We start from the raw sequence: 72,089 nt of genomic DNA, 5'->3' as shown, positions 1-72,089 counted from the left end.
GAGCCGTGTGTGTACGGAGCGGAGCCGCGTGTGTACGAGGTGTACGGAGCGGAGCCGCGTGTGTACGAGGTGTACGGAGCGGAGCCGCGTGTGTACGAGGTGTACGGAGCGGAGCCGCGTGTGTACGAGGTGTACGGAGGGGAGCCGCGTGTGTACGAGGTGTACGGAGCAGAGCCGCGTGTGTACGGAGCGGAGCCGAGTGTGTACGAGGTGTACGGAGCGGAGCCGCGTGTGTACGAGGTGTACGGAGCGGAGCCGCGTGTGTACGAGGTGTACGGAGCGGAGCCGCGTGTGTACGAGGTGTACGGAGCGGAGCCGCGTGTGTACGAGGTGTATGGAGCGGAGCCGCGTGTGTACGAGGTGTACGGAGCGGAGCCGCACGTGTACGGAGCAGAGCCGCGTGTGTGTATAGAGCCTTGTGTGTATGCTGTATACAGCTGTATACTCCCAGGTTCGGTCCCACCGCGGCTCTTTATCAGACTGTAGAAGAACTGACACTGGCCACTCGGTAAAACTGCACTCGGATGTCTCTTGTTTCTCGCACAGATATTGATGACATAAGATGGAGTCAGACGAACCCTCCTACAAAACCTGATAACAAAGTCATTACTACAGGACTGGATGAGAAAGGGATTTATTCTACAAGAAACGCTGGGGCCACAAATGAGAGAATCCGGGCCCCGTGGCTGGATACTCCGGACCCCCAGCGTGTTAGGACCAGACGGGGTCTTTGTCCCTGGAGCTTCTCTGCTCGGTATAATGAGACTCTGATCTTGTTCTTATAAAGAGGGTTGGAGTAGAATAGAAGCTGCCTGAATATGAGGACCTTGTCTGATCTCTATGTCCTTGTGTACAGAGCTATGGAGATGGCGCTATTCTCTGTATAATAGATGTGATGTCGCTGGAGCCCTAATATTCCTGTACAGGGGTCTCTGTAGAGATAATCTTACCCCAGCATTATGGATTGGGAGAAGGGAAAAAGAGAATGGAGACATTTTATTGTAATTTCCCTGTAATAAAAACTGTAATAAAATATAACGGATTAATAAAAAGTGTTTTGTTTTCCCACCATTTTGTCTGTAGGAGGTAAAGAGCCGAGGCTGAAGACGCTTTGTCTACAAAAGGCCCCAGTCCCACTATCAGTATTCGGTCAGTATTTTTTCTCAGGAGTGGGTGATAAATGCAGAATTGGTGACTTGTTTCTATTATACCTTTTCTCTGATTGCTCCTCACATGGTTTTGGCTCCCACTCCTGAGAAAAAATACTGATAGTGGGACCGTGGCCTAAGAGGGAGGATTGGAAACTCCGAATGTCCTAGTCTATTTGGGGATTGGGAGTTAGGAAAAGGGGCAGGAGAACATTTTGGGTTTTGTTTTGGGGGCAAGAGATGCAATATTTGTCCATATAGTGAAAATATATGAATACAGTTCGGTCCAGAAATATTTGGACAGTGAATCTTCGTGATTTCAGCTCTGCAGGCCGCTAATCTGGATTTAATATGAAACAACTGAGATGTAATTGTAGTGGAGACTTTCAGGTTTAATTAAAAGGATTAAACAAAAATCTCCTGTGAAACGTTTAGAGATTACAACCATTTTTCTACGAAGTCTCCTCATTTCAGGGGCTGAAAAGTAATTGGAGAAATTAATTTTACCATAAATAAAATGCTCATTAATACTTTGTAGAGAATCCTTTGCAGCAATGACGGCCTGAAGTCTGGAAGCCATGGACGTCACCAAGCGCCGGGTTTCCTCCTTTGTGAGGCTTTGCCGCCTTTACTGCAGTGACTTCAGTTGTTGCTTGTTTGTGGGTCTTTCTGCCTTATGTTTTGTCTTCAGCCTGTGAAATGCAGCTCGATGGGGACGAGATCTGGTGACTGACGTGACCATTGCGCCATTACAGAATATTTCACTTCTTTACAGTAAAAAACTCCAGGGTTGCTTTTGCACTATGTTTTGGGTCATTGTCCATCTGTATTGTGAAGAACTGATCATGTGACTGCTGTCCATGTGATCTTCTCCGCCCAGCCACATGACCGTGACTATAATGATGTGATCGTACATCACTTCCCGTTCTGCCACCACATTATTCATTATCATGTGATTTTTTTTTATGTGCCGATTACGTCAGCACTTCTAGTATTGGCGCGTCACCGGTGAGATGACTGCTTCCTCTCACGTGTTTGTCGCATCACATGAAAGCAGCACCATCAATCATGCGCACAGGCACCTTGTTTTCAGTGGGCGGGCCATCTGAAGATAGTGTCTGAAGTCACTACTGCTTCTTGGATGATGTTCCATTCATTTTGTATGTGCAGGAATCCACATGCGTTACAACTTTTTTGATTGGGTCCTACATGTAAATAGCCATGTTGTTCAGTCCACCATCTCCCCATGACGAAGCCAGGTGCAAAACGTGCGTCGGGTATGTTTTTCCCTTTTGACTGGTGAGGTTACTTTATGCCACTGTGCATTTCTTACACTTTAATATTAATATAATATAATGATGGTCTGTTTCACTTCCATGAGAGCTGTTTTCCGCATTATGGGTTCACAGCAAAGTTTCCAAATACAAATGCCACACCTGGAATCAGCTCCAGACCTTTTACCTGCTTAATTGATGATGGATTAATGAGGGAAGAGCCCATGCAGTCAATGAAAGAGCTTTTGAGATAATTGTCCAATTACTTTGGTTCCATGAAAAAGATACTGCTCCATATTAAAGAGCTGTAATTCCTAAACCCTTCAATTAGGATGTGAATACCCTCAAATTAAGGCTATGGCCCCACTATCAGTTTTTGGTCAGTATTCTTTCTCAAGAATGGGAGCCAAAACCAGGTCACATGACCGTGAATCGCCAATGGGTTGGCATGACAACCTGGGGTCTGCAGGAGACCCCTGCGGTTGTCATTGCCAGGATGCTATGAACGCCGCCTAGCGGTCGGCGCTTATAGCCAGTGAGCATTTCTGCTACACACAGGTGATCTGATGATCGCAGCTTCTACTCTCCCATAGAGACTATTGAAGGAAGTGAAAAGTAAAAAAAAATGTTTATAAAAATATTTAAAAAATATAAGTTTAAATCGCCCCCTTTCACCACATTCAAAACAATAACAAAAAAAATAAAATATACAGATATTTGGTGTCGCTGCATTTAGAATCATCCAATCTATCAATATATGGGCAGCTGACCAGTGCTCAACAGCCAGTGGCGGCTGCCCCATAGTTAGCCCGGCTCCCGAAGTAACAAAGAGGGGTGGAAAGGTAGGGTAGCACGGTGGCTCAGTGGTTAGGGTCCTGGGTTCAAATCCCACCAAGGACAACATCTGCAAGGAGTTTGTATGTTCTCCCCGTGTTTGTGTGGGTTTCCTCTGGGTTCTCCAGTTTCCTCCCACACTCCAAAAACATACTATAAAATAAGTAGAGGGGAGAGAGCGCAGATTGTAAGTGCAGTATCAAGACTCAAATATATATTAAATAAGTGCTGGTTGCACTCACCTTTATGATGTCATAATAAACTTGTCAATAATTCCAAAATAACCATAAGAAAGAAAAATGAGCTGCACTCACCAGTCCTTAAAAGCAGTATCTTTATTCCCTGAGGATAAAAAGTCCGGCGAGCAGGGAGAGCGGGGAAGAAAAAAGCCGACAACAGCTGATTCACGTGAAGACGCGTCTACAGGTCTGTGTTACACACAAAACATCACATCACATCCTTTATATGCAAATACGCCATATGCACCACACAGTATACGGCGTACGCACCACACACACACTGTATACGGCGTACACACCATACACACGCTGTATGCACCACACACACTGTATACGCCGTACGCAACACACACACACTGTATACACTGTATACGCTGTACGCACCACACACACACTATATACGCCGTACGCAACACACACACACTGTATACGCCGTATGCACCACACACAGTATACGGCGTACGCACCACACACACACTGTATACGCCGTACGCACCACACACACACTGTATACGCCGTACGCACCACACACACTGTATACGCCGTATGCACCACACACACACTATATACGCTGTACTTTAACCCCTTAAGGACCCTGGGATTTTCCGTTTTTGCATTTTCATTTTTTGCTCCCCTTGTTCCCAGAGCCATAGCGTTTTTATTTGTTGGTCAATATGGTCATGTGAGGGCTTATTTTTTGCGGGATGAGTTGTACTTTTGAACAAAATTACTGGTTTTACCATATCATGTACGGAAACCGGGAAAAATATTCCAAGTACGGTGAAATTGCAAAAAAAGTGCAATACCACAGATGTTTTTATTTTTTATTTTTTTTACCACGTTCACTGAATGCTAAAACTGACCTGCCATTATTATTCTCCAGGTCATTACGAGTTTGCAGATACCAAACATGTACAGGTTCTTTTTTATTTAAGTGGTGAAAAAAAAATCTAAAAGTTTGCTAAAAAAAATAAAATAAAATGGCGCCATTTTACAAGACCCGTAGCGTCTCCATTTTTCGGGATCTGGGACCGGGTTTATTTTTTGCACGCCGAGCTGAAGTTTTTATTGATACCATTTTGGGGTAGATCCGATGTTTTGATCACCCGTTATTGCATTTAATTGCAATGTTGCGGTGACAAAAAAAACGTAATTCTGGCGTTTGGAAATTTTTTTCTCGTTACGCCTTTTACCGATCGGATTAATTCTTTTTTTATATTGATAGATCGGGCGATTCTGAACACGGCAATACCAAATATGTGTATGTAGGTGGTATTTTTAGAATTTTATTTTGAATGGGACGAAAGGGGGGTGATTTAAACTTTTAGATATTTTCACATTTTTTTATATTTTTAAAAACTTTTTTTTTTTTTACACTTTTTGCTTGCTTCTATAGTCTCATTAGGAGGCTAGAAGCAGCAACTGTCCAATCACCTCTGCTACATAGAGGTGATGAGCAGATCAGCTCTATGTATCAGAAATGCTCCTGTGCTATGAGCGCCGACCACTAGGTGGCGCTCATAGCGTCAGTACATGACAATCACTGGGGTCTGCTGCAGACCCAGGGTTGTCATGCCCACCCATCAGTGACTCGCGATTACGTGACGGGGTCACCGATGGGCGGGATAAGTGACGCACATCCGGCGCGGCGCTGTTAAATGCCGCTGTCAGAGATTGATAGTGGCATTTAACATGTTAACAGTCGTGGGTGGATCGTGATTCCACCCGCGGCTGTTGGGGTCACATGTCAGCTGTATAGATCAGCTGACATGTGCCCGGTTCAGTGCGGCTCAGCGCCGGAGCCCTCACTGAACCGGGGGTGATAGCCTGGTGCGTACTATTACGCCCCATGCTTTAAAGGGGTTAAATGGAGTATAATATTTGACAGCTACCAAAAATTTCAGGATTTTTACGGCAGTGATATGGGATCACGTCTGATGACCACGGTTTTAGGCACTGGCCTTGTAGTGTGGTATTGGTCTGCGACCAAGTGTGAATAGGTTCAACAAAACACAGCTGGCAGACTTTAAATGGAGGGTAATATTTGGCACGCTCCACAAAATGTCACGATTATTAGGTAAGGTGTGTATAGGAAAATGTTATTTACGGAAATAAAATGTACATATTATTGGGGATTCCACCGCAGTCAGTGATTTTAGTCCAGTGTTTTCCTGTAACTCACATAGCAGTAGAAGACAAAGACAGAAACACAATACACAATTCCCCTGCAGTAAATAAACCGCAATAGTGCATGAAAATAACAAAGGGGACTTAGTTAACAGAATTGTGATCAAAATAATGCGAAAGCCATCCCGCTCATCACAGCGACCCTTATGGGACAGTCCTAACTCTAATATTTAACACCTTACCGTTTGTCATGTGGACACAGAGACATGGGGCGCAAGATGCTTTCTTTGAGCTGGAAAGCTTATTCATCTTGCTCCCCATGTCTCCGTGTCCACTGTTTTGGTTCAGTCTCTCTTCCTTTATCCACATGTACGTCACTTGACAAACGGTAAAGTTTTAAATATTAGAGTTAGGACTGTCCCATAAGGGTCGCTGTGACGAGGCAGGATGGCTTTCGCATTATTTCGATCAAAATTCTATTAACTAAGTATGCTTTATTATTTTCATGCACTATTGTGATTTATTTATTTACTGCGGGGTGTTTGTGTATTGTATTTCTGTCTTAGTTTTTTTTCTGGTTAGTGGCCATGTGTGAACATGCTCTTACATGCTGCATGCACGACAATTTATATTCCAGTTCAGGTCTTGAGGTTTTTTTCATATAACAGAAGGTTATATGGATTAAAATAAAGGTTCATTTAAATAGCTGTCATGAATTATAACATGGGGCTGTGGGATATTTGCAGTCTGTGACTTTTTTGTTTAGTAATTTATTTCCTGAAGTGTAAACTTGATACATAAAACAGCAGTGTCCGTTATGATGACATCACAAAGCACATGACAGCACCGAGAACATGACATCATAGACCTCACATGACATCATAACTGCTACAGAATGTACAAAGTTCTATTCCTGAGCCATCTTGTGTCACAGCTTGAAGAGGACCAGTCCAGGTAAGTAGCTCATCACTCAACGCTGGGGATCGGGTCACATCGGAAAGTGAGGAGATCTGGCTGAACAGCATTGTGTCACAGCACAAACAGCAGAGCAGGATCAGGAAGAGATCTGCAGTGTGCGCTGTATGGACTGTGTCCTCATCCCCATGATATTTCCAGATGATTATTAGCTGCATTGTTTTCTTTCTTCCTGACCTTCCTCAAGGCTGTTCTGAGATCTGTGGAGTAACTATCATACGTCCGGTAATTATCAACTGAGAAGACTTTTTGGGATTCAGCAAGAAGGTAGGTGTGCGTGCATGTGACTGTGTGTGTAGGCACAGCATTGAAGGTTTGTGTGACCCCAGATCTAAAGGGATGTGTGTCTGTGACCCCACCAATAAAGGGATGTGTGTCTGTGACCCCACCAATAAAGGGATGTGTGCCTGTGACCCCACCAATAAAGGGGTGGCTGTGTGATGGTTTGTGTGTCCCTGCACTAATGGGGTGTGTGCTTGTTTCCTCAACACTGCAGCACTGAAAGGGTGTGTGCACGTGTGTTTGGCACAAGTGTACATGTCCCCTGAAATGCAGCACTGAAGGGCTGTGTGTGTGGTCCCAGCAGTGAAGGTGTGTGTCTGTGTTTGTTTGTGTGACCTCAGCACCAAAGGGATGTGTGTCTGTGACCCCAGCAATAAAGATGTGTGTCTCTATGGCCCCATCAATAACAGGGAGGCTGTGTGATGGTTTGCATGTCCCTACACTAATGGGGTGTGTGCTTGTTTCCTCATCACTGCAACACTGAAGGGGTGTGTGCACGTGTGTTTGGCACACATGTACATGTCGCATGAAATGCAGCACTGAAGGGCTGTGTGTGTGGCTCCAGCACTGAAGGTGTGTGTCTGTGTCTGTTTGTGTGACCTCAGCACCAAAGGGATGTGTGTCTGTGACCCAGAAATGAAGGGGTGTCTCTGAGACCCCATCAATAAAGGGGTGGGTGTGTGATGGTTTGTGTGTCCCTGCAATAATGGTGTGTGTGTTTGTGTCCTCAACACTGCAGCACTGAAGGGGTGTATGCGCGTGTGTTTGGCACACGTGTACATGTCCCCTGAAATGCAGCACTGAAGGCCTGTGTGTGTGGCCCCAGCACTGAAGGTGTGTGTCTGTGTCTGTTTGTGTGACCTCAGCACCAGAGGGATGTGTGACTGTGACCCCAGCAATAAAGATGTGTGTCTCTATGGCCCCATCAATAACGGGGAGGCAGTGTGATGGTTTGCGTGTCCCTGCACTAATGGGGTGTGTGCTTGTTTCCTCAACACTGCAACACTGAAGGGGTGTGTGCACGTGTGTTTAGCACACGTGTACATGTCCTCTGAAATGCAGCACTGAAGGGCTGTGTGTGTGGCTCCAGCACTGAAGGTGTGTGTCTGAGTCTGTTTGTGTGACCTCAGCACCAAAGGGATGTGTGTCTGTGACCCCAGCAATGAAGGGGTTGTGTCTCTATGGCCCCATCAATAATGGGGTGGCTGTGTGATGGTTTGCGTGTCCCTGCACTAATGGGGTGTGTGCTTGTTTCCTCAACACTGCAGCACAGAGGGGTGTGTGCACGTGTGTTTGGCACACGTGTACATGTCCCAGGCACACGTGTACATGTCCCCTGAAATACAGCACTGAAGGGCTGTGTGTGTGGCTCCAGTACTGAAAGTGTGTGTCTTTGTCTGTTTGTGTGACCTCAGCACCAAAGGGATGTGTGTCTGTGACCCCAGAAATGAAGGGGTGTCTCTGTGACCCCATCAATAAAGGGGTGGATGTGTGATGGTTTGTGTGTACCTGCACTAATGGGGTGTGTGCTTGTGTCCTCAACACTGCAGCACTGAAGGGGTGTGTGCACGTGTGTTTGGCACAAGTGTACATGTTCCCTGAACTGCAGCACTGAAGGGCTGTGTGTGTGGCCCCAGCACTGAAGGTGTGTGTCTGTTTGTGTGACCTCAGCACCAAAGGGATGTGTGTCTGTGACCCCAGCAATAAAGATGTGTGTCTCTATGGCCCCATCAATAAAGGGGTGGTTGTGTGACGGTTTGTGTGTTCCTGCACTAATGGGGTGGGTGTTTGTGTCCTCAACACTGCAGCACTGAAGGGGTGTGTACACGTGTGTTTGGCACAAGTGTACATGTCCCATGAAATGCAGCACTGAAGGGCTGTGTGTGTGGCCCCAGCACTGAAGGTGTGTGTCTGTGTCTGTTTGTGTGACCTCAGCACCAAAGGGATGTGTGTCTGTGACCCCAGCAATAAAGATGTGTGTCTCTATGGCCCCATCAATAACGGGGAGGCCGTGTGATGGTTTGCGTGTCCCTGCACTAATGGGGTGTGTGCTTGTTTCCTCATCACTGCAACACTGAAGGGGTGTGTGCACGTGTGTTTGGCACACGTGTACATTTCGCCTGAAATGCAGCACTGAAGGGCTGTGTGTGTGGCTCCAGCACTGAAGGTGTGTGTCTGTGTCTGTTTGTGTGACCTCAGCATCAAAGGGATGTGTGTCTGTGACCCCAGAAATGAAGGGGTGTCTATGTGACCCCATCAATAAAGGGGTGGATGTGTGATGGTTTGCGTGTCCCTGCACTAATGGGGTGTGTGCTTGTGTCCTCAACACTGCAGCACTGAAGGGGTGTGTGCACGTGTGTTTGGCACAAGTGTACATGTCCCATGAAATGCAGCACTGAAGAGCTGTGTGTGTGGCCCCAGCACTGAAGGTGTGTGTCTGTGTCTTTTTGTGTGACCTCAGCACCAAAGGGATGTGTGTCTGTGACCCCAGCAATGAAGGGGCGTGTCTCTATGGCCCCATTAATAAAGGGGTGGTTGTGTGACGGTTTGTGTGTCCCTGCACTAATGGGGTGGGTGTTTGTGTCCTCAACACTGCAGCACTGAAGGGGTGTGTGCACATGTGTTTGGCACAAGTGTACATGTCCCCTGAAATGCAGCACTGAAGGGCTGTGTGTGTGGCCCCAGCACTGAAGGTGTGTGTCTTTGTCTGTTTGTGTGACCTCAGCACCAAAGGGATGTGTGTCTGTGACCCCAGCAATAAAGATGTGTGTCTCTATGGCCCCATCAATAACGGGGAGGCTGTGTGATGGTTTGCGTGTCCCTGCACTAATGGGGTGTGTGCTTGTTTCCTCAACACTGCAGCACTGAAGGGGTGTGTGCACGTGTGTTTGGCACACATGTACGTCTCCAGAAATGCAGCACTGAAGGGCTGTGTGTGTGGCCCCAGCACTGAAAGTGTGTGTCTGTGTCTGTTTGTGTGACCTCAGCACCAAAGGGATGTGTGTCTGTGACCCCAGCAATTCAGGGGTTGTGTTTCTATGGCCCCATCAATAATGGGGTTGCTGTGTAATGGTTTGCGTGTCCCTGCACTAATGGGGTGTGTGTTTGTGTCCTCAACACTGTAGCACTGAAGGGGTGTGTGCACATGTGTTTGGCACACGTGTACATGTCACCTGAAGGGCTGTGTGTGTGGCCCCAGCACTGAAGGTGTGTGTCTGTGTCTGTATGACCTCAGCACCAAAGGGATGTGTGTCTGTGACCCCGAAATGAAGGGGTGTCTCTGTGACCCCATCAATAAAGGGGTGGATGTGTGATGGTTTGTGTGTCCCTGGACTAACGGTCTGTGTGTTTGTGTACCGAGCACTGCAGCACTGAAGGGGTGTGTGCACGTGTGTTTATTGTATGTGTATAGAGGTGAGTGTGTATTTGTGTCTGTGTGTGTATGTATGTGTGTGTTGAGGTGAGTGTGTATGTGTGTGAATGTTCATGGATGTATTAAAGGTAACCCATCACTTCATTTCAGGCCCCTAAACCACCACCATTGTGAAATACCACTGTGTAATGAGTTTATAAAGATGCCCCTGTATAAATCATTCATTTCTGCATTGTGTAGAAAATGAGCTTATAATGAACCAACAGTTTATAGAAGGACATATTTATTATTCTGTTGGTGCCTTGGTGGTGATTTCATTCCCAGTCCCCTTAAAGGGTTATTTGGGACTTAAGAATTGATGACCTATCTGTAAGATAGCTCCTCAGTGTAGTGCTGGCGTCCCTGCCCTCTGCTAGGCAGGGACGCTGCTCCCCTCACCGCTCTGCTGTCAGCGCGCGCTCCGTCCCGGCGTCCTCTCCCCGCTCTGCTGTCAGCGCGCGCTCCGTCCCGGCGTCCTCCTCCTGCTCTACTGTCAGCGCGCGCTCCGTCCCGGCGTCCTCCTCCTGCTCTGCTCTCAGCGCGCGCTCCTTCCCGGCCCCTGTGCTTAGGGCGCGCGCGCGCTTCCCTCCTCTTAAGGGGCCGCGCGCGCCGCCCTAAAGAGTCCCCGGCCAATGGCCGGAGGACTTCATCATATATAAGGCACCTCCTCCAAAATGGAGGTGCCCGAGCAATGTTGTTTGCACCTGTGTCTCACCTGTGCTTCAGCCCTCAGGTCCCGTTGCCAGTTTCCTGCTAGTTACCTGCCTGATTCCTGCCTGAATACTTGTTACCTGTCTGCCAGTCTGAGGTCCGACGGTCTGCCTTACTACTCCTGTCAGTCTGTCTAAAGGACCAGCCTGCCCGCTCACCTGGGAGCGCATATCAGCTACCTGCCTGCTTGCCTGAGGTCCGACGGTCTGCCTTACTACTCCGGTCAGTCTGTCTATGGACCAGCTTGCCCGCTCACCTGGGAGCGCTTCTCCGTTATCTGCCTGCTTGCCAGCCCGGAGGCTCCGTTGTCACGTGCTGTGACCACCAGCTATCTCAGAGACTCTTGCCCGCTCACCTGGGAGCGCATCTCCGTTACCTGCCTGCTTGCCAGCCCGGAGGTCCCGTTGTCACGTGCGGTGACCACCAGCTATTCCAGAGACTCTTGCCCGCTCACCTGGGAGCGCTTCTCCGTTACCTACCTGCCTGCCAGCCCGGAGGTTCCGCCGTCACGTGCCGTGACCACCTGCTATTCCAGAGACTCTCGCTTGCTCACCTGGGAGCACACATCTACCATCTGCCTGCTAGCCTACCCGGAGGCTCTGCCATCACCGGTCGTACCTACCCCTTACCCAGAGACTGCCCTGATCACTTGCCGTAACTCCCTGTCCGTTCACCCAGAGACTGCCACCCGCTCCCTTACAAGGGCCGCCCCCTTGTATAGTAGCTCAGAGGTTCGGCCTCCCGGACTCGTTACAGTTTGCTCGGGCCCTGGAACCCGGTGGCACCCAAGCTCCCTCGCTCTCGGACCTCTGTCTTGAACTGTCCCGTCAGAAGTCCCAACAGGAGGCCATCCTGGGTCATCTGCGGAATGTTAATACTCGCCTGAACACCCTGTCTGATCCTGCAACTACGGCCAGTACCATGGTATCCTTTTCCGGACCCCGGCTCTCTGCACCTCCTCGCTTCGGAGGCGACTCCGTCCTGGCTCGGGGCTTCATAAATCAGTGCACCCTGCATTTTGAACTATTGTCCCACCAGTTTAACTCCGACCGAGCCAAAATTGCATTCATCATGTCCCATCTCACCGGGGAGGCTCTGGCCTGGCTAAATCCTCTATGGGAGAGAGGAGACCCCCTGGTGTCCGACTTGCCTGCCTTTCTCACGGCTTTCCGGAAAGCCTTCGACGAACCCGGACGGAGGACCTCATCCGCATCATCTCTGCTACGCCTCCGTCAGGGAAGCCTCACCGTGGGTCAATATGCCATACGGTTCCGTACCCTTGCCTCGGAGCTGGCCTGGGATAACGAAGCTCTGGTATCCGTCTTCTGGGAGGGTCTGTCCGGCCGTATTAAAGATGAACTTGCTGGTCGGGACATTCCTACCACTCTCGATGACCTAATAACTCTTGCCACCCGGATTGACCTACGGTTCCAGGAACGTGCCAAAGAGGTCACCCGTGAAAAGGGGCTTCCACGTCTGGTTCCTACTTTTCTGAAACCCGTCACTCCTTCCGTTTCTCCCCAGGTACACTCTCCTGAGCCTATGCAGGTCGACCAGACCAAGATGGTCAAATCCCGTCAGGACTTTCGCCGTGCCGAGGGGAACTGCTTCTACTGTGGCAGTAAGGAGCATCGGATCCGTGCCTGCCCGGAGAGGTCGGGAGAACGCCTGTGTCTAGGTTCGCTCAGAGGACTTGATCTAGACAAAAATAAATCCTCTCCATCCCTGCTGCTGTCTGTCTCAATCATCTGCGGGGAGAATCGTTATTCCGAACTAGCCCAACTTGACTCTGGAGCAGCCGGAAATCTTATTTCACTGTCCCTGGTGGAGAAATACCGCATCCCCACCAAACCTCTGGCTGTACCCTTGTCTGTTGTTGCCGTGGATGGGGGCCTCTTATCTCGCCCCATCCAATTCATCACCGAATCCATTACTCTGCAAGTGGGTATGCTGCATTCAGAGAGTATCTCCCTTCACGTTCTGCCTGGACTCTCTCACGCCCTCTTGCTAGGTCTGCCTTGGCTCCAGAGACATGCACCCGTGCTTGACTGGCAAACCGGAGAAGTCCTTCGCTGGGGACAAGACTGTCATAAAACCTGTCTGGTTCCCGTCCATTCCGTCCGTCCCTCTCCTATCCCAGCTAATCTACCTGGACTTCCGATTCCTTATTGGTCTTGTGCTGATGTCTTTGATATGGAGGAGGCAGAGACATTACCACCTCATAGACCATGTGACTGCCCCATCGATCCCGCCAGAGTAATGCAGGTGGCCCCCGTGAGTCTAAATTGTCTCCCTCCTGGTAAGACGTTCGTATCGGTACCTGATCGGGAGAGGATCCTACACTGGGGTCATTCGTCTAAACTAGCTGGTCACGCCGGTCAGAAAAAGACCCTCCAGCTTATTACCCGGCACTACTGGTGGCCTAACCTGCACAAGGATGTTATGGACTTTGTTTCTGCCTGTGTGTCCTGCGCCCGCAACAAGGTTCCGAGACACCTGTCGGCCGGCCGCCTTCTTCCTCTGCCAGCACCTGCTGCCCCCTGGCAGCATATAGCGATGGACTTCGTAACTGATCTGCCCGTCTCTGCCGGTTGTACGGTCATTTGGGTGGTCGCTGACCGCTTTTCCAAGATGGCTCACTTCATTCCCCTGCCAGGTCTTCCGTCTGCACCCGAGCTGGCTAGAGTCTTTATCCGCCACATCTTCCGTCTTCATGGCCTGCCCCGTCACATCGTGTCGGATCGAGGAGTACAGTTCACTTCTCGTTTCTGGAGAGCCACTTGTAAATTGCTAGACGTCACTCTGGACTTCTCCTCCGCTTACCACCCACAGTCTAATGGTCAAGTGGAGCGGATCAATCAGAACCTGACCAGTTACCTCCGGCACTTCGTTAATGCTCACCATTCTGACTGGGTGGATCTCCTGCCATGGGCCGAATTCTCGTACAACAATCACAAGAGCGAGTCTTCCTCCATATGGGAGAGTACCCGGTCCGCACTCCTTCTGTCATCCGAGCGTATGAAAAGGCACGCTGACAAAGGACGTCTGGATCCTCCTCAATTCCGTCCTGGGGATAAAGTCTGGCTCTCGTCCAAATATGTCCGGCTCAAGATCCCTTCCTATAAGTTGGGGCCTCGGTTCATCGGCCCACTGGAGGTTATCAGTCAGATCAACCCGGTGGCCTATAAATTGAAACTCCCGGCCAACTTACGGATCCCTAACTCCTTCCATGTATCTCTCCTCAAACCTGTGGTACTTAACTCTTTTTCTAAGTCTACAGGTACGCCTCTTGCTCCGGTTTCTGCTGAGGACGAGTTTGAGGTAGAGAACATTCTTGCCACCAAAAGGGTAAGAGGAAAGACCTTTTTCTTGGTAGATTGGAGGGGGTTTGGTCCTGAGGAGAGAACGTGGGAGCCCCGGGAGAATATCCATGCCCCTCTCATCCTAGCTAAATTTCTGTCTGGCCTAAAAAAGGGGGGGCCTAAAGGGGGGGGTACTGTAGCGCTGGCGTCCCTGCCCTCTGCTAGGCAGGGACGCTGCTCCCCTCACCGCTCTGCTGTCAGCGCGCGCTCCGTCCCGGCGTCCTCTCCCCGCTCTGCTGTCAGCGCGCGCTCCGTCCCGGCGTCCTCCTCCTGCTCTACTGTCAGCGCGCGCTCCGTCCCGGCGTCCTCCTCCTGCTCTGCTCTCAGCGCGCGCTCCTTCCCGGCCCCTGTGCTTAGGGCGCGCGCTTCCCTCCTCTTAAAGGGGCCGCGCGCGCCGCCCTAAAGAGTCCCCGGCCAATGGCCGGAGGACTTCATCATATATAAGGCACCTCCTCCAAAATGGAGGTGCCCGAGCAATGTTGTTTGCACCTGTGTCTCACCTGTGTTTCAGCCCTCAGGTCCCGTTGCCAGTTTCCTGCTAGTTACCTGCCTGATTCCTGCCTGAATACTTGTTACCTGTCTGCCAGTCTGAGGTCCGACGGTCTGCCTTACTACTCCTGTCAGTCTGTCTAAAGGACCAGCCTGCCCGCTCACCTGGGAGCGCATATCAGCTACCTGCCTGCTTGCCTGAGGTCCGACGGTCTGCCTTACTACTCCGGTCAGTCTGTCTATGGACCAGCTTGCCCGCTCACCTGGGAGCGCTTCTCCGTTATCTGCCTGCTTGCCAGCCCGGAGGCTCCGTTGTCACGTGCTGTGACCACCAGCTATCTCAGAGACTCTTGCCCGCTCACCTGGGAGCGCATCTCCGTTACCTGCCTGCTTGCCAGCCCGGAGGTCCCGTTGTCACGTGCGGTGACCACCAGCTATTCCAGAGACTCTTGCCCGCTCACCTGGGAGCGCTTCTCCGTTACCTACCTGCCTGCCAGCCCGGAGGTTCCGCCGTCACGTGCCGTGACCACCTGCTATTCCAGAGACTCTCGCTTGCTCACCTGGGAGCACACATCTACCATCTGCCTGCTAGCCTACCCGGAGGCTCTGCCATCACAGGTCGTACCTACCCCTTACCCAGAGACTGCCCTGATCACTTGCCGTAACTCCCTGTCCGTTCACCCAGAGACTGCCACCCGCTCCCTTACAAGGGCCGCCCCCTTGTATAGTAGCTCAGAGGTTCCGCCTCCCGGACTCGTTACACTCAGTATGAGATCAGAGGGTCTGACATCTGGCACCCCCACAATCAGCTGAATTCTGCTCCGGCAGGTGCCAGACACATGATAAGCATACTTGATAGGACGCTGCTTCTGGTCTATAGGACGCACACAATACTGAGCAAGATTTTTTGTTGTTAAAAAGTGAGTCATATAGTCTAGAAAATACAGTTAATGACGGTCACTCTTTAACTAAGAAATGCATCTTAACTTATGAAGGACTATATCCGTCATAATTCTGCTCCCCGCATTTCTTGCAGGCTCACACGCCGAGTCTGCATCTTTCTCGGCAGATGATGGCTGTGTTATTCAGCAATCATATGCCTCTAACAGTCGCAGGTTGAGCGGAGCTCTGCCCACGACAGTTAGCCTATTAAATCTTGCTATCAGTGTGTGACAGCGGCATTTAATGTGCGCCAGCAGGGGGTGCACCATTCCATCTCTTCATTGGCGCACCCGTGACTTGATCACTGAAGATCCCTGTGTCTGTCATCACTGGATTCCTGTGACAGCCAGCCTGTTGCTAGTGTTCATAGGAGACCGTGATTTCTGCTATATATAGCAATGCTGTATATAGCACAAGCAATCAGATGACTGCAGGTTCAAGTCCCCTAAAGAGACGAACAAATACAGTGAAAAGTAAAAAAAAAATGAAAAAAGTATAAAAGTTCAAATCATCCCAGTTTTCCCCCCATTAAAAATTAAGAAATATAAAACATTTAAAAAATACACATATTTGGTATCGCTGCGTTTGTAAAAGTCAGATCCATCAAACTATAAAATAAATTAATCCATTTAGTAAACGGCGTAACTAGAACATTAAATAAAATGCCAGAATTACAGATTTTCAGTCGTTGCAACAAGAAAAAAATATATAATAACAGACAATCAAAACATTGTATATACCCCAAAATGATATCAATATAACCATCAGTTTGTGGTGCAAAAAAACAGCCCTCACGCAGCCCCATTCCCGAAACATGAAAACGCCGCGGCTTTCAGATCTCGGAAAGTGGCGACACAAGCAAATTATTTTTACAAATTTCAGAATTTTTTTTCATCACTTAAATATAAATCCTATAAATCGTCACTTAAGTAGAAGAGATGAAGCTTTACTACCTCCTGCTCCAGTTCCAGCACTTCACCGCTGCCGCTGATCTTTAGTCACTGGCTTCAAGGGTGACATCATGACTGCAGCTCTGTAGCCAATCACTTGGCTCAGTGGCCCATGCTGACAGAGCTTCTAAGCTCAGTGATTGGCTGCAGCAATGATGTGTGCTGAAGTTGAGCCATCACCCCTGCAGCCAGTCACAATAGAGCACAGGAAGCGCTGAAGATCCAGAGCTGGAGCAGCAGGAGAAAGTAAAGCTCTGTGTGTTTTCTCTACCACTGGGAACCTCCTATATATTACATAAAAACATTCCTGAAAACCCCTTTAATCAGACTTTATAGAAAAAGTCTATATCCGGCTACTGTCCTCCCCTCATGAATCACAAAATATGCCAAGTGTGAACAACTCCTGTCCCCAAATGAGGACTTGCAGGCGATCAGTTGATAGTCGGGGGTCCGGCAGTGAACACCCTCAGCAATCAGCTGTGTTTTGCTGGACGTAGCGGCCTCTTCAGGACACATGTGGTATTACATGGTTCGCTTTCAGAATAATATGTAATATGTAATACATGATATCTTGAAGTCTTCCAGAAGAAGATATTGGCAGACAGGTAATGACTTATTACCTACCAGCCATTGTCTCCTTTATCACTCGCTAGTTCTTATACACATTTGGATGATGTCACATCTTCGTTGGAAGCCGTATTAGGAACCTCCATCGCAGATTTTATCATACAGGACGAGTTCTCAGCCAACAGCTATTTGGCCATTGTTCACATGACGTAAGCCTATGTTATATACAGCAATATACAGCAGGATACACGAGATCCAGGGAAATATCCGATCGCCAGAAATGGGGTCAGGAAGGAATTTTTTTCCCCCCTGAATCAGAATTCTTTTGGGGGGGTTTCTTTGCCTTCTTCTGGATCTTTGGGTCCCAATGATTCTCAGGTGGTCACCAATGACCGCAGCTCGTTTTGTGGTCTCCACCGGGGCCAATCTGAGAGTGACTGTGACCATAGTTTAATTTCTTAAAGAACCAGTAATATTTTCATTACAATGTTGCTTATTGCTATTTCAATAAAAAAATTAATTATATATATATATTGTTTTGTGTGTTTTTTTTCCTGGATTTCACCTTACACAGTGAGAATGATAAGAGTAATCACAAAATACGGGGCTCCATACACAGAGAGAACTCTGGTACCAAATTCCATGACAATTGTTCTGGGGTTCAGTCTGTGATGGAGCAGTAACATTGTATCCAGGACGTCGTACACACCATGCTACAGAAAGAAGACTGAAGAATGGGACGCAGCCGCAGAATACAGGAGACACAGGGTCTTGTGTAACAGTAAAAAACAGGAAAGATGTTCAACAAGTGGCCGGGGGGCTCCAGGACCAAACCAGGAGGGAGGCCTCAGTCATCAGTGGCCAATATTCGCATGAAGTGGCCACATTTACCAACCGTTCTGCAGCCACTCGTTTACCTTTGTCCAACACCTCCGTCGGTCCTTGCAGTTATTAGGCCACCACTGAAATGCTTTTCTGACTACACACAGACACGTACATAGAAACCGTGCATGCCGCCATCACCGGACACAACCAGAGTCCTGGTCCCGACCAGTGGCCTTTCCAATTCAAGTCTACTTGGGTTTATACAAGGGCACTGTCTCTAAGAGAACCATGTGCTTGCCACTTGGAACAGCAGTAATACAGTAACACCAGGTTAATATTCTTCGGGCACAGAGATGCACAGACAGTGAACCCTCTTAAAAAGAAGAATTGGACTGACATTCCCTAAGCAATAAGTACCCACACAATTGGAGGGACAGATTGCTAGCCCTTGCTGCACCATGGTGTATGCCCAGTGGTGGCCACTCTTAGTCTAAGTTGGCTCGTCAGATTGCATGGTGATAAAGAACCTGAGGGCCATATACCTTCAAGAAAAAGATCTCATAAGGACACGTTGCCTTGAATTGTGAAGAACACAATAATGTTTTCCATACAATTCTATTGTGTTCTATTCAGGATATATTAAAAAAAAGTCTGGTCCTTAGAAGTTATAAAATGAGGTCAATACAACCTCAGGTGAACAACAACACATCACAAATTACACCAGATCATCGAATATTTACCAAAAAATAGACTTAAATGCAGAAACAGTGTGTGAAAAATTAAAGGGGTTGTCCAAGGAAAACAAGCTCCAATCTACAGGAACCTTCATCCCCTTTAGATTGGAACGGTGGTCCGCATGCTAAAATGCTGCTCCATTCATTCTATATGAGGCGGCCATGAAGTGCGCCCGACTTTTTGGACCGATGAGACAGAGTGGCCTTACAGAGAAGGGTCCTTGGATTGGACGCCAAGTTACGGACCCCAAAGCAGCACTGAATATGATGTACTAGTGGGAGTCACGAGTGCAAGGGTTCAAGGGCACCAGTAGTGGAAGACATAGTGCGCGAAACCGAAGAACAAGTAAGCAGACCTGCTGATCAGCACTGCAGTGCTGAGGCCGAGTTATGGCGAAATAGGGAGCGACAGTGCGCCTCACCAGTCCTGGAGGATATTACAGAGAAAGGATACTGTGTGGAAAATGCTTCATACTGTAAAGGAAATGGCCAGAACACTTTGTGCCCCCCGATATCCCTTGTATGCCGGGACGTTGCTAGGGTCCTAAAAGATCAGGGGCCAAAGCCCCAAAGTAGGTGTTTCCCCATACAACCTCCCAGCCACTTAAAAGACGACCTATACATATATAATTACAGTACACCATTGTTGCTAACCTAAAATACACAACTGAAAGACCAATATTCCCAAAATGACTTCTGTACAAGGCAATAATAATCCCGCTACACAATGCCCTCTACCATCAACACTACACAGTGAGTACATAGTATTATGATATGACCATTACCTCTACATAAAAAAACACACTGTACAAAGACCATCTGACTTCTCACATTTCCAGCACCGTCCCCATCTATTCCCACCCTGCACAACCTCCCCATGCTGCCTGCTCTTCCGACGTGGAATAGGAACCTCAATACTTAAAAAATTATGTCATTACTATGATTACCCTCCACCAATTAATGCTACAAAGACTGTGCCAGATAGAGGGGACCGATAAAAATAATAGCGTCCCATAGAAAGTAGTAAAGACCCCACTGTGCTACCTAGCAAGTAATAATGCCAGATATGCTCGTATGAAAGTTTCAATATCTGAAGTGTTCCCTCCAAGCAACAAATACTGTTGAGTATATCCTTTAAGTAATAATGCCCCCTTAAAGCCACAATCAAACTACACCCAACTACAAAGTTCTTCTTCAAGGGTATGGACGATGATTTCGGGGTGGTGAAAGAAGACATTTCTGATGATGCACCCATTTAAAAGAAATAATGTCCTGAGTGCCCCCATAGCACCCAATATATTGTATGATAGTCCCACAGCTCACTACACACTGTATGATGATCCCCACATTTCCCTATGCACTGTACGATGGTCCCCACAGATCCCTATACACTGCATGATGGTCCCCACAGCTCCCTAGACACTGTATGATGGTCCTCACAGCTCCCTACGCACTGTATGATGATCCCCACAGCTCCCTATGCACTGTATGATGACCCCCATAGCTCCCTATACCCTGTATGATGGTCCCCACAGCTCCGTATGCTCTGCATAATGGTCCCCACAGCTCCCTATGCCCTGTATGATGGTACCCACAGTTCCATATGCACTGTATCATGGTCCCCACAGCTCCCTACGCTCTGTATGATGGTCCCCACAGCTATCTACACTCTGCATGATGGAACCCACAGCTCACTATGCACTGTATGATGGTCCCCACAGCTATCTACGCTCTGTATGATGGTCCCCACAGCTCACTATGCACTGTATGATGGTCCCCACAGCTCCTTAGATACTGTATGATGGTCCTCATACTTCCCTATACACTGTATGATGGTCCCCACAGCTCCCTACACACTGTATGATGGTCCCCACAGCTCCTTAGATACTGTATGAGGGTCCCCACAGCTCCCTAGACACTGTATGATGGTTCCCACAACTCCCTATGCTCTGTATGATGGTCCCCACAGCTTCCTATGCTCTGCATGATGGTCCCCACAGTGCCCTATGCACTGTATGATGGTCTTCACAGCTCCCTATGCATTGTATGATGGTCTCCACAGCTCCCTATGCATTGTATGATGGTCCTCATAGCTCTCTACGCACTGTATGATGGTCCCGCAGCTCCTTATGCACTGTATGATGGTCCCCACGGCTCCTTATACACTGTATGATGGTCCCCACGGCTCCTTATACACTGTATGATGGTCCCCACAGCTCCTTATGTACTGTATGATAGTCCCCACAGCTCCCTACGCTCTGTATGATGGTCCCCACAACTCCCTATGCACAGCATAATGGTCCCCACAGCTCCCTACGCACTGCATAATGGTTCCCATAGCTCCCTATGCCCTGTATGATGGTCCCCTCATCTCCCTATGCACTGCATAATGGTCCCCACAGCTCTCTATGCACTGCATAATGGTCCCCACATCTCCCTACGCACTGTATGATGGTCTCCACAGCTCCCTACGCACTGTATGATGGTCCCCACAGTGCCCTATGCACTGTATTATGGTCTCCACAGCTCCCTATGCACTCTATGATGGTCTCTACAGCTCCCTATATCCTGTATAATGGCCCTCACAGCCCCATATATACAGTACTGTATGATGGCCCCCGCAGCTCAATATATACTGTATTATGGCCCCCACACCCACTTGTACATTATATTATGGCCCCTACAGCTCCCTTTACACTGTATGATGGCCCCACGGCCCCTTATAAACTGTATTCTGGCACCTACTCCCCATTTTATATAATATGATGGCCCCACTGCCCCTTATATATAGCATGATGACTCCCATAGCCCCTTATTGTATGATGGCACCCACACCCCTTATATATACAGGTGCATCTCACTAAATTAGAATATCATCAAAAAGTTTATTTATTTTAGTTCTTCAATGCTGAAAATGAAACTCATAAATTATATAAAGTCATTACAATCAAAGTGATCTATTTCAAGTGTTTATTTCTGTTAATGTTGATGATTATGGCCAGGGGAGCACATAGAAATCATGAGGCCCCATAGCAGAAGCTCTAATTGGACCCCCCCCACCAAAAAAATAAAGAAATATTTGTCTGTGTCACAGAAGAGCCGATCTCACAACTTTCCAGCCTTTACACTGTGTTCCAAATTATTATGCAAATAATATTTTCTCAGATTTTCCCAAATTACCTATATGAATTGCAGTCATTGTAATTTTCCAGTCAAATAACTATTCGAGTACAATTGAAAGGTTTTTGTACAAACTGCCTATGATAACAGTATATTTAAAAAAAATAAAAAACTCAAACTGCACTCAAAATTCATGTTCCAAATTATTATGCACAGCAGAGTTTTCAACCTTTTCATTTTAATAAACAACAAAAAAATGGTCATTTTTGAAATTATAAGCATTAGCAGGTTATTACAAACTGAAATCAAACAGTTTTCAACTCAAAACTTTATTCTAGGTGACGTTACATTTGCACATAGGACCCCTTGTTCGAAAAGAGCTTCTGAACTCTCTCGTCCATTGAATTTGTCAGGTTTTGGATGGTTTCTGCTTCAATTGTTTTGCATGAGGACAGAATACCCTCCCAGAGCTGTTGCTTAGATGTGAACTGCCTCCCGCCATCATAGACACTCCTTTTGATGATGCTCCAGAGGTTCTCAATGGGGTGGTAGAGGTCAGGGGAGCATGGGGGTCACACCATAAGTTTGTCCCCTTTTATGCCCATAGCAGCCAGAGATGCAGATGTGTTATGTGCAGCATGAGATGGGGTCCTATGTTCTTTATTAAAATGAAAAGGTTGAAAACTCTGCTGTGCATAATAATTTGGAACATGCATTTTGAGTGCAGTTTGAGTTTTTTATTTTTTTTAAAAATATACTGTTATCATAGGCAGTTTGTACAAAAACCTTTCAACTGTACTCTAATATTTATTTGACTGGAGAATTAGAATGACTGCAATTCATATAGGTAATTTGGGAAAATCTGAGAAAATATTATTTGCATAATAATTTGGAACACAGTGTACTTCGTTTTTCTAATTTTCCTCCAACTGAAGTCCTAGATCCCTCTTTCATTGCCCCCATGAAGTATGATGCCAATAAAAGTGCCCCCCAAACACAGTATGATACCCCATGGTGCATTCCTCCACATTAGCCTCTACATGAACAGTATAATGACCTTATTGTACCCCACTTCAACTCCCAAGGCAAAGTATGGTGACCCTAACACAGTATGATTCCCCCAACTGTGACTCCCACACAGCCCTCCATCTACTATATAATTGTCTTATCCCGTCTGTCTGTCTGTCTTTCTGTCTGTCTTTCTGTCTGTCCTGGAAATTCCGCGTCGCTCATTGGTCCGGCAGCGGCCAATCAGCGCCGCGGGATTTCTGAAAAAAGATGGCGGCCGTTAGCGGCTCATCTGGCGGACGGAGGTCAGCGGCGATGCAGCGGGGAGATGAGCGGTGCTAGCAGCACAACTACCCCGACCGGCGCCGCTGACCTCCATGCGGCTAACGTCGGAAGATCAGCGGCTTTGCCCGCTGATCTCCCGACAGCCAGTGTGAACGGAGGACCGGGGAGCGGCGCCGCCGGTTGGGATGCTTCTGCTGCGAGCAGCCGCTCATCTCCCGGCTTCTCGCAGCGCCGCGCCCCGGTCCTCGCTAATGCAGAGCCGCACAAGCAGCGCCGCTCCCGGGCCCACACTAATACGACGCTGATTGGTCGCGGTGGCCGACCGCGACCAATCAGCGAGATAGGCGGCAAATTTAAACGCCGTTCTGCTGATTGGTCGCGGTGGCCGGCCGACCGCGACCAATCAGCGAGATGGGCGGCAAATTTAAACGCCGCTCTGCTGATTGGTCGCGACCGCCGGCCGCGACCAATCAGCAATTTTGGCGCCAAATGTAAACTCCGCTCTGCTGATTGGTCGCGGTGGCCGGCCGCGACCAATCAGCAATATTAGCGCCAAATTTAAACACCGCTCTGCTGATTGGTCGCGGTCGCCGGCCGTGACCAATCAGCAGTATTGGCGACAACCAGCATTATTGGCGACAAATTTAAACAACGCTCTGCTGATTGGTCGCGGCTGTCAGCCGCGGCCAATCAGCGAGATTGGCGCCAAATTTAAACAACGCTCTGCTGATTGGTCGCGACCGCCGGGTGCAACCAATCAGCAATTTTGGCGCCAAATGTAAACTCCGCTCTGCTCATTGGTCGCGGTGGCCGGCCGTGACCAATCAGCAATATTGGCGCCAAATTTAAACACCGCTCTGCTGATTGGTCGCAGTCGCCGGCCGCGACCAATCAGCAGTATTGGCGCCAAATTTAAACCTCGCTCTGCTGATTAGTCGCAACCACCGGCCGTGACCAATCATCGATATTGGCGCCAAATTTAAACACCACTTCGCTGATTGGTCGTGGTGGCCGGCCGCGACCAATCAGCGATATTGGCGCCATATTTAAACACCGCTCTGCTCATTGGTCGCGGTTACCAGTCACGAATAACCAGCATTATTGGCGACAAATTTAAACACCGCTCTGCTGATTAGTCGCGGCCGTGACCAATCACCATTATTGGCGCCAAATTTAAATAACGCTCTGCTGATTGGTCGCGTTCGCTGGCCGTGACCAATCAGCATTATTGGCGCCAAATTTAAACCGCGCTCTGCTGATTAGTCGCGACCGCCCGCCGTGACCAATCTGCGATATAGGCGCCAAATTTTAACACCGCTTTGCTAATTGGTCGCGGTTGCCGGCCTCGACCAATCAGCGATTTTGGCGCCAAATTTAAATACCGCTCTGCTGATTGCGCCCGGTCGGCCGCATACCTATTCTAGAATACCTGATGCGTTAGAATCGGGCCACCATCTAGTACAGTATAATGGGCCTACATACAGTATAATGGCCCACACTAGCCCTCCAAACAGTATAATGGCCCCACACAGCCCTCCAAACAGTATGATGGACCCCACACAAACCTTCACACCGTATAATTGCTTTCATACAGTATAACAGTCCCCCACATAGCCCTCAAAATATCATAATGGCCCCACATAGACTTCCATATAGTATAATATGCCACCCATAATCCTCCATATAGTATAATGCACCCTCCAAAATCCTCCATATAGTATAATGCACCCCCCATAATCCTCCATATAGTATAATGAACTTCCCATGGTCCTCGATAGAATTTAATGCACTCCCCATAGTCCTCCATACAGTATATTTCACACCCCAAAGGGTAAAATGCAGCCCCCATATAGTATAATGCACCACACAGTCCTGCAGTATTATGTGCACCACGTACTCACTGATTTTAAAATACTGTATGTTTTAAATAAGACGACCCGAGTATAAGCCGAGGCCCCTAATTTTACCACAAAAAAACTGAGAAAACGCATTGAGTTGAGTATAAGCCTAGGGTGGAAAATGCAGCAGCTACTGGAAAATTTCACCATCCTGGTATGTATGGTTCCCTCATCACCAATCCTGGTATGTATGGCACCCCTCATCCCCCAATCTTGGAACATATGGTACCCCTCATCCCCCAATCCTGGTATGCATGAGCCCCCCCCTCATCCCCCAATCCTGGTATGCATGGCCACCCCTCATCCACCAATCCTGGTATGCATAGCACCCCTCATCCCCCAATCCTGGCATGCATGCCCCCCTCATCCCCCAATCCTGATATGCATGGTCTCCTCATCCCCCAATCCTAATATGAATGGTCTCCTCATCCCCCAATCCTGGTATGTATGGCCTCTTCATCCCCCAATCCTGGCATGCATGGCCTCTTCATCCCCCAATCCTGGCATGCATGGCCTCTTCATCTCCCATTCCTGGTATATATGGCCCCCCTCATCCCCAATCCTGGTATGCATGGCACCCCTCATCCCCCAATCCTGGTATGCGTGCCCCCCCTCATCCCCCACCAATCCTGGTATGAGTGGCCCCCCTCATCCCCCAATCCTGGTATGCGTAGCCCCCTCATCCCCCAATCCTGGTATGTGTGGCCTCCTCATCCCCCAATCCTGGTATGTGTGGCCTCCTCATCCCCCAATCCTGGTATGTATGGCCTCCTCATCCCCCAATCTTGGTATGTGTGGCCTTCTCATCCCCCAATCCTGCTATATGTGGCACCCTCAACCCCCAATCCTGGTATGCATGCCCCCCTCATCCCCCAATCCTGGTATGTGGGGCCTCCTCACCCCCCAATCCTGGTATATGTGGCCCCATCACTGCACACTGTCTGTCATCACTGTATTCCTGTGACAGCCAGCCTGTTGCTAGTATTCATAGGAGATCGTGATTTCTGCTATATATAGCAATGCTGTATATAGCACAAGCAATCAGATGATTGCAGGTTCAAGCCCCCTAAAGAGACTAACAAATACAGTGAAAAGTAAAAGAAAAAAAATGAAAAAAGTATAAAAGTTCAAATCATCCCAGTTTTCCCTCCATTAAAAATTAAGAAATATAAAACATTTAAAAAATACACATATTTGGTATCGCTGCGTTTGTAAAAGTCAGATCCATCAAAATATAAAATAAATTAATCCATTTAGTAAACGGCGTAACTAGAACATTAAATAAAATGCCAGAATTACAGATTTTCATTTGCTGCAACAAGAAAAAAATATATAATAACAGGCAATCAAAACATTGTATATACCCCAAAATGATATCACTATAACCATCAGTTTGTGGTGCAAGAAACTAGCCTTCACGCAGCCCCATTCCCGAAACATGGAAACGCCGCGGCTTTCGGATCTCGGAAAGTGGCGACACAAGCAAATTATTTTTACAAATTTCTGAATTTTTTTTTCATCACTTAAATATAAATCCTATAAATCGTCACTTAAGTAGAACAGATGAAGCTTTACTACCTCCTGCTCCAGTTCCAGCACTTCACCGCTGCCGCTGATCTTTAGTCACTGGCTTCAAGGGTGACATCATGACTGCAGCTCTGCAGCCAATCACTTGGCTCAGTGGGCCATGCTGACAGAGCTTCTAAGCTCAGTGATTGGCTGCAGCAATGATGTGTGCTGAAGTTGAGCCATCACCCCTGCAGCCAGTCACAATAGAGCACAGGAAGCGCTGAAGATCCAGAGCTGGAGCAGCAGGAGAAAGTAAAGCTCTGTGTGTTTTCTCTACCACTGGGAACCTCCTATATATTACATAAAAACATTCCTGAAAACCCCTTTAACCTGACTTTATAGAAAAAGTCTATATCCGGCTACTGTCCCCCCCTCATGAATCACAAAATATGCCAAGTGTGAACAACTCCTGTCCCCAAATGAGGACTTGCAGGCGATCAGTTGATAGTCGGGGGTCTGGCAGTGAACACCCTCAGCAATCAGCTGTGTTTTGCTGGACGTAGTGGCCTCTCCAGGACACATGTGGTATTACATGGTGCTCTTTCACAATAATATGTAATATGTAATACATGATATCTTGAAGTCTTCCAGAAGAAGATATTGGCAGACAGGTAATGACTTATTACCTACCAGCTATTTTCTCCTTTATCACTCGCTAGTTCTTATACACATTTGGATGATGTCAGATGATGTCACATCTTCGTTGGAAGCCGTATTAGGAACCTCCATTGCAGATTTTATCAGACAGGACGAGTTCTCAGCCAACAGCTATTTGGCCATTGTTCACATGACGTAAGCCTATGTTATATACAGCAATATGCAGCAGGATACACGAGATCCAGGGAAATATTCGATTGCCAAAAATGGGGTCAGGAATGGTATGTGTGGCCTTCTCATCCCCCAATCCTGGTATGTGTGGCCCCCTCATCCCCCAATCCTGGTATGCATAGCCCCTTCATCCCCCAATCCTGGTATGTATGGCCTCCTCACCCCCCAATCCTGGTATGTGTGGCCCCCTCATCCCCCAATCCTGTAAAGTGCTGCCGAATATGTTGGCGCTCTGTAAATAAAAAATATTATTATTATTATCCTGGTATGCATGGCCCCCTCATCCCCCAATCCTGACATGCATGGCCTCTTCATCCCCCATTGCTGGTATATATGGTCCCCCTCAATCCTGGCATGCATGGCACCCCTCATCCCCCAATCCTGATATGCGTGCCGCCCTTATCCCCCAATCATGGTATGCGTGGCCCCCTCATCCCCCAATCCTGGTATGTGTGGCCTCCTCACCCCCCAATCCTGGTATGTGTGGCCTCCTCATCCCCCAATCTTGGTATCTGTGGCCTCCTCATCCCCCAATCTTGGTATGTGTGGCCTCCTCATCCCCCAATCTTGGTATGTATGGCCTCCTCATCCCCCAACCTTGGTATCTGTGGCTTCCTCATCCCCCAATCCTGGTATGTGTGGCCTTCTCATCCCCCAATCCTGGTATGTGTGGACCCCTCAACCCCCAATCCTGGTATGCATGGCCCCCTCATTCCCCAATCCTGGTATGTGGGGCCTCCTCACCCCCCAATCCTGGTATGTGTGGCCCCATCACTGCACACTGTCTGTCATCACTGTATTCCTGTGACAGCCAGCCTGTTGCTAGTGTTCATAGGAGATCGTGATTTCTGCTATATATAGCAATGCTGTATATAGCACAAGCAATCAGGTGATTGCAGGTTCAAGCCCCCTAAAGAGACTAACAAATACAGTGAAAACTAAAAAAAAAAATGAAAAAAGTATAAAAGGTCAAATCATCCCAGTTTTCCCCCCATTAAAAATTAAGAAATATAAAACATTTAAAAAATACACATATTTGGTATCGCTGCGCTTGTAAAAGTCAGATCCATCAAAATATAAAATAAATTAATCCATTTAGTAAACGGCGTAACTAGAACATTAAATAAAATGCCAGAATTACAGATTTTCAGTCGTTGCAACAAGAAAAAAATATATAATAACAGACAATCAAAACATTGTATATACCCCAAAATGATATCAATATAACCATCAGTTTGTGGTGCAAAAAACTAGCCCTCACGCAGCCCCATTCCCGAAAAATGGAAACGCCACGGCTTTCGGATCTCGGAAAGTGGTGACACAAGCAAATTATTTTTATTATTTTTTTTTACAAATTTCTGAATTTTTTTTCATCACTTAAATATAAATCCTATAAATCGTCACTTAAGTAGAACAGATGAAGCTTTACTACCTCCTGCTCCAGTTCCAGCACTTCACCGCTGCCACTGATCTTTAGTCACTGGCTTCAAGGGTGACATCATGACTGCAGTCCTGCAGCCAATCACTTGGCTCAGTGGCCCATGCTGACAGAGCTTCTAAGCTCAGTGATTGGCTGCAGCAATGATGTGTGCTGAAGTTGAGCCATTACCCCTGCAGCCTGTCAAAATAGACCACAGGAAGCGCTGAAGATCCAGAGCTGAAGCAGCAGGAGAAAGTAAAGCTCTGTGTTTTCTCTACCACTGGGAACCTCCTATATATTACATAAAAACATTCCTGAAAACCCCTTTAATCTGACTTTATAGAAAAAGTCTATATCCGGCTACTGTCCTCCCCTCATGAATCACAAAATATGCCAAGTGTGAACAACTCCTGTCCCCAAATCAGGACTCGCAGGCGATCAGTTGATAGTCGGGGGTCTGGCAGTGAACACCCTCAGCAATCAGCGAGATCCAGGGAAATATCCAATCGCCAGAAATGGGGTCAAGAATGGTATGTGTGGCCTTCTCATCCCCCAATCCAGGTGTGTGTGGCCCCCTCATCCTCCAATCCTGGTATGCATGGCCCCCTCATCCCCCAATCCTGGTATGTATGGCCTCCTCACCCCCCAATCCTCGTATGTGTGGCCCCATCACTGCACACACAAAAAATAAACACTTATACTCACCTTCCTTCCTCACCTCTGCTCCAGAGCTGCTGTGTTCTGTCTGCCAGCAGCTCATGTTGGTATCTGAGCAGGACGCGCTCTCAGTTGCCGAGGTGAGCTGCTGCTGCCGGCATATTCATTCCTCTCCACGCCGGGACTATGAGCGTTGACAAGCGTGAATATGCATTCTCTTTAGTAGCGGGCACTGTAAGCAGGAGCCACGGCTCAGCGCTCCTCCGTGCCCGCTACTAAAGAGAATGAATATTCCCTCTTCTCCACGCCCATGGAAGTGGAGAAGAGGGAATATTCATGTCCCTCCCTTTAGCAGCGGGCACACGTGGTAGCTACAGCAGCCGCTACTGCGTGTGCCCGCTCCTCCGCCGCCGCAACCTCCCACCCCCCCAATACTCACCTATCCTCCTCGCTCCCCCGAGGCTCACGGGCCCCATAGCAGTGGTGTGGCCTGTCACCATTGGCGGTACGCCACTGATTATGGCTTACAGCCAATGAAATCACAAAAGTCATTATCTCAGTAAATTAAAATACTTTATAACATCAGCTTGAAAAATGTTTTTAAAATCCAAAATGTTGTCCTACTGAAATGTATGTTCAGTAAATGCCCTCAATACTTGGTCGGGGCTCCTTTTGCATCAATTACTGCATCAATGCGGTGTGGCATGGAGGCGATCAGCCTGTGGCCCTGCTGAGGTGTTATGGAGGCCCAGGTTGCTTTGATAGCAGCCTTCAGCTCGTCTGCATTGTTGGGTTTGGTGTCTCTCATCTTCCTCTTGACAATACCCCATAGATTCTCTATAATAGATTCTCTATGGGGTTAAGATCAGGCGAGTTTGCTGACCAATTAAGCAGAGTGATACTGTTGTTTGTAAACCAGGTATTGGTACTTTTGGCAGTGTGGACAGGTGCCAAGTCCTGCTGGAGAATGAAATTTCCATCTCCAAAAAGCTTGTCGGCAGAGGGAAGCATGAAGTGCTGTAAAATGTCCTGGTAGACGGCTGCCCTGACTTTGGTGTTGATAAAACACAGTGGACCTACACCAGCAGATGACATGGTCCCCAAACCATCACTGATTGTGGAGACTTCACACTAGACCTCAAGCAGCTTGGATTGTGGCCTCTCCACTCTTCCTCCAGACTCTGGGACCTTGATTTCCAAAGGAAAATTGGAACTCTGGGACCTTGTGGATGGTGTCAATGACTGCCTTCTTGGCATTTGTCAAGTCAGCAGTCTTCCCCATGATTGTGGAGCCTACTGAAACAGACTATGGTACATTTTTAAACACTTAGGAAGCCGTTGCATGTGTTTTTTGTTAATTATTCTAATTTACTGAGATAATGACTTTTGTGTTTTCATTGGCTGTAAGCCATAACCATCAACATTAACAGAAATAAACATGTGAAATAGATCTCTCTGTTTGTAATGACTCTATATAATATAGGAGTTTCACTTTTTGTATTGAAGAACTCAAATAAAATAACTTTTTGATGATATTCTAATTTAGTGAGATGCACCTGCATATGATGACTGCTGCCCCCAGTGGAATATATGCGGTGTCTATTTTGGGATATTTTAGTATACCAATGATGATACTATAGACAGCCATTATACCTGGAATGGCCCCTTCCTTGCGTGCCTTCCTTTTTTCGCTTACATGTCTAACAATCACATATATCTTGTGTCCCTTCCCCCATCATCCTATTTTTCTATTGCTGAATAAATATGATAGATTTTATACTCCCTGGACTCCTTTGATGGTCTTTTACCCTGCTCGGTTTTCTTTCATATATGGATTCACTGTGTGGTGGTGATGGTAAAGGACATTGTGTAGCAGGATCATTTTGGCCTTGTGTAGTAGTAATTTTGGGAATATTGGTCTTTGTATAGTGTATTTTAGATTAGTAACAGTGGTATACTGTAATTGTATATGTATAAATCCTCTTTTAAGTGGCAGGGGGGTTATATGGGGAAACATGTACTTTGGGGCTGGGGTCCCTGTTCTCTTAGGACCCCAGCAACGCTCCTGCACTGGGGAAAAGCAGGGTCTGGAGGCCACTTTAATATCATCATTTTATGGATATGACACCAAAGAAACTAATGAAGTGCTTTGCAAAGTGCCATAATTTTCACAATTCTGAAAACAATTGTAAATTTAGTTCCACTATAAGTGATATTAATTCTGTTATGAGAGCTAACCTTCTGAGACAATTTATCAATGCAGTGTGTGAATTGTCACATTAAGCTTTGCTACATCTATACATAGTGAAGTTCAGGATCAAAATGCTGCAGGTCCCATCTCTTCTACAGAACAATCCCATGGAAATAAAGCTGATCATTTTATCAGATGGGATCATTAGACCTTACCTGGTTGGATCCTTTGTTTCTGGTGGTTTCTTTCCCAGGTCGTCATTAAGGCCCTTTACAATAAGCTCCAAAAACTCATCGGACTTTCTGAATCTTTCAAGCGTTTTCTCAATCACAGAAAGGACAGAAAGGAGGCGCTTATCCTGGCAGAAGAGAATCACAGATATATTGTTCTACATCTTCCAGATGTTTGGATTTATTTACAGACTAATGATTAATCTCGCATGAAGAATGAGAATATTATAACAGATCACAATTTTGGGGTAAAGTTATTCAATTTTAAATAAATATATATATAGCAATTACATTATTCTGACAAGACCAATTTTTGTTTTTTTTCCTCCCCTTTTTCCCAAAAAATATAACTTTGTTTTTTCATTAACATAGATGGAGGGCTTGTGTTTTGTGGGACTAGTTGTTGTTTGGAATGACAACATTCAATTTAGCACATAAAGTATTGAAAAATGGGGGAAAAATCAAAGTAAGGTTATTATTTTTGTTTGTTTGTTTTTTATGAACATTTAAAAAAAATGTGGTTTGTGAGACCATTTTCATCTTGCGAAGACCTAATTTTATAAAATGATCCCATTGATGGAGTTGTCGGCTTTTTCTTGTGGAGAGATCAGTAGTTACAAGTTTCTGATTGCATTTTTGGGAGGGAAGTAGAGTCACCCAAAAACCACAAACACAACCATGGCACTTTACTGTCCTTTACAGCATTGACCCGACGTGTAAGGCTGAGTTCACATGATGCGTATTTCATGCGTTTCCGCGGCGTTTTTGCAGTTGCGTAAACGCCGCGGAAACGCATGATAGAAGGGCAGCAATGTTACCCAATGGAAATCCGCATGTGCTGTGCCCATGATGCGGATTTTTCCGCAGCGTGAACGCTGCGGTCAAAAATCCGCAGCATGTCAATTAATTTTGCGGAAACGCGGCGATTTCGCCGCCATTGACTTGCATTAGAACACGCCAATTCCGCAAGACAGCATCTGTACTTGCGCTATTGGCGCGTTCTAATATGCGGATGGTACCCGAGTGTGGAGGAGAGGAGAGTCTCATCCACACCCAGGTACCATTAAAAAAGCTGTAAAAAAAGAATAAAATAAAAAATAAATGTATTCTCACCTTCGGGCGGCCCGCGCAGCGCTCCCGCTTGGTTCCCGGCACTTGCAGTGAGTTGTAGGACCTGCGCTGACGTCAGAGTCATGTGACGGGTCACGTGACGCTGACGTCGGCAGGTCTTTCAATTCAAAGTTGCCGGCAGCCGGGAACTTTGTAAAGCAGGACAGCGCGGGCCATCGGAGGTAAGTATATACACTCTCTCGGGTCACACTATATAAATCCATGCTGTTTGCATGGATTTATATAGTGTGACCTAGTTGTCAAGCACTTTCCAGGTGATGCTAAAATCGCCTGGAAAGCGCTTGTCAATCTGCATGGGGAAACGCATGTGAATCTGCATGTGGATCCGCATGTATTCTGCAGGAAAAACGCATGCACAATCTGCATGCGTTTTTTCTGCCAGGGAGATGCAGAAATGATGCAGAAATTTTCTGCTTCATTTCTGCATCGTGTGCACATACCCTAATAGATTTATATATAATGAAAGATTGTACTTATGTCAATGCAGCAGAAACAAATATTGTTTTACGCTTTTTCTTTTTTATAAACCGCAGAACCTTAAGCAGAAAATGACATGAATGAGAACATCTGCCCGGCTTGTACCGGATCCGGGGGTGTTACGTACAAGGCGAAGGTCCCAGAATAAGGATTTGCTTCATTTTGGTGCAGAGTTTCTAGTAGTTTCTGGTTACTACTGTTACAGGCAGATGCCGTCTGCATAATACAGCCAGCACCGCCTCAACCCCTCCATGCATGTGGACCCCGGCACAAACACTCCGGTACATCCTTTTATGTAAGACATTAATAATTCTACAATTATTACACACAACTTATATACAGAAACCTCCCAACCGTCCCCGATCCAATGGGACTGTCCGGCTGTCGCTGGAGGTCGGGGCTACGTCCTGACGAGCTGTGTTCTGTCAGGACAGTCCGTGTAGTACAAGAATGTCTCATGCCGTGCTGCTGTGATCGCTCCTGGAGAGGGGCAGCATCCACTCCGCACGCCTCGTACACGCCCGGCTCCGCTCCGTACGCCTCGTACACGCACGGTTCCGCTCCGTACGCCTCGTACACACGCGGCTCCTCTCCGTACACCTCGTACACACGCGGCTCCGCTCCGTACACCTCGTACACACACGGCTCCGCTCCGTATACCTCGTACACACACGGCTCCGCTCTGTATACCTCGTACACACACGGCTCCGCTCTGTATACCTCGTACACGCGCGGCTCCGCTCCGCACGCCTCGCACACGCGCGGCTCCGCACGACTCGTACAAGCGCGGCTCCGCACGACTCGTACAAGCGCGGCTCCGCTCCGTACACCTCGTACATGCGCGGCTCCGCTCCGTACACCTCGTACACGCAGCTCCGCTCCGTACACCTCGTACACACGCGGCTCTGCTCCGTACACCTCGTAAACACGCGGCTCTGCTCCGTACACCTCGTAAACACGCGGCTCTGCTCCGTACACCTAGTACACACACGTCTCTGCTCCGTACACCTCGTACACGCGCGGCTCCGCTCCGAACACCTCGTACACGCGCGGCTCCGCTCCGTACACCTCGTACACACGCGGCTCTGCTCCGTACACCTCGTAAACACGCGGCTCTGCTCCGTACACCTCGTAAACGCGCGGCTCTGCTCCGTACACCTAGTACACGCGCGGCTCCGCTCCGTACACCTCGTACACGCGCGGCTCCGCTCCGAACACCTCGTACACGCGCGGCTCCGCTCCGTACACCTCGTACACGCGCGGCTCCGCTCCGTACACCTCCTACACGCGCGGCTCCGCTCCGTACAACTCCTACACGCGCGGCTCTGCTCCGAACACCTCGTACACGCGCGGCTCCGCTCCGTACACCTCGTACACGCGCGGCTCCGCTCCGAACACCTCGTACACGCGCGGCTCCGCTCCGTACACCTCGTACACACGCGGCTCCGCTCCGCACACCTCGTACACACGCGGCTCTGCTCCGAACACCTCGTACACACGCGGCTCCGCTCCGTACACCTCGTACACACGCGGCTCTGCTCCGTACACCTCGTACACACACGGCTCTGCTCCGTACACCTCGTACACACACGGCTCTGCTCCGTACACCTCGTACACACGCGGCTCTGCTCCGTACACCTCGTACACACGCGGCTCTGCTCCGTACGCCTCGTACACACGCGGCTCTGCTACATCCACACTGTAAACCCCTCCTGACCCCACACATAAACTTCAGCTCATCCAGCACCATGACAACCAGCACAGCAGAGTCCTGCATCCACTGAGGCCACTGATCATGTGACCCCTGACTCCTCCCCTCCTGTGACCTCATCACAGCTCCTGTGCGCACAGAGCAGCCATATATGTGGTGGCGGCTCTGCAGGTGGAGGTATGTGGAGACCCCCATTACTGGGCGCAGGGGGCATTAACCCCTTCAGCACGGAGACTCTTTTGGGGTCTTGTGTTGCCCCTTTATAAGAATCATAAGGTTTTTGTTCTGTTTCCTGTAATAGATACATACGACCCAACTATGGAGACAGGAAGGGAGGAAACGTATTGTTCTCATAGTACAGGACCCCTTTACTGGCCCCACAGTGTAATGCCCCCATTATGCCCCTTATGCAGGATGTATGATGCCCCCCACAGTGTAATGCCCCCAATATGCCCCTTATGCAGGATGTATGATGCCCCCACACAGTGTAATGCCCCCATTATGCCTCTTATGCAGGATGTATGATGCCCCCATTATGCCCCTTATGCAGGATGTATGATGCCCCCACACAGTGTAATGCCCCCATTATGCCTCTTATGCAGGATGTATGATGCCCCCACACAGTGTAATGCTGCCATTATGCCCCTTATGTAGGATGTATGATGCCCCACAGTGTAATACCCCCATTATGCCCCTTATGCAGTATGTATGATACCCCCACACAGTGTAATGCCCCCATTATGCCCCTTATGCAGGATGTATGATGCCCCCACACAGTGTAATGCCCCCATTATGCCCCTTATGCAGGATATATAATGCCCCCACACAGTGTAATGCCCCCATTATGCCCCTTATGCAGTATGATGCCCCCATACAGTGTAATGCCCCCATTATGCCCCTTATGCAGTATGTATGATGCCCCACACACAGTGTAATGCCCCCATTATGCCCCTTATACAGTATGTAGGATGCCCCCACACAGTGTAATGCCCCCATTATGCCCCTTATGCAGTATGTAGGATGCCCCCACACAGTGTAATGCCCCCATTATGCCCCTTATGCAGTATGTAGGATGCCCCCACACAGTGTAATGCCCCCATTATGCCCCTTATGCAGTATGTAGGATGCCCCCACACAGTGTAATGCCCCCATTATGCCCCTTATGCAGTATGCATGATGCCCCCACACAGTGTAATGCCCCCATTATGCCCCTTATGCAGGATGTATGATGCCCCACACAGTGTAATGCCCCCATTATGCCCCTTATGTAGTATGTATGATACCCCCACACAGTGTAATGCCCCCATTATGCCCCTTATGCAGTATGTATGATGCCCCACACAGTGTAATGCCCCCATTATGCCCCTTATGCAGTATGTATGATGCCCCACACAGTTTAATGTCCCATTATGCCCCTTATGCAGTATGTATGATGCCCCACACAGTGTAGTTTCCTCATTATACCCTTTATGCAGTATGTATGATGCCCCCATTATGCCCCTTATGCAGTATGTATGATGCCCCCACACAGTGTAATGCCCCCATTATGCCCCTTATGTAGTATGTATGATACCCCCACACAGTGTAATGCCCCTTATGCAGGATGTATGATGCCCCCACACAATGTAATGCCCCTTATGCAGTATGTATGATGCCCCCACAGTATAATGCCCCCATTATGCCCCTTATGCAGTATGTATGATGCCCCACACAGTGTAATGTCCCCATTATGCCCCTTATGCAGTATGTATGATGCCCCACACAGTGTAGTGTCCTCATTATGCCCCTTATGCAGTATGTATGATGCCCCCTCACAGTGTAATGCCCCCATTATGCCCCTTATGCAGGATATATGATGCCCCCACACAGTGTAATGCCCCTTATGCTGAATGTATGATGCCCCCACACAGTGTTATGCCCCTTATGCAGTATGTATGATGCCCCCACACAGTGTAATGCCCCCATTATGCCCCCTATGCAGTATGTTTTATGCCCCCACACAGTGTAATGCCCCCATTATGCTCCTTATGCAGTATGTGTGATGCCCCCACACAGTGTAATGCCCTCATTATTCCCCTTATGCAGGATGTATGATGCCCCCATTATGCCCCTTATGCAGTATGCATGATGCCTCCACACAGTGTAATGCCACATTATGCCCCTTATGCAGTATGTATGATGCCCCACACAGTTTAATGTCCCATTATGCCCCTTATGCAGTATGTATGATGCCCCACACAGTGTAATGCCCCCATTATGCCCCTTATGCAGTATGTATGATGCCCCACACAGTTTAATGTCCCATTATGCCCCTTATGCAGTATGTATGATGCCCCACACAGTGTAGTTTCCTCATTATACCCTTTATGCAGTATGTATGATGCCCCCATTATGCCCCTTATGCAGTATGTATGATGCCCCCACACAGTGTAATGCCCCCATTATGCCCCTTATGTAGTATGTATGATACCCCCACACAGTGTAATGCCCCTTATGCAGGATGTATGATGCCCCCACACAATGTAATGCCCCTTATGCAGTATGTATGATGCCCCCACAGTATAATGCCCCCATTATGCCCCTTATGCAGTATGTATGATGCCCCACACAGTGTAATGTCCCCATTATGCCCCTTATGCAGTATGTATGATGCCCCACACAGTGTAGTGTCCTCATTATGCCCCTTATGCAGTATGTATGATGCCCCCTCACAGTGTAATGCCCCCATTATGCCCCTTATGCAGGATATATGATGCCCCCACACAGTGTAATGCCCCTTATGCTGAATGTATGATGCCCCCACACAGTGTTATGCCCCTTATGCAGTATGTATGATGCCCCCACACAGTGTAATGCCCCCATTATGCCCCCTATGCAGTATGTTTTATGCCCCCACACAGTGTAATGCCCCCATTATGCTCCTTATGCAGTATGTGTGATGCCCCCACACAGTGTAATGCCCTCATTATTCCCCTTATGCAGGATGTATGATGCCCCCATTATGCCCCTTATGCAGTATGCATGATGCCTCCACACAGTGTAATGCCACATTATGCCCCTTATGCAGTATGTATGATGCCTCCACACTGTGTAATGCCCCCATTATGCCCCTTATGCAGTATGTATGACGCCCCCACACATTGTAATGCCCCCATTATGCCCCTTATGCAGTATGTATGATGCCCCCACACAGTGTAATGCCCCCATTATGCTCCATATGCAGGATGTATAATGCCCCCTTTATGCCCTTTATGCAGTATGTATGATGCCCACACACAGTGTAATGCCCCTATTGTGCTCCTTATGCAGTATGTATGATGTCCCCATTATGTCCCTTATGCAGTATGTATGATGTCCCCACACAGTGTAATGCCCCCATTATGCCCCTTATGCTGTATGTATGATGCCTCCACACTGTGTAATGCCTCATTATGCCCCTTATGCAGTAAGTATGATGCCCCCATACAGTGTTATTCCCCCATTGTGCCCCTTATGCAGTATGTATGATGCCCCCATTATGCCCCTTATGCAGTATGTATGATGCCCCCTTTACGCCCCTTAGGCAGTATGTATGATGCCCCCCACACAGTGTAATCCCCCCATTATGCCCCTTATGCAGGATGTTTGATGCCCCCACACTGTGTAATGCCCCTATTATGCCCCTTATGCAGGATGTATGATGCCCCACACAGTGTAATGCCCCCATTATGCCCCTGATGCAGTATGTATGATGCCCCCACACAGTGTTCTGCCCCCATTATGCCCCTTATGCAGTATGTATGATGCCCCCACACAGTGTTATGCCCCCATTATGCCGCTTAGGCAGTATGTATGATGCCCCCACAGTGTAATGCCCCCATTATGCCCCTTATACAGGATGTATGCTGTCCCCCACACAGTTTAATGCCCCCATTATGCCCCTTATGCAGTATGTATGATGCCCCCACACAGTGCAATGCCCCCATTATACCCCTTATGCAGTATGTATGATGCCCCACACAGTTTAATGCCCCCATTATGCCCCTTAGTCAGTATGTATGATGCCCCCATTATGCCCCTTATACAGGATGTATGCTGTCCCCCACACAGTTTAATGCCCCCATTATGCCCCTCATGCAGTATGTATGATGCCCCCACACAGTGCAATGCCCCCATTATGTAACGCGTCTGGGAGGTGGAAAGCACACAGATAGATAGGAATCTGGCAGGTAACTGGCAGGTATCTGGTAAAGGGACCTGAGGGCTGAAGCAGAGTTGAGAGGCTTTGCAACAACATTGCTCGGGCACCTCCATTTTGGAGGAGGTGCCTTATATATGGTGAGATCCTCCGGCCATTGGCCGGGGACTCCTTAGGACGGCGCGCGCGGCCCCTTTAAGAGAGGGGGAGCGCGCGCGCGCCCTAAGCACAGTGGCCGGGAAGCAGCGCGCGCTGCCAGCAGAGCGGGAGGAAGACGCCGGGCACGGAGCGGAGAGGAACGGCGTCCCTGCCTAGCAGGAGGCAGGGACGCCGACGCTACAGTACCCCCCCTTTAGGCCCCCCCTTTTTTAGGCCAGAGAGAAATTTTATCAAGGATGAGAGGGGCATGGATGTTCTCCCGGGGCTCCCACGTTCTCTCCTCAGGACCAAACTCCTTCCAATCCACAAGAAAAAAGATCTTTCCTCTTACCCTTTTGGTGGCCAGAATGTTCTCTACCTCAAACTCGTTTTCAGCGGAAACCGGAGCAGGAGGCGTACCTGTAGACTTGGAAAAAGAGTTAAGTACCACGGGTTTGAGTAGAGATACATGGAAGGAGTTAGGAATCCGCATGTTGGCCGGGAGTTTCAATTTATAGGCCACCGGGTTAATTTGTTTTATAACCTCCAGTGGGCCGATGAACCGAGGCCCTAACTTGTAGGAAGGAATCTTGAGCTGGACATATTTGGACGAGAGCCAGACTTTATCTCCAGGACGGAATTGTGGTGGATCCAGACGTCTTTTGTCAGCCTGTTTTTTCATCCGCTTGGATGACCGAAGAAGTGCGGATCGGGTACTCTCCCAAATGGTGGAGATTCCGCAGCCGGATTGTCCACCGAGGTGGAGACGGGAAACAGGATCTGAGGATTCTGACCGAAGACTACAAAAAGCGGTGATTTGGAGGAAGATTCGCTCTCGTGATTATTGTAAGAAAATTCGGCCCACGGTAAAAGATCCACCCAGTCGGAATGGTGAGCATTTACAAAGTGCCGGAGGAAACTGGTTAAAATGTGGTTGATCCGCTCTACTTGGCCATTGGACTGTGGGTGATAGGCAGAAGAAAAGTCCAAGGTGACCCCCAGCAATTTACACATGGCTCGCCAAAAGCGAGAGGTGAATTGGACCCCTCGGTCGGATACAATGTGGAGAGGAAGACCATGAAGACGGAAAACATGATGGATAAAGTCTTTAGCTAACTCTGATGCAGACGGGAGACCCGGCAGAGGAATGAAGTGAGCCATCTTGGAAAAGCGGTCAGCGACCACCCAAATGACCGTACAACCGGCAGAGACAGGGAGATCCGTTATAAAGTCCATAGCTATATGCTGCCACAGGGCAGCAGGTACAGGAAGAGGAAGAAGGCGACCGGCTGGCAGGTGTCTCGGAACCTTGTTACGGGCGCAGGTCACACAGGCTGAAACAAAGTTTATTACGTCCTTGTGCAGGGTAGGCCACCAGTAATGCCGGGTAATAAGCTGGAGGGTCTTTTTCTGACCAGCGTGGCCAGCTAGCTTAGACGAGTGACCCCAGTGTAGGACCTTCTCACGATCAGGTACTGTTACGAACGTCTTACCGGGAGGAAGACGATTTAGATTTACTGGGGCCACCTGCATTATTCTGGTGGGGTCGATGATGTGCTTAGGCTCCTCCTCTAGGTCAGAGACCAGAAAGGATCGGGATAAGGCATCAGCTTTAATGTTTTTGTCTGCCGGGCGAAAATGAAGAATGAAATCAAAGCGGGCAAAAAACAAGGACCACCGGGCTTGGCGCGGGTTAAGTCTCTGTGCGCTCTGGAGGTAAGCCAAGTTCTTGTGGTCCGTGTAAATTATTACCGGGTGAAGAGCCCCCTCAAGCAGGTAACGCCACTCCTCCAGTGCCAGCTTAATGGCCAATAATTCTCGGTCTCCTATAGAATAATTGCACTCAGAAGAGGAGAAGAGTTTGGAGAAGAAGCCGCAGGTTACCATTCTTCCGGAAGACGACTTTTGGGTAGGTACCGCTCCGGCTCCAGAGGAGGATGCGTCAACTTCTAGGAAGAATTGTTTGTTGCTGTCCGGACGATGCAGCATCGGGGCGGAGGAGAAAGCCTGTTTTAAGGAAAGAAAGGCTTCCTCTGCTTCTTGCGGCCATTCTCTGGGATTAGCGCCCTTACGGGTGAGCGCAGAGATAGGGGCAGTCCGGGAAGAGAAGTGCGGTATGAAGAGGCGGTAGTAGTTGGCGAAGCCCAGGAACCGCTGAATAGCCTTCAACCCCTCTGGTCGGGGCCACTTCTGGATGGCAGACAGTTTCTCAGGATCCATTCGTAGGCCGGTCTGAGAGATTATGTAGCCCAGAAACGGAAGTGAGGTTTGCTCAAAGAGGCACTTCTCATATTTAGCGTAGAGGTGGTTCTGCCTGAGCCTGAGCAGGACCTGACGAACGTCCCTCCGGTGAGTGGGGAGATCCGGAGAGAAGACCAAGATGTCGTCCAGGTACACCACCACGCAGGAGTAGAGAAGGTCACGGAAGATGTCATTGACCAACTCTTGAAAGACGGCGGGAGCGTTACAGAGACCGAAGGGCATTACAAGGTACTCATAGTGGCCGTCCCGGGTGTTGAATGCCGTCTTCCGCTCATCCCCCTGATGGATACGGACCAGGTTATACGCCCCACGGAGGTCCAGTTTGGTGAAGATTCTAGCCCCCCTCAGACGGTCAAATAATTCAGGAATGAGCGGAAGGGGGTATTTATTTTTCACTGTGATCTGGTTAAGACCTCTATAGTCTATACAAGGACGGAGTGAGCCGTCCTTCTTTTTGACGAAGAAGAAGCCTGTTCCCGCCGGGGAGGTAGATTTCCGGATAAATCCCCGGGCCAGATTCTCCTCAATATATTCAGACATGGACCGGGTCTCAGCAGCGGACAAAGGGTAAATACGCCCACGGGGAGGAGTAGCGCCGGTTATCAGGTCGATTGGGCAGTCATATGGTCTATGAGGGGGTAATGTCTCTGCTTCTTTTTTTATTAAAGACATCCGCATAAGACCAATAGGGAACTGGTAGACCGGGTAGATTGGCTGGGGTAGGAGAAGGACGGGCAGGATGAACGGGAACTAAACAAGTCTTATGGCAGTCCTGTCCCCAGCGAAGGACTTCTCCGGTCTGCCAATCAAGCACGGGTGCATGTTTCTGGAGCCAAGGTAGGCCTAGGAAGAGGGCGTGAGAGAGTCCAGGCAGAACATGGAAGAAGATGCTCTCAGAGTGTAGCATTCCCACCTGTAGAGTTAGAGATTCGGTGATGAGTTGGATGGGATGTGGTAAGAGACCCCATCCACGGCGGCGACCGATAAGGGTACAGCCAGAGGTTTGGTGGGAATGCGGTATTTTTCTACCAGGGATTGAGAAATGAGGTTTCCAGCAGCTCCAGAGTCAAGTTGAGCCAGTTCAAAATAACGGTTCTCTCCGCAGATGATAGAGACCGACAGCATCAGAGATGGAGAGGGTTTACTTTTGTCTAGGGCGACCTATCTGAGCGATCCTAGGCGTGAACGGATCCGGTGCTCCTTACTGCCACAGTAGAAGCAGCTCCCCTCGGCACGGCGTAATTCTTGACGGTTTTTGACCATCTTGGTCTGGTCGACCTGCATAGGCTCAGGTGAGTGCGCCTGGGGAGTAACGGAGGAAGTGACGGGTCTCTGGAAGGTAGGGGTAAGGCGTGGAAACCTCCTCTCACGGGTGACCTCTTTGGTGCCCTCCTGGAACCGGATGTCAATCCGGGTGGCAAGTGTTATTAAATCGTCGAGAGTGGTAGGAATGTCCCGACCGGCGAGTTCATCTTTAATACAGCCGGACAGACCCTCCCAGAAGACGGACACCAGGGCGTCGTTATCCCAGGCAAGCTCTGAAGCAAGGGTACGGAACCGTATGGCATATTGGCCCACGGTGAGACCTCCTTGACGGAGGCGTAGCAGAGATGAGGCGGATGAAGTCTTCCGTCCTGGTTCGTCGAAGACTTTCCGGAAAGCCCTGAGAAAGGCTGGCAGGTTGGACACCAGGGGGTCTCCTCTCTCCCATAGAGGATTTAGCCAAGCCAGTGCCTCCCCTGTGAGATGGGACCTGATGAAGTCTACCTTGGCTCGGTCGGTGGAAAACTGGTGTGCCAACAGTTCAAAATGCAGAGTGCACTGGTTAATGAAGCCCCGTGCCTGGATGGGATCTCCGCCAAAACGAGGCGAGGCGGGGACCGGGGAGAGATGCCATGGTATTGATGGGCAGCAGCGGAGCCGGGGTAGTAAGTGTGCGAGTGGAGGCAGCTCCCGATGAGGCAGTCAGTGTGTCCAGGCGGGAGTTAACACTACGCATGTGACTCAGGATGGACTCCTGTTGGGACCTCTGACGGGAAAGTTCATCACATAGGTCCGAGAGCGAGGGAGCTTGGGTGCCACCGGGTTCCATGGCCCGAGCAAACTGTAACGGGTCTGGGAGGTGGAACCTCTGAGCAACTATACAAAGGGGCAGTCCTTGTAAGGAAGCGGGTGGCTCCCAGGGAAGGCGAGCAGGTAGTCACGGCAAGTGACAGGGACAGTCTCTGGGTAGAAGGGCAGGAGGTCACGTCAAGTGACGGGGACAGTCTCTAGACAGGCGGGTGGTCACGGCAAGTGACAGCAGGGAAAGAGTCTCTAGACAGGCAGGTGGTCACAGCTAGTGACAGCAGGATAGGAGTCTCTAGGCAAGCGGGTGGTCACGGAAAACTGCAGGATCTTCGGAGTCAAAACGAAATGTGAAATAACTAAAGTTTCATAATTTTGATAATGATGGGACCCATATTTTTAGTGACCGGGTCAGCTAGGGAACGATATGGATATTTTCCTGTCTCTGTAAGCCCCTCTGGGGGGCTGTGGTGCAAAAGTCCCAAAATAACAGATCGCAGCTATACCGTGTGAGGTCTCTGGAGAAAGGTAAAATCATAACGGAAAAAATTGTATCACTTTCAGGTCTCTATGATCAACCGACGATAAGTTATCACAAAAATCAGATATCTAATAAAGATATGAAGGCTGGAGACCAGCCCCCATGATGTCATCCAAGGGGTGTGTGGGCAGGTCTTTCCCTTCAGCAGCATAAAATAATCTGCTGAGGTTAGAGTAGTATTCATTGCGGGAGTATATATTTATTATAGCAACAGATTCTGCTGAGTGTCTCCCCTCCACCTATATTGAATCATCTCAGTGATCGTTATAGTAAGTCTTCTTTAATCCTGTTTATTTTGTGTAACTGCTTATGTGTTGTATTGTCCCCTTTTGTAAAATCTTGGATATTTTTCATAACACTGCCTCCCTTTTGGTTTAAATATAAAATTTAATAGTGCTGTTTCTTTTGTGCTGTAATTGTTCCCTCCCACGAAGCCATACGCTACCAGAACGCAGGTGTCCCCCCAGGCCTGTATTATATTTCAAATCTGGAGGGTGGTGGCAGCGAATAATATTAATTGGGCTATTGTGAAGCTGACAGTGACCGTACAGGGGCTTATACACATATTCCATGCGTTGGAATCCGGAGATGTGATGCCATACGCTCACTGGTCGCTTGCCGATACCTATGTAGCCCCCACTCCCTGACGAAATCCGGACAGAGTGACGGCAACGGTGAGATATTGTGTGATCTCCCCGGTGTCGTCGCTGCTGAACCCTGACAAATTGGTGGGAAGCGGTGGGATATTACAGAACATCAGTGGCTGGATTGAGCAATCATTCCTGTCACTGAAAACTTGCACGGTTCTTGCGAGAATACTGTGCAGATTTTTAAGAAATAAGAGTCAGTGTTTTAATATTTTTTTATTTGTGACATTACTGTACGTATAGCTGTTGCATCCCCTCCCCTTCTCTTGTTTTTCTTTAACTTTTATTTGGCAATGATGGCTACACGTGAAGAGACCTGGTATCACCAGCAGTCAAAGGAGACTCTCACTGCTCTCTGTGAGCTGAGACAGATTGACCCCACGGGCAAAGCCAGGCACCAAATGATTGCTGAACTGTTGCAAGGTGCTGCAGAGCTCGGATGATGGGGTGGCCAGCCAAGACTCGGATAGTGCTGCTGCAGGGTTCCCACCTGTGATTGCCAGCCAGACCCGCAGCCAGGGTAGTGTGGACCCCCACCTGCAGATGGCCTTGGAGCTGCTCACCGCAGACAATCGTGATGGACAACTGCAGCTGGTTCTGAAATTCCAGGAGCGAGCAGACCAACGAGCCCAAGCTGACTGAGAGGCTGCTGAGCAACAGGCCCAAGCTGACCGAGAGGCTGCTGAGCTACAGGCTTAGGCTGAGAGAGCTGAGCGACAGGCCCAAGCTGATCGAGACGCTGCTGAGCGACAGGCTGAGGCTGAGAGAGCTGAGCGACAGGCCCAAGCTGACCGAGAGGCTGCTGAGCGACAGGCCCAAGCTGAACGAGAAGCTGTTGAGCGAAAGTGGCAAGATGAGCAGCGCTACCAGCTGGAGTTAGCCCGAATCCAGCTGCCGAAATCCACCGCATCGGGCAATGAGACCGGCAACACGAACTGCTTTAAACCCCGTCCGGAGCATTTTCCTGTAATGGAAAAGGACGGGGACTTGAACACATTTCTCCGAGGATTTGAAAAAGCCTGCAGACAGTACCAGCTGCCTGAAGCCCAGTGGGCCAGGTATTTAACCCCAGGGCGCCAAGGAAAAGCTCTGGAGGTGTTTGCTTCTCTAATTCGAAAACAAGATTGAGACTGAGGCCGTCAAGCAGGCTGGGATAAAAAAAGTACCAGCTGACTCTGGAGGTTTACTGGAAAAAGTTCAGAGCCCTCCAACGTGGAACACATGACAGCTACAGTGACGTGGTGGATGGGCTCAGGACCAACTTTGAGCAGTGGGTCCAAGGACTGTCATTTACCACCTTCGAGGACCTGAAGGATCTGATGGCGAACGACCAGTTTGTTCTTCTTTGCCCAGTGCAAATTCGACAGTTTGAGCTTGACCGGGAGCCAAAGGAGGCTGCCAAAGCCGCCCAGATCACAGATGCCTATAAGGCCAACCGCACACCAGAGGTGCGGAAGTCAGCCGCCGCCAGCTGGAAAGGGGGTAAGCCCACAACCACCCCCAGTGTTCCAGCCAGCTGGCCCTCAGCGGGTTCTGCCCCATCTTCCAGCACCTGGCCTGCATTTGACTCCCATAAGTGTTATGTTTGTGACCAAACGGGTCACACAAGCCTTGTCTGCCCGGAGAGGCAGAAGATGAACACCACACCTGAGGCCCCAGGACCTACTGCAGCCATTCTTTTTGTGAGTGGGGCGGTTGGCAGCGCCCGGGAAAACTTAAAACCTGTTACTGTGGACAACACCGTTACTGTTGACCTTAAGAACACTGGCGCAGAATGTACCATCATCCACCCTTAGTTCGTGTTACCAGAGGAACTCATTGCTGGGAAGACCCTGACTGTCACCGGGTTTGGGGGTGTTTGCCGATAGCCCGAGTTTTTCTGTACTTGGGTGCGGGGAGGGGGTTAAGGGAAGTGGGGGTGTTGGAGATTCTCCCCACTAATGTGCTATTGGGAACTGATCTGGGACGGTTGATTGCCCGATACATCCCTGACCACCCTCCCAGATCTGATATGTCATGTATTGCCACTGTCAATAATGTCAATTGACGGTAATGACAATAATGTCAATTTCATGCATAATAAAAATGTATGTTGTGTTAAAGGGAATTCAGCCACCTCACCCTGTGGGGTGATGCTGCTGAGGATCCCCTAAAGCGAGCCAGCATAAGTGCTATAGGCAAGGGGAGCAGGCACGGACACACCAGGAAGCAGGTTATCCCGTGCGGGTGACCAGTGTCACTCCAGATAGTGACATGGTCAATGGTAGCTGTCCCTTGACTAGCACAGCTCCAGAGGTGATGAGCAGGGATGGGGAGAAATATGGGGATCATAGGGAAAGTGGTTCCGTGCCGCTGACCAGTGTCACGACGGACTGTGACATGGCCGGTCGTAGCTGCCCCCTAGTGAGCATGGCTCCCAAGGTAAAAATGATGGCAGGAAGGGTAGAGCCCACAACTGGGCAAGGTAAAAGAAAGGTGTGTCCCCCTGTCTGTCAGGAGTATGGGAGGAAGGTACCCATAGCCTGTTAGAGGTGGGGGAAAATGTACCCCGAACCAGTCAGGGTGATCGGAAAGCTGGATCTCCATTCGGTCAGAGTGGGGGGCAAGTTGGGTCAACGGCATTTGGGCAGTATACGCCATGGTTGAGACACGCCATTAGCGAGACACATGTACAGTATACATTGAGATCAAACCGGAGACATCTCCTTTTGTATCATTGAGATGGTTAAACCCAATGTGAGAGGAGGTGATCACAATAGATGTATCCTCAAAAAAGAAAGTCAGTGGATTTCCAAACTGGATTCACTGGCCCCTAAGGGACTCAATGAGCAAATTTCTTATGCCTATTTTGAGTGAATACAGCCCCATTCTGGATTACATTTTTGGATTGTATACTCTACCCATTGCTACTCAGTTCCCTGTGAATGAGGTTCACATATTGTTGTACTTCATCGAGATATCTGAGCTTCTATATCAGAATTATTTCTTATCAATTATTCCACTTATACTATTTTGTAATTAACAAGTGTGGTGATCCTTATGTATCTCGAATTGTGCAATAGAGGTCAAATTTGACCATTTAGGAATATACTGTGGGCCATCACCCCATATCTTATGTAGTGATAAAGTAGATCTACATGCCTATTGCATGATGGGAGGATGTGCAATACTTGTTTTTAGTCTCCCATGACGCTGATCTCAGAGACAGAAAATCCTATGTTGGTGGTATGCAATCCAAAACCATTATGCGATCCGGCGTGGAACGCATGCTTCCGGACATGAGCATTCGCAGATAGGAGACCGTGATGCACTCCGGCATGGAACGCACATGTCCGGGCACGTTTGAGCTTTCTTCCAGCCTGTTGTTTTGTGCTGAATTGTGGAGAGTACCTGAGAATTTATTTTTGTTCCATCTGTCTTTAGTTGATCCCACTGATGCATCAGATAAGTCCTCAGAGAATTATAATTAGAGGAACCCATGGACACATTAGGATTTGTGAAGCTGACCTCCGCTCTCCTCTATTTCCTTTGAATTTATTGTGTGACTTGTATTTCAGAACAGTAGCTCTTGGTTTGTTTCATTTCCATGTGTAAATTGAATTTGACTCGTTGTCTTTGATATCTCTTTCAAACTTAGTTTTTTTGATGTCGGAGATCCATCCTCCAGACTTTGTAAATTCTTTTACATATTTTGTTTGAGTTTTGTATTCAAAAAGGCTTCTACACTTGGCAGAAAACTTTCACCTAGTTTTTTTAAGAAATAAATATCAAACGCAATGCGACTTGGTTATCCTTGGTTAGTTTTTTTTTTTAATTTAGATTGTGAGCCCCAATGAGGACAGTGATGATAATGTATTTAAAGCGCTGCGGAATATGTTGGCGCTGTATAAAAATAAAGAATATATCTATAATATAATCGTACAAGCGTCCCTCTGTCTGAATCCTCTATAGACTGCGCAAGCGCGAAACGCCTGCACAGTCTGGCTCTTACAGGTAAGAGGAGTGTGTAGGCACTGAACACATACCGTGATCTCCGGCGCCATACTTACCTGACCGGGAGGAGCGTTGCCACAGCGCCTCTCTTCTCGCCGGAGACTGGGGCAGTAGTGAAGGCGTCGGAATCGGCGCATGTGCATAGCGCTATCAGGTGCCATTTTACTGAAGACACCTTTGCAGTGTGTCTTCAGCAAAATGGCACCGGACAGCACGGTATGGGCACGTGCGTACTCCGGCGCCACACTCCTCCCCCGGCAGAACAGGACACCACAGCGCTGGAGCATAGGGAAGAAAGGTGAGTTTGTGTTTTGTTTTTTTTTTTGTATGTGTGCAGCATGAAAGGGATGAGGGAGCCACACATACTAGGATTGGGGGGTGAGGAGGCCATGCATACCAGGATTGGGGGTGAGGGGGCCACGCATACCAGGATTGGGGGGTGAGGAGGCCACGCATACCAGGATTGGGGGGTGAGGAGGCCACGCATACCAGGATTGGGGGGTGAGGGGACCACGCATACCAGGATTGGGGGGTGAGGGGACCACGCATACCAGGATTGGGGGGTGAGGGGACCACGCATACCAGGATTGGGAGGTGAGGGGACCATGCATACCAGGATTGGGAGGTGAGGGGACCACGCATACCAGGATTAGGGGATGAGGGGTGCCGTGCATACCAGCATTGGGGATGAGGGGTGCCGTGCATACCAGCATTGGGGATGAGGGGTGCCATGCATACCAGCATTGGGGATGAGGGGTGCCATGTATACCAGGATGAGGGGTACCATGCATACCAGAATAGGGATGAGGGGCACCATGCATACCAGAATAGGAATATGTGGTGCCATGTATACCAGGATAGGGATGAGGAGCCTTACATACCCGGATTGGGGATGAGGGAGCCATGCATACCAGGTTGAGGGATGGGGTGCAATGCATACCAGGATGAGGGGTACCATACATACCAGGATAGGGATGAGGAGTGCCATGCATACCAGGTTTGGGGATGAGGAAGTCATGCATACCGGGTTTGGGGATGAGGAAGCCATGCATACCAGGATTGGGATGAGGAGCCATACATATCAGGATTGGGGATGAGGGAGCCATGCATACCACGATTGGGATGAGGAGTGCCATGTATGCCAGATTTTGAATGAGGGGTGCCATGCATACCAGGATTGGGGATGAGGGGTGCCATGCATACCAGGTTCGGGGATGAGGGGTGCCATGCATACCAGGATTGGGGGTGAGGGGTATCATGCATACCAGGATGAGCAATGGGGTGCCATACATACCAGGTTTGGGGATGAGGGGTGTCATGCATACCAGGATTGGGGATGAGGGGTGCCATGCATACCAGGATTGGGGGTGAGGGGTGCCATGCATACCAGGATTGGGGGTGAGGGGTGCCATGCATACCAGGATTGGGGGTGAGGGGTGCCATGCATACCAGGATTGGGGGTGAGGGGTGCCATGCATACCAGGATTGGGGGTGAGGGGTGCCATGCATACCAGGATTGGGGGTGAGGGGTGCCATGCATACCAGGATTGGGGATGAGGGGTGCCATGCATACCAGGATTGGGGATGAGGGGTGCCATGCATACCAGGATTGGGGATGAGGGGTGCCATGCATACCAGGATGAGAGATTGGGTGCCATACATACCAGGATTGGGATGAGGGGTGCCATGCATACAGTACAGACCAAAAGTTTGGACACATCTCATTGAAAGATTTTCTGTATTTTCATGACTATGAAAATTGTACATTCACACTGAAGGCATCAAAACTATGAATTAACACGTGGAATTATATACTTAACAAAAAAGTGTGAAACAACTGAAAATATGTCTGATATTCTAGGTTCTTCAAAGTAGCCACCTTTTGCTTTGATGACTGCTTTGCACACTCTTGGCATTCTCTTGATGAGCTTGAAGACATAGTCACCGGAAATGGTTTTCACTTCACTGTCAGGTTTAATAAGTGAGATTTCTTGCCTTATAAATGGGGTTGGGACCATCAGTTGTGTTGTGCAGAAGTCAGGTGGATACACAGCTGATAGTCCTACTGAATAAACTGTTAGCTGCTTTTTTCCTGCCATAATACAAATTCTAAGTAAAGAAAAATGAGTGGCCATCATTACTTTAAGAAATGAAGGTCTGTCAATGTGAAAAATTGGGAAAACTTTGAAAGTGTCCCCAAGTGCAGTTGCAAAAACCATCAATATCTACAATGAAACTGGCTCACATAAGGACCGCCCCAGGAAAGGAAGACAAAGAGTCACCTCTGCTTCTGAGGATAAGTTTATCCGAGTAACTAGCCTTAGAAATCGCAGTTTAACAGCAGCTCAGATTAGAGACCAGGTCAATGCCACACAGAGTTCTAGCAGCAGACACATCGCTTCAACAACTGTTAAGAGGAGACTTTGTGCAGCAGGCCTTCATGGTAAAATAGCTGCTAGGAAACCACTGCTAAGGACAGGCAACAAGCAGAAGAGACTTGTTTGGGCTAAAGAACACAAGGAATGGACATTAGACCAGTGGAAATCTGTGCTTTGGTCTGATGAGTCCAAATTTGAGATCTTTGGTTCCAACCACCGTGTCTTTGTGCGACGCAGAAAAGGTGAACGGATGGACTCTACATGCCTGGTTCCCACCGTGAAGTATGGAGGAGGAGGTGTGATGGTGTGAGGATGCTTTGCTGGTGACACTGTTGGGGATTTATCCAAAATTGAAGACCTACTGAACCAGCATGACTACCACAGCATCTTGCAGCGGCACGCTATTCCATCCGGTTTGCGTTTAGTTGGACCATCATTTATTTTTCAACAGAACAATGACCCCAAACACACCTCCAGGCTGTGTAACGGCTATTTGACCAAGAAGGAGAGTGATGGGGTGCTACGCCAGATGACCTGGCCTCCACAGTCACCAGACCTGAACCCAATCGAGATGGTTTGGGGTGAGCTGGACCGCAGAGTGAAGGCAAAAGGGCCAACAAGTACTAAGCATCTCTGGGAACTCCTTCAAGATTGTTGGAAGACCATTTCCGGTGACTACCTCTTGAAGCTCATCAAGAGAATGCCAAGAGTGTGCAAAGCAGTCATCAAAGCAAAAGGTGGCTACTTTGAAGAACCTAGAATATAAGACATATTTTCAGTTGTTTCACACTTTTTTGTTAAGTATATAATTCCACATGTGTTAATTCATAGTTTTGATGCCTTCAATGTGAATGTACAATTTTTATAGTCATGAAAATACAGAAAAATCTTTAAATGAGAAGGTGTGTCCAAACTTTTGGTCTGTACTGTACCAGGATTGGGGGTGAGGAGAGCCATGCATACCAGGATTGGGGGTGAGGGGTGCCATACATACCAGGATTGGGGGTGAGGGGTGCCATGCATAGCTGGATTGGGGGTGAGGGGTGCCATGCATAGCCGGATTGGGGGTGAGGGGTGCCATGATACCCGGATTGGGGGTGAGGGGTGCCATGCATACCCGGATTGGGGGTGAGGGGTGCCATGCATAGCTGGATTGGGGGTGAGGGGTGCCATGCATAGCCGGATTGGGAGTGAGGGGTGCCATGCATAGCCGGATTGGGAGTGAGGGGTGCCATGCATACCCGGATTGGGGGTGAGGGGTGCCATGCATACCAGGATTGGGATGGGGGCAGCACAAATACCAGGATAGGGGCAGCACTATACCAGCATGGGAGACCATATACCAATAAAAATGCTCGCCACCCGGGCGTAGAACGGGTTCAATAGCTAGTATATATATAAATGTGGAGATACACCCTGTAAAGCATGCAACTATGTTAATAAAACCGACACATTTGAAGAAAACCTAACTGGACAACAATTTGCAATACACAATTTCATCAGTTGTAACACTATAGCGGTCATCTATTTAATAGATTGTATAGAGAGTTAACTACAATATGTGGGATGGACGTCAGATCCGCTATAAACATGTATTAGAAGACATTTATCTGACGCAATCAATCCCACAGCATTAAACCTGTCTGTGGTTTCAAGACGCTTTTCACAAAAACATAAAGGGGATATCAGATCCTTCAGATATTAGGAATAGAAAAGGTTTATAAATTATTAAGAGGTGGAGATATGAAAAGAAAAATCTTAAATAGAAAGTCATATTGGATATTTAAATTACACACTAGAGCCCCACAGGGAATAAACATCAGACAGGATTAATATTACAGTGCAATTAATTGTATTTGCTTTTGATTTCCAGTGATTTTATTGAATGTCTCATGCATGAGTTGTATTTGTGTATTATCTTTTTCTTCCATACAATACAGGGTTAAATTGTCTGAGAAGTGCTCAGTAATCAGTGGACACCCAGGAAAGGGAAGGATATAAAAGTATCACAGAGACTCATATGTTGTAAATCAGGAATAAGCATTGGTTTGGTATGTGGGCACTTGGTGGTATGCCATCACAACAGTTTTTATGAATTCACAATAAATGTGAGGTTTTAACAATATAGACAATGCTGGAGAATCCAGCTCTCCTCATTTCTCTACTTGAACCTTGAAATGTCCCTGACCAGGGCGGCTCCATGCGGTGATCGTCAGATAAGATACATTGAATAAACAGTGAGCTGACCTCCCTCTCCATTTTCCCATTATATGCATGTTTTCTCTATAGTGATGAATATTTATTTTTGCTAAAACTGTGATATTTTCACTTTCAAACTTTTTTAAACCTTTTTTATAAACCTTTTTAAACAACTCCCATTAGTGCGATCATACAACACAGAAGCCTCTGATCGCTCCGCTGATGCACTGTACTACTGTAGTGCCGTGTACTATCACTGCCTGTTAGTGTAATACTAACTGCCCCATAAACATGAGATAAGTGTTGACTGAACGGTCATTTGGCAGACGGCTATCTCTCTCGACTCCCCCATACACACAAATATTCCAGCTTTCCTGTGATCTGTATGAGAGAGTCTTCTCCAGACTTCTCTAGCGGAGGATTATCTACAGGAAGAACAAACATTTTAGCCTCCGAAATTCAGGATCCCAGATCCTTCTCTGCCCTGACATTATCTGCCAGGAGGCCCCCAAATACATTATATAGTTGACCAAACCCCCTGAAATCAGTGCTTTCATACAGCTTTAGTCTAATGTGTCTGGGGCCATTAAAAGATAACTTATTGAATGCTTCCTTTGGCCCGGCCTAATAGACTGTCGTACATTGCAGGCCCAGACACCATTATTAGGCATTAGTATTGTAGGAACTAGGCAGCCCCATACTATTGAGCACTTGGGGGAGGAAGGGCATTCAGCCGAACTCTGTCAAACCTTCTTAGATGCCATGTTTGCTTTTTGCAGTAGCAAGTGGTTAAACTGCCAGGGATTTTATGGCAGCCGCAACTGTGCCAGCCTTGCAGTGTACATCTATGTTCTGGTGCCCAAAAGAGTTCATATAAGAACAAACACAAGTGTTTAACATGTTAAAAAATGACAATGTGTCTTCTGCTTTTTGCATGTTGTTGTTGTTTTTTTACAAGAATTGTTGGGGCCAATTTTCTTTTTAAACATTTTAATATCTGCTTTTTTTTCTGGGGTTTTTTCTTGTAATATAGGAAAGCCTAAGGCCAGAAGTAAACCCCATAATACACTGTACATGTAGACTTTAATATCAAATCATTTCTGTCTGCGGTGTTTGTGCAAACTAAACAGCTTTTATAAAAGCCTCAAACTTCTGTGTGTGAATCAGACATGAGATCTAACTTGATAAAAGATTACAGTCTGGGGAAGACGGGAAACATTTATATAGACGGCCAGTGGTGCAGTAGTCAGTGACGGACTCTGGCCAAATATGGTTTTAGAGACGTAGTAGAAGATGTTTCCTCATCACGAAGTAGTTAGTTCTCATGTCACTTGTAATGAATATCTCCTGCAGTATTGCTAATGCCAATTCCAGTGTCGGAAAATGAGACGAGAATTAGCGTTATGGAAGGTGAGTGTCAGGAACTCACAAAGAGACGACACCGGGGAGATCACACAATCTCTCACCGTTGCCGTCACTCTGTCGGGCTATGTGTATACGCCCCCGTACGGTCACTGTCAGCTTCACGATAACAAAATTATTATTATTTGCTGCCACCACCGTCCAGATTTGAAATATAATACAGGCCTGGTCGGACGCCTGCGTTCTGGTAGCGTATATAGCTTCTGGGGAGGGAACGATTGCAGAGCAAAAGAAACAGGACTATTACATTTTATATTTAATCCAAAAGGAAGGCAGTGTTATGAAAAATATACAAGGATTTTACAAAGAGGAGAATACAGTACAGAATATACAGTTACACAATATAAACAGGATTAAAGAAGACAATTCCATTTAGCTGGAGGGGGGCACCCCACTTATTGATTTGACTGTTATTGAACAAGATCCGTTTATTATAGTCTCTATACCCCCTTGGCAATGAATATTCATCCATCCTCCGTGGATTCTTTTATGCCTAAGGGGAGACATGCCCACACAGCAACTAGGATGACATTGTGTGGGCTGGTCTCCAGCCTCCATATTTTTATTGGAATATCTGTTTTTTGCGATAACTTATTGTTTGTTGATTGCAGAAGCCCGGAAGTAATACTGTTTTTTCCGTTATGAATTTACCTTCATTTAGAGACCACACATGACATAGTTTCAGTATGTTATTTTGTTATTTTTACACCCCAGCTACCCGCAGTTGCTCACAGCTACGAACAAATAAGCATATTATTCCTTGGCTGACCCTGCCACTAAAAATATGGGTCCCATTATTAGCGGAGTTATGGAACTTCCAATATTCCTTATTTTGTATTAGCTGCAGACATCTTGGAGTTTGTGTTAAATCCCTTTAAAGCCTAAGTCAGTTTTCCTTCAATCTCTGCCCCTGCTGAAAGGTGTCAATCTATCCCAAGTCTGTGCTAAGAGGAGATGCATTCGTATGTTAAGTGGGTCAGTAGCACCTTTTGTGCTGCATTTGTCTACAAGTGACTTCTGCTGTGTGTGTTTAATTGCGTGGAAACAGTTAGTCCAAATGGTGGATAAGGGGGGAGGGGTTTGGGAGAAATAGTTAATATTTTCTCAATATTTCCCTGACATTGAGTCTGAGAAACGTATTCAGCTGCAGACTCCAAGGAAGAAGTTGCTTGTTATCTATGGCCTAAGATATATAGGTTTTATTACTAGATGTAAAGAAGAAAACTAAATACTGTAAAATAATAAATATCCTCATATGTTTTCCCTTATTATCTCCAGTAATTGTATTATTACACAGGATTTTTATGATGTTACATGAGCTCATCTTCTCATTCAGATTCCTACAATATCAGATCCTCTCAGTGAAGATCTTCTATATAAGAGAATTTTCCTGATTTATCCATCAAGGATGGATATGGACAGAGACAAGATGGCAGAGAGGATATTCCACCTCACCCTAGAGATCCTCTTCCGGCTTACTGGAGAGGTGAGAGATTCTGATGACGTCACATTACATCATTCTTATCTATGGGAATAACAGATGGACAGAACTGGAGAGGTGAGGACTCTGGAAATGTCTGTAGTGAGATTTATTAATGTGTCTCTCCATAATCAGAGATTAATCACGGGGCCTCCACCTCACCCCCTGATACATGAGGACATCAATGACCAGATCCTAGAACTCGCCTACAAGATGATTGAGCTTCTGACTGGAGAGGTGACACTGCTGGGAATGCTGGGACATTTTACAGTAACACTATGAAGGGATCGGGGGGATGACTGTATCACTGTAATTGTCAGGTTCCTATACGGTGTCAGGATTTCGCTGTCTATTTCTCCATGGAGGAGTGGGAGTATTTAGAAGGACACAAAGATCTGTACAAAGACGTCATGATGGAGGTTCCCCAGCCCCTCACATCACCAGGTAATAGACAGGACTAAAAACACACGGACTATAATTATCTGTATGTAAAGAATGAATTCAGTCCCTGTATGTGTTTCCTCCAGATCTATCCAGTAAGAGGACAACACCAGAGAGATGTCCCCGTCCTCTTCTTCCACAGGACTGTAAACAAGAAGATCCCAATGTTCCTCAGGATCATCAGGTAGATGGAGAGAAGGTGTCATGAGATCTCCCCTATGATGTGTAGACGGCTGTGAAGGTCTTGTGCTCAGTCTTGTTTTATCCACCAGTATTATATGTTTTATATTTGTGTAATGAGAACGGTGGAGATGGCAGGATTAGAGCCGATCATAGATGTGACTTCTCCATCTGTCTGTGACTTTTACAATATTTGTTTCAGGGTGAAGATCTGACCCATATTAATACTATAGAGACATATGTGAGGGGTGATGAGTGGTGTAAAGAGGAGATTCCTACATATGACTACCCAGGTGAGTAGTAACCACTAAATGCAGAGAAGTGACAGATTCTTCTCAGTCACTGGCTGTGGTGGCTTTATCAGTGGTGTAGACCGGCTGTATCACAATCGTGTGATCACCATTTTGCCGCTAGATCACAACATTCTCCTCCGTCCGAAAATGTTCAATTTACTTTGGGAAATTGTGAAAGCCCTTTTCTATAGAACTTACAACCAGGAGGATCCACCTACCCCCTGGGATTAGAAGATGCTGACCGTTACCTGCCCAGATCTGTAAATTACAAAGCCAAATGACAGCGTACGTAGAATGTGCTGACAAGTGAGAAAATCACTTTAAGAAAAATATTATGATGGGCCTGTAAGAGAAAGCGGAGGGTAATGATGCTGTTGGCTTCCTAGATCCCTGATATCTTATTGGATGAATCTCCCTTCTCTCCCTTCTGTGCTGCTGAATGTGCTCATATGGTCCCTACAAGACCAGGTCCAGTCTTTCTGGCCAAACTTCACTTTTATGATCGACAACATTAAATGTGCAGTGAGACCAAGTGTAAATTTCTGTACAATAACAGCAGAGTTTCCCTTTATCCTGACTTTTCAATTTCTTTTAAAACCAACTAACTTCAAACAGGATTGTGATAAACTATACAGAAAACATTTCACCTGTGCCATGATATATCTCTAAGCTGTGCGTGGCTGACAGCTGTAATATACATTTATTCACGCCTGCAGGAGATGTGTTGGCTCCAGCCCTGGTTTCATGGATTCACGCCACGTCATAAATTCCATTATGTTTTCAATCCTAAGGAATTCAGATTACTGCACAATCTCTCCTGAAATGAGGGCGCTAATACTTTCTCTACTCTCCTGGTCAGGACTCATAGTTGCTCCAAAGCTCCACCATAAATGAGTGCGACTCCAGTTTAGTGTTGGATTTCTCCCCTCATACATACGTTGTTGTTGGAGATGTTACATGTTTTAATATTCTTTTTTTTTTTTTTTTTTTACAGGTTCACTCTCTATGATAGTTTCATTGTGGTGGGATCGGCCGGCCTCACTTATGTGACTCTGTAACTCCCTGATAGTCTTTCAAAAAGATCTCCATTTCCTCTTCCAAATGCTCGAGATCTAAATTTAAGACTCCTCATCTCTGCAGTATTATAAAAAAAAGTTCTCTTTAAATGTCTAATATTTCTTCTTGAAACTCATCTGACAGAATATATTGTCCCTTACGATAGTTTAGATTGCCAAGAGCCACCGAGCCCCATACTCTAATTACCCCAGAGAGGTTTCACCACTAGTTACTCATTTATTACTGATGGAGACTGTTGAGTTTGATCATTTCAGTAGATGTTTTATTGTGTATAGTCAGTTTTTGACTTCAGTAATCCTCTGATTTAACCCCTTCCCGCAGACAGTTTTGTGTTTCTAAACCGGCCCCATTTTTCAAATCACTTTATGTGGTGATAACCGTTTAACCCCTCTACATGGATCTGGACTTACACAGAGACCCCTAGGCTTGGGCCACGGTGTTACCTGCTGTTCTGTGGAGTGAGATGGGAAGAAGAATAGTCAGGTAGCCGGGTCAGAACCAGGAGGTCAAAGAAAATACAAAATCAGAAGACACAAGAGTAATCAGTAAACGGGCCGGGGTCACAACAGGAAACAAATACACAAGCCGGGAGCTGAGCACAGAGGTCTGAACCATTTTATTGCCCAAAACATAGTGTCCAGATTGTGCTCCAGGAGACACACACCGTAAATTAAGTGGGTCCTTCTCACTATAGTAATGTCAAATACATGGATGCTGAATGTGGTTTGGGCGCACTGCAAGGCGCAGAAGCGAGGGGGAGATCTGACTTTGGGAGAGTGGATATTGCTGGATTGGTTTATGGAAGCCATGTTGCTTTTCAAAAGCCTTTGAGCCACTAATAATGTGGAAACCTCTGTTTTTCCACTGACAGATGACGGACCTGAGTGGGGACTTGTTTTTTGTGAAATGAGTAGAAGTTTTTATTGGTATTATTTTCGCCTACATAACATTGGTGGCTTTTTATTCCATATTTGGGAGGGAGAATGAACAAACAGTTGGACACCACGCTCTACTGGTTCATTATATGAGGTTTTCTATTAGATGGTCATTGTCCTGGTGAATAATTTAATTTTTTTTATATAACTTGCCTTTTTTACAGACAGTTTAAGCAGAAATGTTCAAAAATATAAAATTCATTGATTTTTTTATTAAAAAATAATAATTGTTTTTCTTCTTGGCAGATGACTGTACCAGGAGATCAGAGGAACAGCTGACATCTTCAATTTTTAAATCAGATGATTTTGAGATCACACAGGATACAGTTGAAGTGAATTATATTACTCCAGATAAACCATCAACCCTTCACAGCAAAGATCTGTCATCTGATCCTTTGATACACGTCCTTTGTTCTGATTCATTACCGACTACTAAGGAAAATCAAGGTCACAAAATGAGCATTAAAAAGCAAATTGCTCCTAAAGCAAAGAAGCCATTTTCACATTCACAATATACAAATAGTTTTCCCCTCAAAAAGTATTTCCTTAAACATCAAAAAATTCACACAGCAGAGAATAGATTTTCTTGTTCCAAGTGTGGGAAATGTTTTAATCAGAAATCAAATCTTGTTAGACAACAGGGAACTCACACAGGAGAGAAGCCATTTTCCTGTTCAGAATGTGGGAAATATTTTACAAAGAAATCAACTCTTATCGTACATCAGAGAACTCACACAGGTGAGAAGCTTTTTTCATGTTCAGAATGTGGGAAATGTTTTACAGTGAAATCAACTCTTATCGCACATCAGAGAACTCACACAGGGGAGAAGCCTTTTTCATGTTCAGAATGTGGGAAATGTTTTACAATGAAATCAACTCTTATCGCACATCAGAGAACTCACACAGGGGAGAAGCCTTTTTCATGTTCAGAATGTGGGAAATGTTTTATCCAGAAAGCGCATCTTGATAGCCACAGGAGAACCCACATAGGGGAGAATGCTGCAACCTCACCCAACTAGTCTCTGTACAGACTAAAAAGGCCCTAGCTGCACAACTAAAAATGCCACCACGGACCTAACTCCCTAATAGGCCGTTGAGGAGTTTCTCGTACCTCCTGAGGAACCACAGGGGAGGCTGCAACACACTGTCAACAAGGGGAAAGGAAAGTATGAAGTAAAATATGAAAACCCTGAATGAGAAAAAAAAACATTCATATAGGGCAAAGAAGGCAAGCTAACCAAAAATAAAAGGAACAAGTATAATCTCCCAGAATATACAAATAGTTTTCCCCTCAAAAAGTATTTTCTTAAACATTAAAAAATTCACACAGCAGAGAATAGATTTTCTTGTTCCAAGTGTTGGAGATGTTTTAATCAGAAATCAGATCTTGTTAGGCACCAGAGAACTCATACAGGAGAGAAGCCATTTTCCTGTTCAGAATATGGGAAATGTTTTACAGAGAAATCAAATCTTATCAAATATCAGAGAACTCTCACAAGGGAGAAGCCATTTTCATGTTCAGAATGTGGGAAATGTTTTAACCAGAAATCAGATTTTGTTAAGCACCAGAGAACCCACACAGAGGAGATGCCTTTTTCATGTTCAGATTGTGGGAAATGTTTTGTACAGAAATAACATCTTAATAAACATAAGAGATTTCACACAGGGGGAAATACTTTTTTCATATTCAAAATGTGGGAAATGTTTTAACCAGAAAGCGCATCTTGATAGCCACCAGAGAACCCACATAGGGGAGAATTCCGCAACTACACCCAACTTGTCTCTGTACCAACTAAAAAGGCTCTAGCTGCACAACTAAAAATGCCACCATGGACCTAACTCCTAAATAGGCCGTTGAGGAGTTTCTCATGCCTCCTGAGGAACCAGAGGGGAGGCCGCAACACACTGTCAACAAGGGGAAAGGAAAGTATGAAGTATTATACGAAAAACCTGAATGAGAAACAAAAACACATTCATATAGGGCAAAGAAGGCAAGCTAAGGAGAAGCAAAAATAAAAGGAACAAGTATAATCTCCCAGAAACCTAACATTGTTAGAATTAAAAGGTACTGGGAGGGAAAGCAAACTGACCGGGAGGATAGTTTCACCTTTGTAGGGAAACTTACAACATTCATCCTCACCAACTGTAAATGTAAACCTGTCCGTTTATAATGACCAGGACAAGATACTCACATCAGGACCACAAGATCCCAGGGACTTTCAGCTGCATCACATCTAATGTAGTGTACTTAATTATATGAGAAAGCAAGCAAAGATGTCTCCAGCAGGACCAGGGTTGTATGTATCTTGTTAAAACTTCACTTTTAATTTCAAATTGTAAAAGCCAAGGATGAGTTACAGAATGAGCAATGTAGCGGCTCTTAGGTACAGCACATTCCAACGCGTTTCGGCTAAACCTTATTCATGGAATAATGTGAGAACTAAGCCTACTAGCTGAAGTTAAATAAAAAACACTTCTTGGTGATTGCTTCAGGTGTTGGACCACAGCCCAGAGGAGAATTAACCCATTATTGGCAGCTAAAATTAACTACAGCAAAAAAGCACAAAAACTACATAAAATTGGACATGAGATAGAATGGAATACAAAATTAGTGGAAATACAAAATGAGTGAGAGATACATGCAGAAACAAAAAGATCTTTTATGCCGTGGGGCAGTAAAACACATAATAATCACTAAGCATCCTTTATGTCTGGTGAGCATGACTGTTTAAACACCATTAGAGTATAAATATAGTTAGTATATGTAGTCCCATAAAAAAATATATATATATCTTTGAGAAAAAAAAAATATATCTTTGAGAAAAAAAAAAATATATATATATTTTTCTCCTTTTCTTTCCCTTTTATGGAAAAAGGATGCAAAAGTCATAAATATAAGCATTGGACAATAAAGCAGTTAAACAGACCAGTGCATTCTATTATGACCACAAAGGAAATATATTATCAAAGTACTGTCGAACATGAATACGTGAGACTAAGTGTATTGTAAAATGAGATCCTGTCTCACATTCAAACCTTGCGGAAATCTGGTACACAAGAGAAAAATCCAGAATGATTCTCGGTTCAGGATTTTTCTCCTGTGGTCACCACCTCTCTCCGGCTTAAAGACTTCTTGCCATCCTCCCCACAATATTAAAAATATCCCAGTGGGAGAAATGATCAGGTTAAAGAGAAACTCCTCAACAAAATAGAGTTATCAAGAGGCAGCCTCCAGCACTAAAAACAGACTAGCTTTAAGAGGATACTCTAAAGGCATTCTAAACAGAGCAGAAAAAATAGTAGCTAATATAGACAGAAAGGATTTATTGAAAAATCGATCCAAAAAAGAACCAAGCAGATTTAAAAATACGAAAAATACGGTTGTGTTTACTACACAATTTAGCCCACAGTTCAACAGTATTGTCAATATCATAAAAAAATATATACCCATGCTAAATCAGGACCCTACTTTAGTGAAAATCATGGACAATTGTTCCGTAAAATATATAGCTAAAAAAGCTCCCACTATAGGTTCACTGGTTTCTCCGAGTCTTTTTTGTACAAAAAATTCTCATTTTCCATCAGAAACCTGGCTCACTTTAAAAGGGTTTTATAATTGTGGCCATAGTAGGTGCATTTCTTGCAAATACGCACACAAAAGTGTTTCCTTTCAGTCTGAAATCACCAAAAAAATATACAAAATCAGCACCTTCTTAAACTGCAATTCCGAAGGGGTTATATACCTTGCAGAATGTATTGCTTGTAAGCTACAGTATGTAGGCTGTACCACAGGACCTTTAAAAATACGCATCCGTCGTCATATGTCGGATGCATGTAATCCTAACGGCCTAAACAAATCGGCAGTTTCAAAACACTTTGCAAATGTTCACCATGGAGATCTAAATAACTTCAGATTTAAAGCAATAGAAACAGTCTTTAAGCCGGAGAGAGGTGGTGACCACAGGAGAAAAATCCTGAACCGAGAATCATTCTGGATTTTTCTCTTGTGTACCAGATTTCCGCAAGGTTTGAATGTGAGACAGGATCTCATTTTACAATACACTTAGTCTCACGTATTCATGTTCGACAGTACTTTGATAATATATTTCCTATGTGGTCATAATAGAATGCACTGTCTGTTTAACTGCTTTATTGTTCAATGCTTATATTTATGACGTTTGCATCCTTTTTCCATAAAAGGGAAAGAAAAGGAGAAAAAAAAATATATTTTTTTTTTCTCAAAGATATTTTTTTTTTTTTTTTATGGGACTACATATACTAACTATATTTATACTCTAATGGTGTTTAAACAGTCATGCTCACCAGACATAAAGGATGCTTAGTGATTATTATGATCATTATTATGTGTTTTACTGCCCCACGGCATAAAAGATCTTTTTGTTTTTGTTTCTGCATGTATCTCTCACTCATTTTGTATTTCCACTAATTTTGTATTCCATTCTATCTCATGTCCAATTTTATGTAGTTTTTGTGCTTTTTTGCTGTAGTTAATTTTAACTGCCAATAATGGGTTAATTCTCCTCTGGGCTGTGGTCCAACACCTGAAGCAATCACCAAGAAGTGTTTTTTATTTAACTTCAGCTAGTAGGCTTAGTTCTCACATTATTCCATGAATAAGGTTTAGCCGAAACGCGTTGGAATGTGCTGTACCTAAGAGCCGCTACATTGCTCATTCTGTAACTCATCCTTGGCTTTTACAATTTGAAATTTAAAGTGAAGTAACAAGATACATACAACCCTGGTCCTGCTGGAGACCTCTTTGCTTGCTTTCTCATTACTTGAACCTTGGTAGCCCGTGACCTGGGCGTCTCCGCTGCAAGACTTCGTTGGGACTGGATGAGTCTGGCTATTACATGGTGAGCTGACATACGTTTTCCCTTTCCCTTTCCCCTTGTTTTTTCATTGTTACTTAATTATATGTACCAAATGTCCAACTGGGGTCGGTATGTAGGGGAGACAAGGCAAAAACTTAGAACAAGGATGAATTCTCATCGCCACACAATAAAAGAAAAAAATAATAGATCTACTTGTGGCCTAACATTTTTGTATCCTTGATCACAGCATCATGGACATGAAATTACTTGTATTAAAAGGTAACTTCAAATCTGAGAGAGACAAAGTTATGACACATTTGACACACTCAGAGCAGGAATGAATGTGTCTCATGGATTTATGTCTTTTTACATCAACTAAGGAATGTGCTCCTCAGACCGTTTGAGGGCATCACAATCATGGACCAGACCTCAATCACAGGACGATAAAACTGTCATACTCCTTATCTTTGAACTTTTTCAATATTTACGGCCACAACCGCTTCTCCCTTTCCCATACTGATAGTTCTGCTTCACATCACTTGTCTTATCTATTGCATTATTCCTGTGCCCTGTTGTGTATAAATATGTGACTCTTCAGATTTTGTGTTATACTATGCCTGATGAACAGACTTGAGTAGTCTCAAAAGCTTGAAATTTCTTACCTTTTAATGGCTAACTGAAAGGATGGTATCAACCACTGAGGACTCTCAAATTTTAATATTTTTCTCCAAACAGCAGTTTTAAGATCTCTCCACAGGTGTTCAATGGGATTTAGATCCTGATTCATTGAGGGTCAGAAATCTCCAGCACTTTGTTTCCATCCGTTTCTGGGTGCTTCTTGAAGTATGTTTGGGGTCATGCTGGAAGACCGATGACCTAGGACGGCAGCCCAGCTTTCTGACACTAGGCACTACATTGTGCCCTAAAAATCCTTTGCTAATCTTCAGATTTCATGATGCCCTGCACATAGTCAAGGCACCTAGTGCCAGAGGCTGCAAAACAACCCCAAAACATCTTTGAACCATATTTGAACATGTAGTATCATGTGCGTTTTTGGGGCACATAATACTACATACAAATACACCGACTCTGCGATGGAAACACTAAAGGACAACATGTCCCAGCAGTCCCAGAAAAACATCCACCAATGCGGACACGGTGAGCATGGCCAGCAATGCAACTCATACCACAAATTCACCTCAAGTAAGTAAAATGATTATAGCAATCTATACCGGTGGCCTGGATGAACGGATGTGCCGGCACCATACTGGAACCTCTGAGGAACAACTTGTCCCAGGAGTCCTGACTAGTGTTGAACCACCCCCGTAGTGTTCGGTTCGGTTCGTCGAACACCGGCATGTTCGCCGAACGGTTCGTCGAACACTGTTAAAATGAATGGCAGGCAAACAAAAACACATAGAAACATATAGAAAACACCTTCAAAGGTGTCCAAAAGCTGACAAACTGCTCAGAAGACACAACTAACACATGGAAAAGTGACAAGTACATATAGTCATGCGAAAAGAGGTGGAGGAGGAAACACAGATATAGGCATGTCATGCCCTTCTAAAATCAAGAAAGGCTTGAGTAAAAATCTAAAATCAGACCACCAACACCCAGACGTCGTGACAAGAAAATTAAAAAAAAGAAATATGTTTAGGTAGAATGATGGTTCCATTCAGAACACTTTCCTTACAAGACGTACTGGTATCCCCGTTGGGAGTCGTGCCAAAAACGGAACCCAATACATTCGGACTAATCCACCATTTGTCATATCCAAGGGGCTGGTCAATAACGGACAACCTAGTACAGTAGTATATACTGTACCTCCTTTGACAAGGCAATCAGGCGGGTCAAAAAATTGTGGGGGCGTTCCGGTTACTTACTACCTGTGCCTCCGAATAGTGTCCGCCTATTGGGCTGCTTCTGGGAAGGAGCATACTATATAGATCGCTGTTTGCCCATGGGGTGCTCCATATCCTGCTCACCATTTAAGGCGTTTAGTTGCTTCCTCAAATGGGTCGTCATGGACGTTTCTAAGGGGGCACATATTATCCATTACCTCGACGACTTCTTATGCCTGGGCCCAAAAGATTCGCCACAGTGTGAATACACACGGTAGTCCACCTGTGAGAAGGAGAGAGCTGGAAGGAGAGCGGACACCACAGAGCTGAGGGGTTAGATGGAGAACGGAAGAAGGAAAGAGGGCGAGGGAGGTAAGGGAGTACGGTGGAAGGCCGACCTGAGCAGGCAGTTAGTATACTCTCTATGATGTGGGGGGCACAGGGAGGCAGATCGTTCACATCCATGGAGGGCCTCGACGCGCGTTTCGCGTCGGCTTTATCAAGAGGCCCTCCGTGGATGTGAACGATCTGCCTCCCTCTGCCCCCCACATCATAGAGAGTATACTAACTGCCTGGGTGAGTTTGTCTAATGATTTACTGAATAGTACTATTTCTTTACTTGTGACAATGGCTCACTCGCCTTGGCTGCACTGACATTTGGTATTCTCCCTATGTCCCCATTTTTCCTACGGATTTATGTCTTCCCTCTTCCTCTCTTTTTCTTCCCTTAACCTTTAACTCTTTATGAATTGTATCTGTATCCATTTTGGATTGGAAGGTATATCTATGAGGGGTTTCAAGCCGTAGCGGGATGCTCCCATGTCCTATGATCACCCAATGTTTTTGTATGTACCCTTTTGGTATTACTATTTATATATCTAACATTTGAATTATAAAATATTGTCCTTTTATGCCATCTTTACTCGTGTTCGCTTCTTCTATCCTACTTTCCGAGTAGGCATTCTCTTCCTGCGGTTATGGATGGTGAGCAGGTTCTTTCCTGTCACCACTTTCCCGTAAGTTGCTATTATGCTGGCCATAGTGTTTCTTATTAGCCCAAAATGCTTGGCTGGGTTAGATGTAGTAAAAAATTATTAGATACACAGGCGGTGTAGCTTGCTTCACAGCTGGGCTACTACGCTGACTAGCAGACACTGAAGCTTTGGAGCAGACCTCTGATTCCCAGGCTATAGTATGAGTAAACAGCTCTGCAGACTCAACCATCTGTGTTACCCCAAGCCATAGTGTATGTAGTTTCTTACGGTTAAAAGGGGGGGGGGGGGGACCTGAAATTGACGATGCCAACGTCATGTAAAACACAGCAAGGGGACTCCAAAAAGAGTCTCCAATTTTTCCAAAAATTGTGGCACAGACACCACTTAAGTGGTTGGTGAGGTGATTTTCCAAAATCCTCAAGCTTTTAGTCTCCCCAGAATGACACAGGGATAGAAAAGTCCTTGCAGATCCATGATTTGTTCATCTTTATGAACGTGAGTCTGTCTACATTCTCAGTGGACAGCTGCGTGCGCTTATCTGTCAGCACACCACCAGCAGCGCTGAACACACGTTCTGAGAGAACGCTGGCTGTGGGGCACGACAAGATCTCCAAGGAGTGAGTGGTGAGCTCAGGCCATTTTTCCAGATTGGAAGCCCAAAATGAGCATGGGTCCAGTGACACAGTCATGGGTTCGATGTTCACTTGGAGATACTCCTGTACCATTCTCTCTAGGCGTTGACTATGTGTCAGACTTCTTGTCTCCTGTGGCCTTGCAAAGGATGGTCTAAAAAATTGGTGAAACGATTCCACAAAATTGCTGTTACCAGCAGATACGGTGTTACTGTTACGGTTTGAGTGATGAAGACTCGACAGTCCCACGGTTGGCAAGTTAGAACTGTGAGATTCACTACGTGCACCACTGGTGTTTTGTGGAAAAGCAGATGTAAGATTCTGTAACAGCCTCTGCTGATACTCCTGCATGCGTGAATCCCTTTCTATGGCAGGAATTATTTCGGCAAATTTACTTTTGTAACGGGGATCTAAGAGTGTGGCAACCCAGTAGTCGGGATTACTTCGAATTCTGTCAATCCGAGGGTCATGTTGCAGGTAGTGTTGCAAGAAGGCACTCATGTGTTTTGCGCATCCAGGAGGACCAAGTCCTTGTTGTGTTGGTGGCGAGGTAAGAATCATGCTTCCTTCCGCTGCCCTCTCCCCCCAACCTCGCACAACAGAAATGTGATCAAGGTCTCCCTCATCTGATGAGTCTTCCATGCCCATTGCCAGTTCGTCCTCCACTTCTTCCTCGGCTCCTGCACCTTCCTCAACAGTTTGGCTGCTACCATGCGCTCTCGTTAATCCCTCTCCCCCACCCTCCCATGCCTGCCGCCTTGGTGCTGCCGACCGTCTGGACCTTGGAGATGTTATCCCTTCCGCATACGACTCCTCCTGTACTTCCTCCCCCATGCAGTAAAAAATTAGAATTAGATACACAGGCGGTGTAGCTTCCTTCACAGGTGGGCTACTCCGCTGACTACGAGACACTGCTACTAGGCCCAAAAAGATTTCCTGGGTTAGATGCAGTAAAAAATTAGAATTAGATACACAGGCGGTGTAGCTTCCTTCACAGGTGGGCTACTCCGCTGACTATCAGACACTGCTACTAGGCCCAAAAAGATTTCCTGGGTTAGATGCAGTAAAAAAATTGTTATTAGATACACAGGTGGTGTAGCTTGCTTCAGATGGGCTACTCCACTGACTACCAGACACTGCTACAGGCCCAAAAAGATTGGCTGAGCTACATTTCGCCAAATGCTGTGAAAAACACTTGCACAGCACTGGCACAGACCTGCATGGCAAAAAGTGCTATGAACTGCTGAAACCTAGTCCTCAAAAGGGCTGCAATTAGAACTAGTCCCTACTTCCTAAACCTATCTCTCTATGTAACTGGAAATTCGCTCGCAATTCACACAGTTATACTGTTTAGCGCCCACAGCAGCAGCAGTGCAGTCTAACATTCAGCTGCAGCAGTGAGAAAATGGTGACGGGGAAAATGGCTGGGTCTTATAGGACAAGGACATGTGACATACACAGCCAATGACACATGCCCTTGTGTGAAAAAAAAGCACTTCGCTCCATGTGTGCGCTGCTGATAGGCTGACCGACTGCACCGCCCCACTGTAAATGTGGGAAAGAAAAAAAAAATGGAGATCGGCATTATTTCTGCAGAGATCCATCCCCTGCCCCTCTCCCCGCCCACTCTACACTGAAACTGTCTATTAACATTGATTAACAGTATTACTGTGAAAAAATCTAGTTACTCTTTTGGTGCATGAACAGTTATCGAACATAACCTCGAGCAGCCGAATTTTTTGCAAATCGTTCGAGTTCGTTGAACACCGCTCATCTCTAATCCTGACTGACGAACCATTGCTACCAATGCAGCAGACATGGCTGACAATGTAACTGAATGCTGCAACTTGGCCGCAGGTGAGTGGAATGAATGTGAATAATTGTAAAACAACAAAAGCCAACGATCCAATGGACCGGCCGTCTACACTACTGCGATAGACACAGATGGAAATATATACAAAGTCCATAAGGGAGTTTTTCGTCTCTTGCTAAACACATTACCAAATAATTATTAGGAGAAAAAACAAGTGTGAATATTATATCAGATAGTGATTCACAGGAAGCAGATACATCATTTACAAACGAAAACTGAATGTGTGCACAGGGTCCAACTGGGAAATATATATAGTGAATCACAACTGATCATTAGACATGATATAGATTAAATGTCCACATTCCTCAATAAGGAAACACATTATTTTGATGTAAAATTGAAATTAAATATACATTGCCAAGCCGAAAAACGAGGAAAATGTTCATAGATGAAAAACCAATCATTTTTGAAGTTCACGCCATGGTGGTACTTTGTGTTTAAAGTCAAGATCCAATACGCTTTCCTCAGGGCCGGCTGCTTTTTCCAGCTGCCACCACAGGCCGCAAAATTGACCTTTTCGAGTCCGAAAAATGATGAACACGAGGAGCCCCCTTTATGTATTATGGTAAAGTGTTTGGCCGCACCAGAATACCCCGAGTTGTTGTTGGTGATATTGTTGATGTGTTCAGCCATCCTCTTCTTCAGTTTGCGTGTGGTATAGCCAATATACTGAAGCTGACGCTACAGCAGAATATACCGTATACCATGTGGCTGGACTCACTATTTATAAAGAATTTGATTGGATAGGATAAATGAGATGAAGTGCTCATAGAGGGGAATTCCTGTTCTCTATTGTCAGTAAAGCCACATACGCTGCATCTATTTAATGCACAACCGGAAGCCGAGAGCCATGTAGAAGGTGTTCTGGTATTACGCTGCATACTGGGGGACAACATATTCCCAAGGGTTCTTCCTCTCTTAGCATCTACCTGACACCTCCTTTCCAAAATAGTTCGGGGACATTTGTCCTGGTTAATAACCGGCAAGTATTTCAGAATAATATTCTTTATAGTGTTAAACTGTCTACTGTACGGAATGGAAAATACAATATTCTGAGGAGAGGACTGTTTCAAATTATTATTGGTGCCATACAATAAATCCCTGCGTGGAGTGTTCCTCACCTGTATGACGGATGTTAGATTTATCATCGCCTCTATCTAATAACCTGTCAGTTATGATTTTTCCTTCATTGGTAAAAGTGTCATCATTGGAGCAGATTCTCCTGGCCCTGGTATATTCTCTACTGGGGATTGCATTGGTCGTGTGCCTGGGTTGAGAACTGGATGCCAACAGAATGGAGTTACCGGCAGTGTCTTTACGGTGTAAAGAAGTATCAACCCTACCGGTGACTGTGTTACCATGTAATTCAATATCCAAGAACGGGACATGGATGGACAGCTGGCTAGAAGGAAAACGGATGTTACAATTGTTTGAATTGATGTAAGAAACAAACTCAGAATATGTGGATGTGTCTCCCTGCCAGACAAGGAGTACATCATCCACATATCTGGAAAACCAAACCAAATGAGTAGAGAATGTATTATTAATAGAAAAAAAATAAAAATTTCTTCCCACCAGGCCATAAAACATATTGCTAAAGATGGAGAGAACTTGGGACCCATCGGTGCCCCCAATGTCTGTAAATAAAATTTAGTACCAAACATGAAAAAATTATGTTTTAACAGATAATCCAATGATAATAAAATAAAATGTTTGAGGGCTGGCGAATAGGCACTATACTTCTCCAAATGGTATGCAATAGCCACCATAGCTCTATTGTAAGGTATGGATGAGTATCAGTTGACCATATCACATGTAGCAAAAGAATAGTTAGGATGGCATTTGAAATTATCGAAAACCTTAAGGACAGTAGAAGTGTCCTTCAAAAAAACGGGAGTTCTAATAATGAGTAGTTGGAGATGACCATCCACCCACTCACTAAGGTTCTCGTTCAGGAATCCAATACCAGAAATTATTGGTCTGAGCGGAGGGAGGAAAACCCCTTTGTAAACCTTAGGGAGCCCGTGGAAAATAGGAATAATGGGGTATTCAGGAATCAACCGTTTTCATAATTTAGGGTTCAAAATACCAAGTCTGCTATATCCAGACTGTCAGGAAATATTAAAAATCTCTCAAATCTCTCCCTCCTAACTTTTCAGCTGTCCGCCCTCCCCTATCCCATTTAGAGTAAGAAGAGCTAGCAATCTAAAAATCTGCTTCTATGCAAAATAGTAGTGTACAAAACAAGTGACAAACTTAATTATCCAGGCTAATTACCATACGA

General features: G+C 46.6%; 1 protein-coding gene across 1 annotated transcript; it reads left to right on the top strand.

Annotated features, from left to right (window-relative positions):
* The first annotated feature begins 35,488 nt into the window (after positions 1-35,488).
* On the top strand, positions 35,489-62,393 carry LOC141218905 (uncharacterized). Its single transcript, XM_073665957.1, has 8 exons — positions 35,489-35,573; positions 56,557-56,706; positions 56,836-56,937; positions 57,021-57,144; positions 57,228-57,325; positions 57,524-57,614; positions 59,873-60,612; positions 60,953-62,393. Exons 2-8 carry the CDS (start codon positions 56,629-56,631, stop codon positions 61,259-61,261), a joined length of 1,542 nt encoding a protein of 513 aa, XP_073522058.1. The 5' UTR covers positions 35,489-35,573; positions 56,557-56,628; the 3' UTR covers positions 61,262-62,393.
* Positions 62,394-72,089: the final 9,696 nt, after the last annotated feature.

Source organism: Phyllobates terribilis, unplaced genomic scaffold (genome assembly GCF_046119375.1).
Source record: "Phyllobates terribilis strain yellow unplaced genomic scaffold, ASM4611937v1 Scaffold_251__1_contigs__length_2838608, whole genome shotgun sequence".
NCBI lineage: Eukaryota > Metazoa > Chordata > Amphibia > Anura > Dendrobatidae > Phyllobates > Phyllobates terribilis.
Note: the sequence above shows the minus strand (reverse complement) of the source record. Positions and strands in the feature narration are given on the sequence as shown.

What these genes read in the sequence shown, in the direction of transcription:
- LOC141218905 (XM_073665957.1), top strand. Translation starts at nt 56,629, where the DNA reads ATGGATATGGACAGAGACAAGATGGCAGAGAGGATATTCCACCTCACC. An exon ending in TCTTCCGGCTTACTGGAGAG is followed by an intron (nt 56,707 to 56,835) that starts GTGAGAGATTCT and finishes CTCCATAATCAG; the next exon opens with AGATTAATCACGGGGCCTCC. An exon ending in ATAGCCACAGGAGAACCCAC is followed by an intron (nt 60,613 to 60,952) that starts ATAGGGGAGAAT and finishes TAAAAAATTCAC; the next exon opens with ACAGCAGAGAATAGATTTTC.